This window comes from Cynocephalus volans, chromosome 3 (genome assembly GCF_027409185.1).
Source record: "Cynocephalus volans isolate mCynVol1 chromosome 3, mCynVol1.pri, whole genome shotgun sequence".
NCBI lineage: Eukaryota > Metazoa > Chordata > Mammalia > Dermoptera > Cynocephalidae > Cynocephalus > Cynocephalus volans.
The window spans coordinates 87,258,298-87,330,386 of NC_084462.1; the positions used below are offsets into that span (position 1 = coordinate 87,258,298).

Below are 72,089 nucleotides of genomic sequence, written 5' to 3' on the forward strand. Positions count from 1 at the left end.
TCACGAGCAGCATTTGCTGTGGTCGGCTTTGGTTTCTTGGATATTAGGCACCCACTTAAGCTGGCACAAGCTATTTTTTCTGATTTAAACTCTTCTAATCAAATAAATCAGATTTACATGTTAAGAAGAAAATCACTTATGGTCTTCCTAGTTTTTGTAAACCTTTATAACAATTTCAACAGGCCTTACCTTAGAATTTCAGGCAACAGATATGTACTGTGAACTCCTCTGTTAACCCTTCTGCTAGACACAGGGCAGGTGGCACAGGGGTAGGGGATGACGGGGAGTGGTGTGAGGAAGGAGTGTGGGGGTCGATGGGTCTGGACTACAGCCCAAGCTCCACCAAAGGAGCACCTTTTCTGAATTTTACCCTCCCAGAGGTAGAGGCTTTTTCTAAATCACACAAATATGCTGCCTTGGCTAGTAGGGTCCTGCTGGAAGGGGGCTGAGGGAGACACAGAGGGTAGCTTACAAGAGAGTCAAGTCACACGCATAAATGTTAAAACAAGCACCTGGGCTACATTGGAAAAAAGACATGCTAGAAATGTCACCAAGGATGTCACCAAGTGTGGAACGTAGCCATAGACAGTGAAGGAAAGCACAGCAGGAGAAATGATGACGAGCTGGAGAAACTGCAAGCTTCGCAGAGAAGGGACTGTGATTTGGAAAGCATGCAAGCCTACCTAAAAGGAGGGCAGCCTAGTACCAGCCACTGGCAGGGCACCAGAGCTCTACCCAGTGCCTGTTCAAGGAGCCTCCAGTGTTTTTGAAGTAGGTAGGATAGAAATATAATGTTAGCCACCCAGTACAAGGAGAGGAGAGAGAAGAAAGCCAGAGGCAGTAGAGAGGATAAGAGCACGGTCCTGAGCCAGATGCCCTGGATCTGAGTCCTGTTCTACCTGTCAACAGCTGGGTGACCTTGGGCAAGCTGCTTTTACTTTCTGGACTTAAACAGCAGCACCTACCTCCTAGAGTTGGTATGAGGATTACATGAGGATACTACCTACAAAGTGCTTAGAACAGTGCCTGGCACAGAGTAAGTGCTCAATAAGTGTTAGCTATTATGATGATCATACATGTGTATAAACATATGCACATGTCTACATTTACCCACATGCACACATATGCACACACAAAATGCCTGTTGTGACCCACAAATAGTGTTAGGATCTATAGATTTGAAAGCTATTATATTCTATAAGACACCATGAAAGGTCAGGGAAACAAGACTTGACCTATATGTGTTGCTGCTGTTTTTAAATAGTTTAACGCTTTGGGATAATATCTGGTGGAAAATGTTGCGATGGAAGTGGCACTGTGAGGGACTGACCTTGGGGTCCTGGGCTCGGGTGCTGCAGCACAATGTCCAAGAAGCCAAGGCCTGTTCCTCGCACCATGGCATGGAGGTAAAGTTCTTGTTGGCTACCAACCCAAAAGCCCACGGTCCTATGATCTTCACCCTTCCCAGAGGTGTTTATGATCCAGGCACTGGAGGTTATGGGAGACCAGTTTCATTGCTAAGGGGAATTTCCGAAGTGGCTCTTCTCACACTTACAGAGTCACCACCCCTCCCCTGCTGTAGTCATGGGTGGGTGCCATGGTGTATCCCTTCCTGCCATGTATACACCAATTCCCAAACCCTCAGGTTAGGAAAGTGGGCTGAATAACCAACCACTGGCTACCCTTTGATTTCCACAGAAATGGGAGCTTTGGAAATATAAATTATTAAGCCTGCTTCTGGTTTCTTTGTAAATGGAATCTGGTGCAGTTTTCCTAAGACCTGAAGATTAAGACATAGCTAAGACTCGCAGATTTTATGCTTCTATTTTTTGTTTTGGATATTCCCTGGGTAGGGTGGAGGGCTGGAGAGCAATGTTCTTTGTTGGCGGGCTGTACAGATGCTTCTTCCAGGAAGGCCCATTTCTGATTCTGCCATGGCGATACAGACACACAACCTTGCCTGCTAAGGGCTTGTTGGTGGAAAACATTAACTCTGAAGTCTGGTTCCATGTGAGCAAGGCTAGGACTCCCATAAGGCTGGGCAATGATACTCTGAATTTAGCTGAACTCTTTGGGCAACTTTATTATTTCTGGGGCTATAATTTTCAGGAGAATGTTTCCCTTGATGTGAGAAAATGACTGCTTCCCACAGCACTGGCATGTGTGTGAAAAGAGAGCTCTTTGGCAAATACGCTACTCATCCACCCTCCAGGGCGCTTGTCCAGAAGTAGCCTCACTACCTAAATCCTGTCCTAGCAAGTAGAAGGCTTCCTCTGTACCTCCAACCTGATTTCTTGCAACCACTGATAACATCTTCCATGGTGAACTCGGGATCAATAGTAAGCAAGTCACAACGTCTGTCTCAGCTGAACGCGGGCATCAGGGACAGCTTCCATTCCAGGGAGTTAAGGGCTTCCTAACTCTCAGCAGTGGTGCTGATTCCACTTCTGAGGAGTGGGGCACCAGAATGCCTCCCCTCCCTACCTACTTGCAAGCATAACAAACTGAAAAAGAAATCTCTTCTCAAATATTCTGTTGAGTAAAGATTCCATTGGCTTACTTACACTAGGTTTTCACAGAGACAGGGATCCCTCTTTGTTCCCATGTCTAAGTGACTTTAATGAGAGAGGTTAAAAATGTTAATTCAGGCAAGTCTACCTGCATTGGGGCTCCCTTCCTTTCATTCCCCCATACCCGAGAGCTCAAGAAACCATGTGGGCATTTACTGCCCAGCTATTTCAGAGACCCTCAGGAAAAATAGTGTGTGCCCCAATTACTGGAATAATGCCTACTTAAGTTGAAAAGAAGATTTTTTTCTTCTTTTGGTAAGAGCATTGTCTTCTTCACTATCAGGGCCTCTGTACTCACTGTCCCCTCTCCCCAGAATAAGCCACCTGCTTGCCATTCCTTCTCCTGGCAAACACTCATCTTTCAAACTCGGCTTAAGGGGGCACCTGATCTTGTCTGGGGGCTCTGGAGGTTTTCTATTATATATGCCTATAGGACCCCACAGCTCCCTTTGATAAATCTCACCTTATTTTTATAATTACTAGTTTGAGGCCTGCCTTCACTACTGGGTCATGAGCTCTAGAGACAGGGCCTTGTCTGCTGTGTTGCTCATGCCCCCTCACCCAGCATAGTACCTGGCACAGGAGGCCCTCAGTGAAGGGATGGATTATTTGGGGGAATGTGTCTGGTTGACTGGCTGTTGCAGTTTGGGGCTTGTAGGGACACCTGGCATATTGACCTGGAGTTGGAAATGCTTTCTCTCACAAGCAACACTAGATGAGGTAGAGTGAGCATCAGGCAAAACTCTGCCTGACATTTATATCACTTTGTAGTTTATACAGATCTTTCATCTACGTCATCTCAGTGCAAGGAAGGTACTATCATCTCCATTTTACTGGCAAGGAAACTGATGGCTCAGAGTGGTGCAGTAACTTGTCCCAAGTCACACAGTAGGGGGTAGAGCTGGAGAGTAAATGATTCCCCACTATGATACCAGCACATTAACAGTATAATGTCATAAAACTATAACACTGCTGATTGTCTTACTTCCAAGTTCCAGTTGGTCATAGATCATTCAGAGCTTTTTTCAAACTGTCTCTATCACTGATTAAAGATTCGCCCATTGCCTCTTTGCAAGTTTACCCTGCCTTGTAGAAATTTTGATTATTTTACTGGATTTCTCATGCCTAGCCCAAACCTCCCATGTCCTCTCTTCTGCCCGTTCTCCAGGGAGCCGCCGTTCCATGTTTGCATTTCCACTGGCTTCTCTTTCTTCCAGCTGGGCCCCCGCACTCCGCGGCCGGCCTGCACTCACTCTTCTGGGTCTCCAGGTGTGTCTCTTCATTACTCACCCCTGGGGCCTCCCATGTGTACTACATCCAACTCTGGATCCCTCCTCAGGTGAGGGCTAGAGCACCTTCTGACATCGACCATGCTGCTTTTCTGTCACAGGAACGGACCTCAGAGCCATGTGACTGATGAGTAACTAATGTGTCAGCCAACTGTGTGGCCAAACAGGTGATTCTCCTTGCAGCCTAACTGCTCCTTTCAAAGTTGTCACCAAGACATCACCAGAGCCCCTTCACTGGAAGTGCTGTCAGAAATCTGCAGAGCCACATGTTTAGTGTCCTCAGGGGATCTCTGGGTCAAGATGGTGGACTGAACACATGTTCCAGCCTCACTTTCTCACCCCACATCTCTGGAATTGATGACAAGATATTTTTAAAATCCACACTGAACTGTAAATCAAGAAGGGGAACCCTCCCTGGGCCAGAAATTCTGGAAGCACAAAACCTGATGGCATCAATCTGATAAAGGAAACAGATCAAAACATACACAGGAGAGAAGAGTATTCCTACAAACGGGGGACAAAATCCAGGAGGGCGCCACACCTAGGAATAGTGGATTATGAGAGCAGGAGGAAACCGGGGCAGCCAGCAGGCTGGGGAACTGGCTTCAGGAGTTCTTGTCCATCTCCCTTCCCCTTTCCAAGCAGCAACTGCAGTGGGGACTCTGCCCAAAGAAGCTATAGAGGTATAGAGAGTTGGAGCTCAAAACACAGAGCATGCCCAAGCCTAGAAGCCTAACTGCCAACACATTCTGACTGGTGGTGTGTCCCACCCCTTCCTCAGTCTTCCTGAAAACTGATTGGAGTACAGTCTTCAGAGGAACATTCTCCCTGTCCTACTCCTTCCCCCAAAGGAGGGCAAACACAAGCAGCCAATGGGCTGACGGAGCTTCAGCCACAAAAATGAGCACGTCATTAAGAATCACCAAGCATTTGATGAGTGCCAGTGCCCTGAAAGGAAGTCACAATCTTTAAACAATCAGAAGCATTTACACCCGAGGAAAGAGACTTACCGATCAATCAAAACAGGACTCTAGAATACCTTGAATTGTCAGCATCAGAGATACCAGCAAATATTGCATTATTAAAAAAATGAACAGATATGAGCATTAATATTTTGATTTTTGGAGTAAAAATGTGAATGGATGGGCTGAAAATATAAACAGATTACCGCTAAAGAGGTGGGAGATTCAATCAAGGAACTATCCCAGAGTAAAGCACAAGGCGAAAAGAGATGAGAAGTATAAGAAAGCAGATAAGAAACATAAAAGATTGATCCACAAGTCCCAATATTTGTCTAATCGATATTCTAGGAAGGAAAAACAGTGAGAATGGAGGTGAGGCAACATTCAAAAAAATATTAACCAAGAATGTTCTAGAACTGAAGAGGACTGCCTGAATTTTCAGTAGTAAGAATAGGTCACATATGGATATCTCAGTGGGGCTAATTCTTCACCCACTGAAGAGAGACTTGATTTGGAAAGCAATAAAAAGGTCATTTGAAACCAAGTATGGTAGAAAAGATGGATAATCACACTCAGTTCTTGTTGACAAATTGATGCAAGTTAAATTAGGTGAAAATTTTAAAAATGTTTGCAAGGCTCATAAATGAGTTCTGCAGATGCCTGCCTCTACTGTTAGCACCCACAGGCAGTTTAACTAGTAATGTTTGCTCCGTTTTCTCAAAATTTCCACCAGTTTCCATGTAACCCTGCATAGGAATGCATGAACGACTTAGAAGCCAGGGGTCAACTAAGAGAGCTGTGCCTCTCCTGCATCCTGCCCCGTCATCCGTACCCCACTTCAGCTCCACTGTAGGTGTTGATACTCCCCAGCCTGAATCCAGCTCCTTCAGTCTTAGCTTGTGTACGCATTCCTACCTCCAGGCATTTGCAAACCCTCTGCTCTGCCCACCATCAACATCCCAGCCACATTTCAAGGCCAAGAACAAATTCCACCTTTCATGCGAAAGCTCCTTTGACCACATCTCTGTGCTAATATCTCTGTGTACTTGTCACCGGTGTCATGCTTATTAGTTTCTCTCACTGGCTCACAGGCTGTCCTAGAGCCAACAGAGTGTCAGACATTTCTGTTGTGCCCTCCTGAGAACACTTTGGGCACCCACTAAAATGAAAATATCCCCAGGAGGGAGAATGAGTTGAAGGATCAGTCCCTGGAACTGACTATTTTGCTGAGACAATTTCCTCTGACTCGGGGGAGGAAAGTGGATGGATCGAAAATGTGGGGAAATGACACGGAAAAAGAAGTGTGGGTGAGGAGGGGCACTGGAGGCAAGTGTCAGCTGTTCCGAAATTCTGTTTGGGCCACCTCCGTGTCTCTCACATGAACCCCAATATATTGGTAACAAGAGGGTCATAGAATCACAGAACTATAGACCCGAGGGACCTTAGAGACTACCCCTCTGCACAGACCTCTCTGGGTACCCAGGAGAGACATGGTGACCTGCCCCAAAGCACACAGCTCTTTAGTGACCCCAAGGGCACCACTCTAGTACAGAGACTTTGTTCCTTCTAGCTATGCCCAGGACTGTCCATTATTCCCTATGCTCTTGTTGAAGACCGAAGACTAAAAATAACTTTTATTAAACTTATGCTATGTGCTAGACATTCTGGAAAGCATCTACCATGCTTAATCTCATTTTGTCTTCATAATGAACCATATCAAGAAACACTATTATTTCCCCCATTTTTCTGATGGAGAAACTGAGGCAGAGCAGCAGCAGTGAACGCAGGGTAGAGGGTCCACCAGAACCCAGGAAAGCGAATGGCACAGGGAGGGAACAGGAGCAGCTCTGAGTTTCCTGTTAATTTTTTTCTCATTCTCTCAACCTGCATTGGCCTTCCCACAACTTGATGTCTTGCAGGCTAATGCTCCTTGTTCAAGTCCTGCTCACAAAGCCGTACCTGCCCTTCCTCCTTGCTTTCTCCTCTCTTCCCACGGTTGTCTATGCCTCTGGTCGATCACTTTTGCACTTATAGTAATATGGGTGGCTCTGTCTTGCCCAAATTAACTCCTCAAGAGCAGGGACCTCATTTGGCTATATTCCTAGAGCCTAGAACAGTGGCTGGGACGTCGTAGGTTAATTGAATGTTTGGAATGAAGACAGTAGCCTGCACATGCATGTGCACTGCAGGAGATGGGACCCTCCATGGCAGAAGCCCAGAGATCCCATCAGCCTTGATGCCTACGGCGGGGCTAGAGCCCATGGCAGCCATGGACAGTGTCAGTCTGACGTGGGCCACAGATGGGCTCTGAGGGTATCAGACATGTCCTTCATTCTCCCCTTAAATCTTTCTCACTAGTTCCATAGGTTGAAGGATCTACCACCTTATCATCAAGCCTTCACCTGTAGACTTGGTATCCAGTTAAAATGGAAAATCTCCAAGAGAAATTTCATTTGCTTATAACCTGGAAACAATGCTCTACTGGTCAGTGAAGGTGGTTTTGATCTGGAAAGGGCCTCTGGGACATTGGACCCCTGAGGCAGAAGGTGGAGAAAGGAACTGAATCCAGCAGCTATTAATTTGAGGCCTGTGGGTTGGCCTCAGGGGGCCCAGGAACCCAAAATTTCATTCAAAGCATTGCAGATTGATCCTGTGTGTGATTCTCAAGAGTGAGATCCACAGCTTTCACTCGATTCTCAGAACGGGGCTGGGGCTCTAAAGAGAACGAGGACAGCTAGAAGGTGGTCAAGGCTGCTGTCTGCTCCCCACAAGCACCTCTGGCTGGCGTCAGCAATGCAGAAGAAAAGAGCTAAGAGGAAGAAGGTAGGGGCAATGGGGAGGGCAGAGTAGGCGGCAGCTAAGACAAAGCGTAAGAATGTTGGGCATCGGATACTGTGCTAAAGGGGTCACGTGGCCCAACCCCCTTGTTTTATAGATAAGGCAAGGGAGGTCCAGAGAGGTTAAGTAACCTCAACACTTTGGGGTCAGCCGGTGGCTCCCTTGCCAGACAGTGGCCCTGCTCTAGGACATCTCTGTGGCCTCACAGTTTGTTCATTAAACAATAGATAAGCTCACAAGGAAAGGCCAGCAATGCTGCCATTATCTGACTGTTTGGGTGGTGACTACGGGCTACTATGTTGCTGAAACTTGGCATTTGGAATCACAGATAGGGTAAAGAAAACATTCCTCTGGGGAGATGTGAATGTATCATTATTTGATGAACCCAGGCCTAAAAAACTTAAGATGCCAGCCACCGTTCCATTCATTCATTCACTTCACGAACACTTACTGAGCACACACTCGGTTCAAGGCACTCATGGCAGCCTTCATGGGGCTACAGAGAGGAGCATGAGGTGAGTCCTTGCCTGGAGGAACAGTGCTGTGGTAATGGTGGACGACGTCTCCCTGCAGAGGCAACTGGCTGTTCTGAATGGTGCAGGGGAGGGGTGGGTCGTCATTTCTGCCCTTACAAGAGTTTATCATATCCAGCTAGATATGCAGAAGCAAGGCCACCTGGGACCCGAGTGTGGTAAATCTTGGATAACAAGACTGAGGTATGGCTCTGGATCTTGCCTCAGAAAGAGGTTCAGTGGCCTTTCTGGCTGCTGGCATCTGGGCTGCCCTAACGATTGTGTATCCACTTGGGGACCTTCTGTTGTTGCTATCAAGAGTCATGGAACCACATGTTCCACGTGTCACAGAGGAATGACAAGCAACACCACTGGTGATGGGCTCTGGACGTCTCACTATAACCCTTCCCTCAGCATGCTGAGGTGGGGACAACTCACTTTCTCAGCCAGGGTTCAGGCAGCCATGGGAAGTGAATGAGGTCCCAGAGCTGGTTGGCCACAGAGCTGAGACTTGAACTCAGGTCCTCTGACCCCAAATTCTGCTCTTGTGATGCTTTCCCTCCTCAAGTTAAGAGCCCACATTTGGCTAAAAAATTCCACTACCTTATCCCCTCTGGGGCCAGGCAACATGCCAGGTCTTATATAATTGAATTGAAATGTGCAGTGGTGGGGAACGTCTTAGAGAAACAACTGCTGCTGCCAGAGTGATCCTCAGCCTGGCCCTTTCTGCCTCCTCCATAACACAAGGTCAGACTGCTAGTGAGAAAAACTATGATTTGGCTGTCAGGAAACCCCGATACCATAGGATCTGAGGGCCTATGGTCGGCCTCTGGTCCTAAAATATTCCACCCACTTTGTCTCATGGCCTGAAATGCCTTTATCGATCAAGGTCTAGGCTTTTAAGGCAGTCACTGCTGACTGTTTCAAAACAAACTCTCCCTAGAGACTATGTCGCCGACAGCCCATTGGGAAGACAACAGATTAGACACTGAGGGACAAGAGGCACCATCAGAGGGGCAAGGATGAAAGCTTAGGAAGAGGTGCTGTGGAAACCTGCCCCTGCCCCAGGCCTGCTGGTGGTTGGCCAGCAAGCTATGGCAAGAAAAGAGCATTTCCTGGACATGCATTGAGCACCTCCTCTGCCAGGTATTGTGCTAGAAGCCATGGGACCTCACAGATGAGCAAGGAAGCCCCAGCCTTGCCTGATGGACTCCTGTGAGCTCTGGGCCTGCACATTCATGTGTAATGTGGGTTTCGGCAGCATATGCCTTTCATGCACTGGCAAGAGTCTTCCGTACGTGGCTGAAACCTTAGGGGCTGAGGTCGCTCAGTGCTACCTCCTGGGCTTTTCACTCATTCCGTGCATATGATTAGTCAGGACTGCACCAGGGACTGGAAGTGCAGGGTAGACAAGACAGTTGCCCTGAAGGCAGTGCAGGCCAAGCACACATTTATCCATCTGGGTTTCTCTTGTTGCTTTCTATTGTCTCTTTCCTGTTCTAGAACAAGGCATTCCCAGGGAATCACTTGGAAGCTTTCTGGGAAGAACAACCAGAACCTCCAGTGTCATGACCCCAATGCCAACATATGGAAAGCAGATTGCAGAATATGTACATGGGTGAACCTTGCCTGCTTTTAAGTGACCATTGACAAGTGACCTTTCTTCTCTGGATCTCATGTAGCTGGTTCACTTTTAAAAGAAGAGAACTGCATAATTAGAAGATATTGGTGTTTCTTTCCAGCTCTGATACCTGTTTCTTCGATGTAGAAGTTCATGGGCAGCTTTGCCTGTCATTCTAGAGAACTGTGGTTCCCTTAAGATGTCCTGGCTTATGGCACCTTCCGCTCGCTTGCCTTACTGCCTCCCCTGTCTAGAAACAGAACCGAATGTAGCACCTTGCTCAGACAAGGTCCTTAATAAATGTTTGCTTAATGACACCCTCCAAGACTCTGATTTATACAGGTCCTTGGTAGTCAAAGTATTCCAGTGCCCACGTCAGAGAGAAAAGGAGGACGGGTATTTACACCAGGTGAGAGACGGCTCAGAAAAAGAGAGGAGGAAACAGATCTCCCCTGGGAGGTTGGTGGGGGAACTGGGTGAGCAGGGAGATGTGGAGGTAAGAAGACGTCAGGCAGGATGTCTGTGGGTCAATGAGGAGTAAGTCTCTGAGTAGAGAAATAATGCTGGATGAGGATGACATTGGAAGCCTTGCAGCCAACCAGAAGCAAAGAAGGGTTTTTAGGAGGGGACTGATGTGATGAAAACTGAGTTGAAAACAATCTGGCAGCAGTGTGCAGGGCAGAGAGAAAGGGAAGGTCTGAGAGGCAGGGCTCCTGAGAGGTTACCATGAGAAGAATAGCTGCACAAAGGTGGAAACAGTGTGGACTCAGGCGATGGGTTTGTAGTGAGCATGTGTGAAGACCTGGACACAGTTCTAGAAGTGGGATACAGTTGGGCAGGAGAGACACAGATCCCTGTCCTTGGGGAACTCCCTTCTAGAAGGAAAAGAAACAGGAGGGATATGACTTTCAATGAATCAATGTCCCACTTTATTCTACAAGGAGTTTGAAGAAACTTACAAAAATACATCCAACTCAGAAGGATAAATATAAATGATTTTGTCTATTGTCCTTAACAACGTCCTTTCTTTAGATAAAACAGTGGGTTTCATATGGCTGATCTTATTATGTCACTTAGACTCAGCCTATGGCTTGGCGCCAAGCATGACTAAACAAAGGCAGTTGCAAAAATGACACAAATGACTAGGTTCCAGCATAGTTTCTTGAAGATCATGGCATTTGATTAAGATCCTGACTAAAGGCTGCAAATAGGATGGAATCTACAACAGGCTCATGCAGAGATGTTCTGTCTGGCATCATGCCACATACTTGGCAAGGAGGGCTGTGCTCTATAATGGGCTACAGTCAGTCCATCGCCCTCTGCATTCATGTCACCTGTGTCACCGTTGAAGTCATTAGAGCTTGGGACTGCCAAGAGAGGATTGGGGGTCCACCAGGAATCCCTGGTAGATTTTCTACAACAGAGGCTTTTGAAAACAATTGGAAATTAGAGAGTTCAAGGTGGGGTGATTTCTGGCAAGGGTCTAGAAGGAAGATATGAATTTGTCAACTGACTACTGAGAATATGCTTTGATCATGACAGAGTAGAGGATTGGGCTAAGGTACATTATGAAAGTTAAGACATGGGCCAGAAGGTAAAGGAAATTCAGGGAAGTACCTTGAGACAGGACTGAGACATTTTTAGGGAATAGCCCTAGAACTTTGTGATAGGACATGGTTAGGCTTGGGTAGGGGAGGGATATGGGTAGAAAAGTAAGGGGAAGGGGGAAGTGAAAAACACCAAGATTTTGAAGTTGCATGACTGGGATAATGCTATATAAGAAGGTCGGAGTGATGGGAGGTTAGGAGGAAGGGACAGATTTAGTTTTAGACCTAACTGTGGAGTAATGATGAAATACCTGAGTGATGGTGTCCCATAGGCAGCTGAGGCTTCAGAGAGGGAGAGGACAAGCCAGGAAGGGAAAAGGGGAGGCACCCATGCCGAGGTGAGAGCTGAAGACAGGAGAAGCCATGAGGAGTTCTCAAAAGGAGTCCAAAGCATAGAGAGCAAGCACTTGGGCTGGGGACAAGCTCATGCTGAAGGAGGACTAAGAACAGGTGCGGAGGGATAGGAAGGGACAAGGGGGAAATGGAGAAGCCTGTCACCAGCAGCCGTAGGAGGAGACACACAAGGAGAAGGACGGCCAAATGCCTCCAATGCCATGGACTGAGATCGAGAACAAAGATAGAGGGGAAAAGGCACAGATTGGACAGTAGAAAGGTCATATGTCACCTCTGAGAGACTGGTGGGGCAGAAGCCAGGAAATAAGAGGAAATGGGTAGAAGGGAAGCAGAAGCAGGGAGCATGGGTGGTTCGTTTGGAAGAAAAAGAAGCTAACTTTCCAAGAAGAGAGGAAGGGGTGGAGGTGTAGAAGGAGAACAGAGAGTCTGGCATCGCAGAAGCCAGGAAAGGAAACAGGTGTGTAGTGAGAGGAGGCAGAAGAGGTAGCTGGGCTAAGAGTACACACTTTCAAGTCAGACAGGTTGGTGTTCGACTCCCCGTCCCACACTTGCTTTGGCTCTTTGAAGTTCAGTTTGCACATCTGTAGAATGGAGTTATAGCATGGCACATATTCCCCAAGGCAGTCGTGATGATGCACGCATAGCAGCTCGCGGAACACTCCAGGCGACAGTGAGTCTAGTGCTGTAGCTAACAAGTCTTGTCTGCCCTCTTCAAGGGACCATTGACACTATATCCATGTTGTTTATCCCTCTTGTAAAACAGTAATAATAGCTGTTGTAATCTCAAAAATTACATATCTTTTTGGAGGTTCATGCCTTTTGGACACACTTCACCTTCCACCTTCCTCTGTCTCTTAGTTGTTATTGTAACATCGCAGCCATCCCTCCTTGTTAGTCAAAGACGCTGGCACTTAGCCACAATCTGCTTCTTCTGGTCTCCTGCTACCCCTTGGGCCACTCCTCCTCTGCCTTCTCTGTAAACTCATCTTTTCTTCTCAGGTTTATCCTCCTCTCCACTGTCATTAAATTTTGGTATCCCTCAAGACACCCTTCTCATGCTATGTAGTCTCCTTGAGTGATGTCTCCCATCGTCCAGGACTTCACATCTGCCCACATGTCAATGACTGTCCTTTGCTCAGACCTCCCTGCTGAGTTACAGGTTGTAATCCAGTGCCCTGATAGACATCGCCACTTGGATTCTTCAGTAGTTGTTTGAACTCAAGATTTCTAAAACGTAAATGAGCTTCCCACACCTCAAAAGTGATGCTAGCTCAGAGATTGACACCACCGTCCTTCCAGGTGCATAGTCTGGAAACTTAGGAGTCAGATTTAACACATTCTTTTCCCCCTGTATCTTTGGATTTAAGTCATGACCCATTTGGGTCAATTCAAGCCCCCTTAAAGTCCTTCAATGACAATGGCTTCTCATTGCTCTTAGGATAAATTCCAACACCTTTACCACAACCTACAAAGGCTTTACACAGGTGTCCTCTCCCACTGTCTCCAGGCCCAGTGCCCCCCACACTGGCCCCTGTGGGGCCTCCAGCCACAAGCCTCCCTGCCCCTGACTGGATGCTAAAGGAGGGATAAGAACATGTGTGGAGGAATAAGAAGGAACAAGGGGGACAAAAGGAGAAGCCTGTCACCAGCAGCCACAGGAGAACAGACACAAGAAGGAGAATGGCCAAATGGCTCCAATGCCACGTTCTCACTCACTTGCAGAACCTTTCACTAAGGCTCTATGCCTCCCTTTCTAAAACACTGGCAGTCCCTGGGGACCCAGGTCATGTCTGTCTTGCTTCTAGTGGCAGCCCTAGGAGTCAGCCGCCTATGGGGACCCAAAGCAGAGGGTGCAGCAGGGAGAATCAACATGGCTGGGTTGTATTTCTCCAGGGTTAGAGGCGTGAAAGAGGGATGGACCGTTGGGCTGCAGAGAATGAGAAGGAGGCAGGTTTGGACCCTAGCCGCTGGCCCCAGGATAGCAGGGTCTGTCTCCCTGCTGGACCGTCACCTCATGCTGAAAGGTAGGATTTAGCAGAGTCTGGCCAGGCTGGGCAGCACTTCTGCAAAGCCAGGGTCTGCCTCCCTTCCCTGCAGAAGGTCAGGACTGTACCAGGACATCTGCGAGTCCCTCCCGGCCCTGTTCCTGATCCCAAGGTCATCAGGACACTTAGGCTCTGCTGTGACCCTGCAGGCCTTTGCTTGACTCAGGCTGAGGACTTTGGGTATAGGACTGGCATCTTCTTACCCTGAGGTTAGCTGGGCAGTACGTGAAGTTGTTAGTCAGGACACCCGGGGCTCCACACAGCATGGGAGCGCAGGCGTGGTATATCAGGTGGCCAGAGCCCCTGCTTGGTGCCAGGCCCAGCATGGGATGCCTGAGAGAGCAAAGACCACCCTACAAATAACAATGGCAGGGCTTGAGGAGATGACCTCCAGAGTACAGTGGCGATCCAGGCATTTGAGATGACCATTGAAGGCATGTAGCACTTGAGGGCCGTGTGTGTGTGTATGCATGTTTGAGGGTAAGGGGGCATTATTACTGGCAGAGGAGACATATAAGTCACTTCTATGAAGTTCTAAGACATTTCTATATTCCTGCCTGTGTGGCCCATAAGAATGTTCTACCAAACAGGAAAACCAATGTGCAATGAGGAGAGAACTCAAAGGACCTTTCCAGCTGTGGCATTCAGAGATCCATAAAGCTTAATCCTTTAATGGGAATTATTCTAAAGAGCCCAGGAATGAACATAAATGATTGAAAAGTCCCTGAATGTAGGGACCAAATGAATCCCACAATAGGGAGCAGAATGGCAGGATTAAGAGCGTGGGCTGTGCAGACAAACCACATGGGCTCCAATCCCAGCTCTGCCACACACAACCTGGGTGCCCTGGGGCAAGCTACTTAACCTCCCCACACCTCTGTTTCCCCATCTGTAAAATGGGGATAATCATACTCAGCTCCCAGGGTTGTCATGAGGAGGAATGGCTTAATATTTGTAGAGTGCTTAGAACAATGTCTGACATATAGCAAATGTTTTCTAAGTGTTAAAAAAATGCTTATCCTGTTGGGTCTTTAAAATGGTGCTCTTGTGGGGGGTCTTTATGGCATACTTTTGAGAAAGATGAGGAACCAGGCTTCTTAGCCCTGTTAGACATTTAGACATACAGTCTTCATTCACTTTGCATGGAAGTGCAGGACTGTAAACATGATCATGCACACCGAAACTGTGCAAAGCAATCTTATAAACCAAGAGAAAAATTATGATTATTCCACGGCCTTTAACATTTTTTTGTCAAAACATAAAGAACTCTCTTACTGTAGGTTGTAAGTATATAAGGAAATTTTTTAAAAAATAGTAAAACAAATATTTTAGTACACGGTAACTTAAAACATTAGAAACAGTGCAAATTTTAAAGTGTTTTTTGTTTTCTTTTGTAAAAGAAAGACTTAAAACTTAAAGAGTATTTGAACAGTTCTGGCCTTCTTTTTTTTTCATGATACTGAAGGAGCATTTTTCTGGTACTCCTTTATAAGTTTGCATCAGCTTACTTATTGTATACTTGTGCTGTCAATGGTGTGAGAGATCCCTGAGAGCTCCTTTACTGTGAAATTTTTTGCTGGCATTACTTCCTCCGGTCACCTTCCTCCTTTTTGTCTCAACCACTTTCCTCATTTATACTTCTAACATTGGTTTCAGGTGTCATTGATATAAATAGAAACTTCAAGGGCCCTGGCTATCAGAAAGTCACATAGAGCTTACTCAGAATGAGGCAAACTTTCTGTTCGGGAAATTAAAAACTTAAAAAAGACTCAACCTGTTAAAAGTAGCCACTCATTAACAAAAGAACTGGGTGATAGTAGACACAATGCTGACTTTTCGGTCTCCACTTATATGCATTAAATCACAACAATAAAACCGCCCAGCATATGTCCAGGCATTTTTGGTGCCTTGCACTTGAGTATTAATAACTATTTAAATGGTGGAATAATAGAAAGAATCAGCAAAATGATGAAGCAACTGAATGAATTCAACTATATTGTGAAATTTCTGTAGTTTCCAGAAGTTGGTCTTTGCTTGAAAGTTTAAGATCTCGTATAGATGAAGGGAGAAATATAATTATGCACTCCTTGGGAGTCTAATGAAAGTTATGGCCTCTCCTCACAAGTGCGCATGAGCAGAAACATTTAAAGCAGCATTTCAAGGAATTCATAGAACCTCTGAAATCCAATTAGAAGTCCTGACTGTGAATCTAGAATTTTACTACTAGGTAAAACCCAGCCAAAGCCTGTTTCAGAGCCATTGCAAGTGCCCCAAACTTGGGGTGCTTTCTAAGAAAAGGTAAACCTTGGTGCATGTCATCTGCCACTGGAAAATGCATTTAATGGTGACTCTTTCCTCACTCTACAGGTTTATTTATCCTAAGCCCCTTTAGCGGCGAACTACCAACTCTCTTCTGAGAGTAAAGGTATTACAAAACCTGGCTGAAAAGACAGACTCAAAAGCACATTGTTGAGAAACACAGATCAAACGGAAGACGGATCACCTTGCACAGGAAGTTAGTGCTGCTGGGATGAGGTTGCTTGCTGGGTGGCACCTGAGCTATTGCTGGTAGCACCCTGCGCTGCCTGTCCTCTCTTCCTCCCTCCCTCCTCATTCCCTTTCTTCTCCCTCTCTCCTTTTTTCCCACTCCCACTGACATGAGCCCCGTGGACACTGCTTAATCCAGCCTGTGGTGCAGGAGATCTTAGATCTTTATTAAAGCCACTAGATAAAAACTCTACTGAGTAAGTCACTTTGAATTCAATAGACAATCTAGTGGGAGGCTCTGAGAACACCTCAAGGGTGCCCAAGAAACTCATCCTTGCTGTAGAAACTCACTACATGGGGGAAGTAATTATCTTCAAGGAAGCGGTTGGGGGATTGCTTGTTTTTGTTTTGTTTTGTTTTTTTAATTGATTTGGCTTCAAGGGAAGAAGACTGCCTAAACAAAATCCGCTGATGAAGTCACGAAATGATTCTACCTCTGGAATGAGCTACATTTTCCCGTATTTTGGTAAGAAAATCGTCTCTCAATTGGGAATGCACGTCACTCTACCCACTCAAGGGCAAGATGATAAGGTTCTATCAGACCAAGTGTCTAAACGAACCTGAGACTCTACCAAGGTCAGAAATGCTGCACTTCAAGCCAAAAGATCTCTCTTGGGCTTGCTTGTTTTGACGTGTAACCGTGAATTTGTCTTGCCTAAATGTCTAATCACATTATAAAACAAAGCGCTGATCTCTACACTACAGCATCCTCTGAAGCAACAGGAGTCATTAGAGAATCCTTCCTGGGGATTCTCTAATTTTTCTGCCCCTTTGATTTCCACAGGACTTTACGTTGTTCCCTTTGAGGTCAAGGAACACAAGATGGTTTTGGAGCTGTTGAGCCCAGTGAGTTATAACATCACCAGCATGGTGACTGAAGTCATGCCTGTCACCATCATGCCAGTCCTGCTGCTCATTGGTCTTCTTCTCTTGATTTGGAATTATGAGGGCACATCCTCAATACCAGGTAAGTCAGTCATTTATTTCTGTATCTAAGGAGGTTGTTTACTTGGGCTTTTGGTCCATGTCAGTAAAGAAAATTTTGCAAAAGGACATAAAGCAAACCTGGGAAGATCTCTGAAGACTGCAGCCATGTTAGCAAATGAGAATTTAGATGAAAATCTTTATAACAATTATCTGCACATTTTAAATGAAAATATTTTTAAAAATTTCTTAGAAATCCCTTCCAGTCTGCACTCTGCTTTGGTAAATTAGACTTGGCACAAATTCCCGTTAAAACAAGCCTGACATGGGATGGGGCAAGGTAAAATTCCAGGGTTTTTTTTTTTTGTTGTTGTTGTTGTTAATTTTTAAAATAGATTCAAATTCATTCCAGTTTTGCTCTGAAGATGTCTCTGGAATGCCTTCCAAATACCTTTCCATCTCCCTGCCATTGGGCCTCATCCACACCCTCTTCCTTCCTTTACTTATCCCTTCTCTTTGTTCCACTTTTGATTTTATCGTATTCTTGGCGGTGTAGTGATGTGGTACCACCATAAGGGTTGAATGGGACCTGGGCAACAGGAGAAGAGTGGGGACAACTATGGTTCTCTTGGAACATCTCACCCTGATAGAATCTTCAGCAGGGTCTGTGGCTCAATCAAAAGTAGAGAGTAATATAATTATCCAGATAATTCCAATAGAAAACCTTACCATTTCACCACCAATGCTAGAATTATCCGATATGAGATTAATTCAGAATTATCAGAAATTTCAGACTGTTTCCTTAGCTTTCAGTGAAAATTCCTCATGACAGGCACCTGCTCCCAATTTCATAAGCTATCAGAGAAGGCTTTATTTCTAGAGCATAGCTATCATGCACTTCTCACTGTGGTGGGCAACTGAATGAATCTCAGTGTGATTCTGAGTCAGAGCGTGGGACTGGTACAAATTGCCCTGTGTCTGGATTCTTCTTAAAATTTTCCAGATAATTGCCCATCTCTCTGTCTGATTCAGCCTGATATTTCAGGTTACAATAATGCCCAATTTAATGGAACATTTAGTTAATTTTTTTTCTCTGCTCCCTGACAGGGTCATCTCCTGAGGAGGAAGGCTCAGAGCCGGGGGATGACTTCCACGGTCTTTAACCTGAACTCCCTTCCCCAATACTGCCCCTTCCTCACTGGGTTTCTCCTCCCCCTCATGGGCTCCTAGGTCAAGGTCAATGAATTACAGGTGTGTGTGTGTGAGGAGGGGCAGGTAGCATGCCTTTTCCTCCTCTTCCTCATTTTCAGGCCATAGGATATTGACTTAAATGAATACTCGTGGTTTTATCAGTTGCTACTGTTGCTGCACATTTGGGCGTCTCTCATTTGGGGCTCTTGTGAACAGTGCTGCTGTGAACATGTGTGTGCTGGTTTCTCTAGGGTATAAGCCTAGGTGTGGAATGCAACCACTTCTTGATCAGGACAGCTGTTGGCTTCCAGGAAGCTGTCTCCACACAAAAAATGCAGTGAAGTATTTACTGCTCCTTTGAGGGTGTGAAAGAAGCTCCTGCAATCACTGCATGCCTAGATAAGTGTTCTCACATCTAAGCAGCAGCAGAGAGCAGTTTCGTGTGAATGCAATCAGAAGATTTCCCTAATATTTTACCAAACTTTCTACCCTTCTAGGACATTCTTCTTTCCAGCTGGGGAGAAGGGGGCATAAGACACACATGTAAATGAAAGGATCACATTGTGTTATAATTATTTGATTTTGTAACTATTTTTCACATACTCTCTCTCCCACCCTGGGACTCTGATGAGGACCATTATGCATATCATAACATATCCCGTTCCTAACTTGGAGCTAGAGTCTATATCTAATAGGGTCTCAGTAAGTGTTTGTTGGGTGAATTAAGCTGACATACGATTGATCACTAAAGACCCAAAACTCTGGTTCTCTTCTGGTTAGAACACTCAGATTCTCAACTTAAGCACAGGCTTTATCACATTCACCCTTTTTCAATAGATACAAATCTCCATGGTCATATCCTAAATTTGTGTGGTGGTTCCCAAATTTTAAGATTTCCTATATGGCAACAAACTTTTAGATAAAAGATGAAAAGTACAGTTTTTAATTTGTATGTCTTTGTTTCTCTTGGGCCTGGCATATTAGGTAAGTAAATGTTTGTTGAATAGTCTATTTGCAAATAACTAGATGTTTTGCCTCATGGAGACTAAATGTATGTTATATGACATTTTTCCATTTTTTAATCAAAATGTAAATACAACCTAAACTACCCTAAACAAGAATGGCATTTAAAACTTTATCCTTTATATTACATGTACATACCTAATTAACTTTTAAAATGTATTCAGGAAACATTTATTCAGCATCTACAATATGTCAAACTATAGCTGTCCAGCAAAGTATTTTATTATCATGCTCATTTTAATTGATTAAAGGTTGCTTTACCTGATGACATTGTTAGGAAGTACACATTTAGTCAATTCTGCTTGCTTAAATCTTTTTACGAACAGAATGGGATTATTTTAATATAAAGTCAGTCATCTATATAAGAAAGTCTTATTAAAATAAGCATAAGATTAAAAATATTAACAATATTTTGGTTCTATAGATATTAACAAAAATCATCTCTGTAAAGAAAAAAGAGCTGACAGTCTTGTTCAGATTAAGTCAGCTATGGCAAAGTAAAAGACTAAAATTGTGTGCTGCATTTGGGAAAAAACATCAAATGCAGATGATTCAAGCAAAATCTTAGACTCTCTGGATTATTTCGCAGCTCTTGCCCATGGGGTGAACATTCTGCCTCATACAGTTAGGCAGGCTTTGGCTTCATAACTATTTCATTGACAGAATGGTATTAAAGGAGAAAGATTTAGAAAAACTACTACTTTACAATTTAATTCCTAAAACCATTCCAAAAATTTTTTATCTGACTTTTTACCACCACTAATACAATCAAGCCACCAAGTTTGTTCTCTGATATAAGCAACATTAAATTCCCCAGTTTTCCCCTGGATTTATGTTTTTGACAATTCTGCCAATCTACATAAGCAAGGACGCAAGTGGTCACTGCTCTTGACTAAAACCAGATCACAGGACTCAAACTCTAGTCTAGACACCGAGTAGACTCAATGCTTAATTTCTCAATTGTTAGCTTTATTTTGCCTAGTCAAATTTAGCTTAAGATTTCTTTTCTTAAACTGAGTCCTTTTTAAGAAACGGATGTTCTTAGATTGGACATTATCTTTGCAGACCTTGTTTCTCTCAGTTAAAAGAACTACTTTAAAACTGCCACCCAGGTCTAATCCTCCCAATTCTGTCAACTGAAGCATTCAAACCAAAAGTTTTCAGACAAAACCAGGCAGCCAAACAGATCTGTCAGCTTGGCACTTGTCGTGGTTTCTAGGCTTGTTACCAGATGGATCAATTGACTTGTATTTGAAACTCACTGACACTATTTAATGTGGAAAGAAATTAGCACACATACCCCAGTTTATTCAGACTGAAGTGATTGAGACCAAATGGAGCTAGTGTAGCATGGATACTGAACTACTTTTTACTCACAGAGGGGTGAAGAGCCTCACGTTAAGCTTCTCTTGTTTTAAATCACTTTATTAGTGACTCACAGATATATCAGAAGTTGTAAAGAACATTTAGATGTAAAAGAACAAAAACAGTAGTAACACAAAGCAGTTGCTGTTTTTGGTGTTGCTGAGATGCTGATTGTGATCTGATGACTTTCCTAGGTCCTCGCTATTGCATGGGAATTGGGCCCCTGATTTCCCACGGCAGAATCCTGTGGATGGGGATTGGCAGTGCCTGCAACTACTACAACAAGATGTATGGCGAATTCATGAGAGTCTGGATAGGTGGAGAGGAAACACTCATTATTAGCAAGTGAGTCTGTTAATAATCAGAGACATACTTTATAAATCGAGGCCGTTTTTTTTTTTTTCCTATTTAGAAACAAATTAATTCTGATATCTTGGTGTCTTTGTTTCTAAGGCTATGTTTTTTACCAACGAAACGAAGGAGAGAAATTCCTAGGTAAAAATCTAACACTGCAGACAAACAGAATAATTGGGTTTTGCTTGAATTGAAGCCAGAGGCACATAGATGAACAACTCTGGAAAGGTGGGAAATTATTCAGAATCGCTCCGAGCAGTGAATACAGAAATTTAGAATCGAGATGATTTTGTTTTGACAAAACGTGCTTTAGGGAGAAGTATCATCTTTTCGTTTTCCTAAGATTTTAGTCTTATCTATACAAGTAAGCATTAAAAAAAAAATTTTAACCTATAGAAAACGAGACCACAGACAGACCTGAGGCAAAGGTATCTGACTACTAGTCTGCTAATGTGTTTCTAACGCAGGCTGCTGAAGCCATTGGTGTGCTGCTGTCCTATTTACTCTGCATGAGTATCCTACTGAGTGATCTTAAGTAAATCAGGAACAACAGTGCCTGTTAAAAAAAACAAGTTCCTCCCTCTCTGTGTTGTTATATTTTTCTGGATAACTTCAGCAGATTGGATTCACTCTACGGTTAACCAAATATGCATTGACGGTGAAGAATTAGCTTTGTGAAACACTAGTTTTCTTGTTTATTGATCTCATTAAATGGAGAATTTCAAAAAGGGCATATTTCAGTAGACTTCCAGCTACCTTTACTCCACTTTTAGCAAAGCTATCTGCCGACACTGTCTCATTAAGTTTTGATATTTATAATCCCTAACGGAGTTTTACCCACAAACTAAAGCTGACCAGGGTATTTTACTGATTTGTTAGAATTATTCATTCAAAGCTGGCCAGTTAGCTCAGTAGGTTAGAGCACAATGTTATAACACTAAGGTCAAGGATTCAGATACCCATACTGGCCAGCCACAAAAAAAATAAATAAAATAAATAAAAGAATTATTCATTCGGATACATAGACTATTGCTCAAAAGTAAGTGAAGCAGTTCTGAAAACTACATTGATTTTTTTCAGGCCAAGATTTACAAATATCATTTTATAAAACACCATGGTATCCTCAATACCCAATTCTTCAAAGCAAATAATAAAAAAGGGGAGCATGGGAGAAAAATGTGTTGTGTTTTCAAGTATTTCAAGCTATCCATAATGTTATTTAGGATGTATCTAATACCTCAAGTTTTACTTGAGTTTTTTCTGTTTCATTCAGTTTGATGGTATAGCACTTTTAAGAGTAGCTAAGACAGACCATGTGTATACAACATAAATAGTTCAGGTGGAAATGTCATTAGGTTTATTGTGAAACACTTTAATGCAGTGCTTCTCAAAGTGTGGTCCCTCGAGCAGCAACAACCACAAACCTGGGAACTTGCTAGAAATGCACATTCTTCAACCCCACCCTGACCTACTAAATAAGAAAGTCTGGAGTAGGACCCTAAATTCCTTTTTAACAAGCCCTCCAGGGGATTCTGAGGCACACTAGAGTTTGAGAACCATTGCTCTAATGACTAGATTATAATTACTCTGTGATTCTACTTCTTGTCTCTTGAGCTCTGGTCAGCCAAATGTAAGTGCATTTGACATGTCCTCATTTTAAATATCAGTACTTCAGTCACTTTTACAAACTGCAATGTTCTCAGAAATGGGGTGGGGTGATGGCATTTGGGTTTGGGGGACTGGGACATTGGCTCCTGCTTTTTCGTCCCCAGCACTGCAAGCTGCCTTCCAGCCCTTCTCCATTCAGAGTCTGCCTTCCCTGTCACCTGTTTCCCTCGGTAGATAGGTGAAATGACACTCAGGATGTTTATCCAAAAGGATAGCTACCTGCAGCTCAGGATCTAAGAGTAGTGGTTCTTACCTTGGCTGCACATTAGAGTCACCCAGGGAGCTTGTAAAAGGTGCCCAGGCCACACCGACTTTTAGATCAGAATCTCTGAGGGTGGGACCGGGCATCAGCAGTGTTTCAAGCTCCCTACGAGATTCCAGTGTGAAGCAAAGCTTGAGAACCTCCCATATAGAGAGAGGGGAGGAGAAAGAAGCTTTCGGGGCAGGAGGGCCTTTCCCTGGCGTTAGGGGAAACAGCTAAGCAGGGTTGGAGGGGTTTTGTCTTGTTGCATTACCTCTTGAGTCTAGCTAAGGTGGTGATGGTGTAAGACTAGAACTGGAGTGAAGATTGACAAATTTGAGAAAGGACTGGAGTACCAGGACAGAAATTGCTCTTAGATACTAGATACTTAGGTTACTAGATGAATTTGGATGCCAAAAGATATTTTCTGATATAGGATACTTGTCATAGTCAGGGTGGCATCTGACCACTCTGCTTGTCTTAATTAGGAAAGTGACTGTATCAACCCTGACCAAGTCAGGTGCTGATTCATGCTGAGAGCTGAGAGGTGGACACAATCCACCCGCCGTTCCTCCGGCTCTTAGTTCTATTCCTGTCCTGTCCTCTCTGGCTTTTCACTTGTTGGAGTCTTTGTGTTCTCCTTAATTGCCTCAGAGCCGCTCAATTTTGTTGTTAAAGGCTGAGCTCCCTGCGGGAATTGGACATGTTTGTCCGCATCTCCTCTCCTTGCCTGCTCTTCACGTCCCTTTCAGAACGACCCGTACCTCTTGAAAAGACCCCATTGGACTTTAGAAAGCTTTTTATTTTTATTTGAATAGTTTGCCAGATTTCTTTTTCTTTTGAAAAGTTTGAAGTCTGTAGTCATTACAACTGTGTAGAGATTATGAGCCAAGTTGTCCAAGCAGCTTAGTCCCAAAGTGGTAGGGGCTGCAGAACTTCAGGGGAGGAAGCGAGGCATGGGATGCTGACCGCACAATGCGGTGGCCTGGAGGTAGGTCCCTTTGGTCATCTGTAGATAAAGCACGCTTGGTTCCCCCCGGGGCAGCCACATCTAAATGAATGAAGGTTTGCAGATGCTGTGCTTGACACTATACTTCCACTATATGTGTATGTTAGTTTTTGTCACAAATACAAAAAAGGGTTTGTGTAATATCCGTAAAGGAGAATTATCCATTAACATGCTAATTGGTGTTATATTTGCATATCTGTTAGCAATTAATGTACTAACTAGGGTTATATTTGCAAATCTGTCTTAATTGTGTGTAAGTTTATGGAGAATTCATTTATTCTTTCAACATACATATTGAGATTTATTATATACACTGGATATATTATTTATTATAAGCACTGGATGATCCTAAGTTATAATAGTTATTATTGGTTCTCCATTTGTTCATTAAATAAAAATGTATTGACAACTTACTCTGTATACCAGGTATAGTTCTAGGCTTTGGGAATATAGCAGTGAACAAATCAGCCTAATATCCCTACCTTTGTGGAACAAGGTATCATTAATATACTCACAATAAACAAGTAAAATATATAGTATATCAGTAGGGTGGCCAACTTTCTCAGTTTTCCTGGGACCAGGGGATTTCCCAAGATGTGGGACTTTCAGTGCTAAAACTGGGACAGTCCCAGGCAACCCGGGATGGTTGGGCATACTATTATCAGGAAGATATGTGCTAAATAGAAAAAAAGTAGAGAAGGGGGTTGGGGGTGCAATTGTCAATAGGTGGTCAAGGCAGGCCTCATTGAAAAGACAGCATTTGAATAAAGACCCAAAGGAAGTGAGGAAGTGAGCCATTGCAGAGATCTGGAGCAAAAGCATTCCAGACAAAAGGAATGGCAAGTTCAAAGGCCCTGAGGTGAGAGCCTGTCTGAAGTGTTCAAGGAGCTACAAGGATACCAGAGTGGCTGAGCAGAAGAATAGTAAAGATGAGGCCAGTCATCGTGTCAGGCCTTGCAGGCCATCGTAACAACTCTAGCCTTTACCCTGCATAAGATGGAAAGCCATTGAAGAGTTTAAGCAGACTCATTCATGTTTCAGCAAAATTATTATGGCTGCTCTGTTGAGAATAGGTGGTAAGGGGACAAGGGAACGGGGCAGATAGACCAGTTAGGCAAGAGATGATGGTGGCTGGTCCAGGTGACAGCAGTACAAGGATAAGATAGTGAGGTAAAATTCTGGGCATATTCTGAAGGCAAAATCAACAGGACTTGCTGACAGATTGGATGTTGAGTGTGAGAGAGAAAAAAAGAGCCAAGGTGACGCCGGGATTTGGCCTTGAACTCCTGGAGGAATGAGGGCATTGCTACCTGAGATAGGTGGAGCAAGTTTGAAATGGGGAAAGATCAGGTTTCCGTTTCGGACATGTTAGACTCGACATGCCTAGTACACATCTGAGTGGGATGTTGAGTAGGGAAGACTGAGCCTTGAGACCTCCCAATGTGAAGTGGTCAGAAATTAGCAAAGGAGATGGAGAAGGAACAGCCAGAGAAGGGAAAACCAGACGAGTGCGGTGGTCTGCAAGCCAGGTGAACCATGCTTATCGGGGAGGAGCAAACTGTGAATCACGTTACATACTGCTGATGGGTTAAGTGAACGGATGGAGATCTGAGTATTGCATTTAGCCACAGAAAAGTCATGGGTGACCTTGACAAGAGCAGTTTCAATGGGGTGGTGGGGGCAAATGTCTGACCAGAGAATAGAATGAGGGAGAAGAATCAGAGGCAGCACATGCAGACCAATCTTCCAAGGACTTTTCCATAAAGGAGGAAGGAAATGGGACAGTAGCTGGAGAGGATGTGCGGTCAAAGGAGTTTTGGTTTTTGAGATAGGAGAAATTACAGCATGTGAGTTGTGCTGGGAACATGTGAGTTGATCAATGACAGAGGAAAATTGTTGGTGGAGGAGAAAGAAAGGGGTGTGCTAGGTGAGATGTGAGGAGGTCTCAGGGACAAGTGGAAGGGTTGGCCTTAAATAAGGACTTGGCAGCTCATCCATAGTAACAGGAGTAAAAGTTGAATATAGGGGACTTGTGGAGATTCTCTTCTAGTTGCTTCTATTTTCTTAGGAAAATAGGAAATAAAGTCTTTAACTGAGACTGAGGGGGGAGGATATAATAGTAATCTACAAGAGTGAGAGAGTGAACAGGCTGGGGAAATTTAGTAGAATTACCAGCTGCACTAAGGGCCCACTTGAATTCAACAGAGACCCATCAGTGTGTGTGTGTGTGTGTGTGTGTGTGTGTGTGTGTGTGTGTGTGTGTGTGTGTGTGTGTGTGTGTGTGTGTGTGTGTGTGTCTGTCTGTTCTTCTTTCCCCAGCACAATTCATCCACTAGGTGCAAGCACAGAGTAAGCAAAGAGTGGGATTCAGCCACAGTTGAGGTTTTAGCAGGCAGTGGTGACAAAGTAAGGAGAGAGTCAAGGGAGTTGAGGACGCACAGAAGGATATTTTAATTTTAATGATTGACAATAAAAAATTTTGCAACTTTTTATTAAGAAATTTTCCAAATGAACAGGAAAGTTGAAAAAATAGTCCCCTCACTTTTCCCTGCCATGATGTTGACCTTTTGAAAAGACCGGGTCAGTTGTCTTATAGGATATCCCACATTCTGAATTTCTCTCATTGTTTCATCATGATGTCATTTAATATATTCCTCTATTCTCTGTATTTTTTTGTAAACTAAAAATTAGGTCTAATGGTAAACACAGTTTTGTAATAATACTTCCCTGGTAGTACATCACATCAGGAGACAGGTTGTCCCACAAGCAGCAGTGCTAAATTTGATCACTTGGTTAGGGTGATTACAGAATTTAACCTAGAATTTAAGCTTGGTAAGTGAGACTATTAGAGGCTTAAAGGGCAGTGAAAAGGTGATTGATAGAACATAAGTCTTGGGCACAGCACAGGTCTACACAGGGCAAGTGTTTTTAAATGTTTGGTACCAATTATTCCGTTAATTGCTTTCTCTGTATTTTTAGCACACAGCACTACTGTACCTGACCACAGGTGTGTGAGTCATTTAAACTCAGAACTTAGGTGGCTTTCTCCTTAACCCTAAGAGCTTACTTCCTGGCTACTTTTCATTTTGAATAGACAATAGGTTTGCCATCTTTGGAGATGCTTATGACTTCAGTCATGTTTAGGAAAAATAATGACCCCAGTGACCAGGCACCTTACACTGCCCACTGTCCCTTCTGAACTTGGGGACTCATTTGCTGTCTCCTAAGTGGTAAGGAATCCTCACTCTCCCAAACAGTCAGTGTGACATTTCCCTCAACCGGTGCTGCTGACCCACACGGTGGAGCCAGGTCTGTCTTGCCTGCCAGGAGGAGCTCCCGTCTGGGTCCCCAGCTCTTCACCAACCTTTCTTCTTCACTTTCCCAATTTACTCTGGTTAGATAAATCCAGCCTAATTTTGATGAATGACCTTGTTTTAAGTTGCTCTTCTGTGGCTGGTCACACTTCACTTGCTGTGTTGTGTTGTTCTGCCTGATTGATTGGCTCTGTGTCCTTGCCAAGTTTGAGCCTCTGACTCTAAATAGCTGAGATATTGGCGCCCCCTAAGGGACACATGGATTTTAACTAGTTAGGTCTTTATTAACCAAAGGACATTCGATTGAGTTAGTTTTACGTTTGGAGGTTTGTCTTTTGTTTGGAGTTTCTTATTCTCTCTTTTAAAAATTGATTAGCAATTCCTTAAGAGAAATAGACAGGCAAATGTGATTAATGCAGCATTCAGAAGCCTGAGGGGTCAGAGCAGAAAAATAGTTTGCTGCTTGTCCTCTAAGTACTTAAAAATTTTAGATACAAGTTTGTGAACAAAGACTATAAAAATTTCTTACTTTCTGCTTTAATTATAGAATGAGGTAGGGGAAGGTAAGAAAAGGAAGAGTTTTCAAATATTTTAATTAGTAAGAATTTTGGTCCTTTCTGCAGCATGATTTTTCTATCAATTTCCCCAGAATATAAATTGAAGCATCTAGAATTTTTTTTTTTTTTTTTGGCAGCTGGGGTTCCAAACTCTTGACCCTGGTGATCCGAACCCTTGACCTTGGTGATCTGAACCCTTGACCTTGGTGTTACAAGGCTGTGCTCTAACCAACTGAGCTAACCAGCCAGCTCTGGATTTTTGTCTTTGTTTTGTTGCTAGGAAAAGGAAAACTTGTCCAAAACTTGGGATGATCATTTGATGAAGATTATCTGGAATCAAATCAGGAGAAAATTTGATTTAATAGACAATGTTTTCATTTGAAAATAGCATTTTTTTTTCCTGATACAAATAGCAAATAAGTAATTTACATGATAGTAATTCTGTTTTCATTCCTTGGCACTGCATTATTTCAAGGGCTTGATTTTAAAAGTTTAAATAGGACTATGGAACACATCACAAATGTGAGAGTTTGACTAATACTTAGCTCCCGGCCTAATACATTCAGCCAGAGCAGAGCTCTTTTGGCGTAGTGTCTTCTACGGGACTGCGTTCTGGCAGGCATTAACAAAACAACCTCACTAAAGCAAAGTCCTCCTTTTAGGAGTCAGGTGTGAACTTTGAGAGGGAGGAGCAAAGGTTGAGACAACCTCTTCAACCCCGTTGGAGAACCAGTTGCATACTACAGTAGCCACTTCCAAGTTTTGAGGGTTATGTGTTCTGAAGACCTCCATAGTGGGAGAATTTGCAGTTGAGAAAAAATTTTAGTGAGAAGTGGGGAGGGAGGACCAAAGTTGCAATGAATACATGAAAACCTATATAAAGTTCCCCAAAATAAAAAAGTAACGACAACATCTATAAGGATAATACCAATGACATTTTATGCATCTTGAATTGGCGCTATTGGCCACCATGCAAACTGCGCTATCTAATGGCTCGCCGCATCCTATATCATGAGAAAACCCTGTGACCCTGGAGACCTTGATGAACCATGATGGGATGTGAATCCCCAAGAGAGCTTCTCTTACCACCACAGGGAGCCTTCCAGGCCAGCCCAGAGCCAGAAGAAGTGCTCACAGGGATATCCCTTCAATTCCAGAATGATACCCCACTGGAGGGGCCAGGCCTGATTAGAGATTCTGGGGGATGGGTGATACTAGGCAGAACTGCTGGTTCCCAACTAACAGAGCAAGACTTTAATCATCCCAGCAACTCCCGATTCTGTGTCTCATTTTTGCAGGGGGTGGCACTGTCTGGAATGGGGCTAGATGGTACCTGGGAAGCTGGAGGTTCTCATGACTCTGGTGGTATGGAGGTTTCAGCTTCTTGACAGCCTTGCAACTCGGACCCCAATAGGAGGTTGTCTATTGGTGACTTGGAGTCAGAGAAGAAAGGACAATAAGGAATGAAGTGTGTGTGTTTCTATCTTTTGCGATGCTCAGACAGGGAGTCAGTAGGTAGAAATGATTTCAGCTGGAGAAGAATGTTCTCATGCTAACAGAAGTGCTCACTCAACCTGAATACTAGAAATCATGCACTGCATTTAGATCAACATGCATTTGTAAGAGAGCCACATCGTAGTCAAAACTGCATCACCATGAGTTATCCTCACCCTTAAAAATTCATACCAAGGTTTGCTTTTTTTTCAGGTCCTCAAGTATGTTCCATGTAATGAAGCACAATCACTACATCTCCCGATTTGGCAGCAAACTTGGGTTGCAGTGCGTGGGTATGCATGAGAATGGCATCATCTTTAACAATAATCCAGACCTCTGGAAAGTAATTCGGCCTTTCTTTATAAAAGGTAAGCGGATACCTGGCTACATTCTACTCTTTTGTCTCTGAATGTTCCTTTTTCTGCAATCGTATCTTAAATTCTGCTGCTCCACAATTTTGGCATAATAATAGGAAGAAGAGCGAACATTCATTACACCCTTACTGTGCAGTAGGCACTGTTCTAAGCACTTGTGTTAATCCCACAGCATGTGGTAACTACTCTTATCACCTACATTTTACAGATAAGGAAACTAAGGCATAAAGCAGTTAAGTAACTTGCCCAAGGTTCCAACATTAGTAAATGATGACCCGGGGTACAACCCCAGAGCCTACGTGTTTAGTCATCACTAATTCTTTTCTTCCTGTTGATGTATGAAGTAATTTCATGGATGTGTAGAAAAGATGAAGAATTTAGTGCGTCAGCCATATGTTTGATTTAAACACTGTCAAACAATGTGTTTGCTGAATCACCGACGGACAGCCCAGATGTTCTGGCTGAAAGCAATTTGGGAATGACATTAGAGAATATTAGAACTGAGAACAACTGTATATGCTGTCTTGTCTAGGCTCTGAGTTTTATAGTTGAGGAAATAAAGTCCTAGAGAAGTTATGATTTTCGCCCAGGCAACACAGTAAGCTGAGACCCAGTTCCAAGCCTCCTTTTTCAGTGATTTCCCCCTTTTACTATATCATGCTGGAAATAAAGCTATTGGGGAATAGACATGTGTAACATCAGTAATTGTGCCCTGGAAATCTTGTCAGTGATGGAAACTAGGGCTAGATGGATTTTAGGTCTGATCCTGTACCATCGATAGTCTTCTCTCCAGCCAGCCTCTGTAGTGAATCTAGTTGCCCCCTGCCTGGCTGCTACGACAGGGAACAGCCACGCCACTGCTGGTGCCTGTGGAGTGTTGATCCCACCCTATAGAGCTGCCCACACCAAGACTCAGCACATCTCTGTTGTAGACCCCAGTGTATTAGTTTCCTATCGCTGCTGTAATACATTGCCACAACTACGTGGCTTGAGATAACACATTCATTATCTTACAGTTCTATAGGTCAAAAGTGTGACATGGATCTCAACAGGCTAAAATCAAGGTGTCGGCAAGACTATGTTCCCTTCTGAAAGTTCTAGGAGACAATTTTTTCCTTGCCTTTTCCAGCTTCTAGAGGCCACCCACACTCCTTAGCTTGCATCCCTTTCCTTCAAAGCCAGCAGCAGTGGGTCAAGTCTTTTTCACATTCCATCTCTCTCACCCTCCTTCTGTCATCACATCTCTCTCTGACTTTGACCTCAGCTAGGAAAGTTTCCTTGCTTTTAAGGACTTGTGTGATTAAGGTGGGGCCACCCAGATAATCCACAATAATCTCCCCATCTCAAGGTCCTTAACCTTAATCATATCTGCTGAGTCACTTTTTCCATGTAACATATTAATAGGTTCTTGGGATTAGGCCTCAGACAACTTTGGAGGGCAGTTATTCTACCTACCACTCAGCTTGTGGCAGACCAGTTTCCTCGTGCCTTACAAATTTGCAGAATAAGTTAATGGAAAAAGGTATAGGACTCAGAGTTATTGGTAGTGAATTCAAATCCCAGCACTGCCACTTACTAGCCACATGACCTTGGGCAAGTCACTTAGCCTTTCCAAGGTCCATTTCCTCATCCATAGAAGGTGATAAATATTATAAAACTTACACTCTAGGGCTATTGTGAAGAACAAATGAAATAATGCTATAAGATCCCATGGAAATGTAAGTTTTATTTTATTTTGTCTTTGGCCCAGATGTATCAGGAATATATGAACTAGTATCTAGGAGCAGTTAACTTTCACATGCCAATATCCTCCACCCTGACATGGAAGAGCTAATAGAGTCTCTGAATTTATCCATTTGTTTAACAAACTACTGTTCTCTCAAGGTGCCAAGATTCAATGACAAGACATGGTCCCTTGAGGAACTTATAATGGGGGTTAGGGGACACTGGGAAGGGGCAAACCATCAAGTACCATCCCAGGTGATGGTAATGCTAGAGGCATGTGCACAGAGTGGCACAGAACACAGACAAACGTTCCATCCACAGCCACTGAGGGGACAGGGGAGAATTTTCAGAGGAGTGGATGCTTATGATGAGTTTTGAAAGAAGGTAAAAGCTACCTAATTAAGAAAGTATGACAAAGAAAGACATCCCAGGAGTAAAGATATTCAAAAGCAGAAAAGGGTAAATCAACATGACATGTCAGGGACCTGTCGGTAGGCCCTTGTGCCTGGCATGGATACATGCAGGGAGGAGGCCAGGGGAAGGCAGGGCCAGATCACCAAGGACCCCTCTGGTAAGCCAAGGAGTTGAGTTTACCTCAGATGTTATGGGGAATCACTAAAGATTTTAAGCAGAACGACATGAATGTATTTGCATTTCAGAAAAATCCCTGTGGTAGCAGAGTGAACGACTGCTTGGAAGGAAGCATGACTGTGAGCAGGGAGAACAGTCAGGAGCTGCTGCAGGGATGCAGGGCAGGTGGAGGGAAGGCCACAGGCCTGAGATAAGCGTGGAAACTACAGCCCTTGGAAATTAAATTAATCAAAACATCTTTGTGACTGTTTAAAATATTAGCCCTATACATAGAAGATCAGATTTTCCATTAAAAATATTATAGAACTGGAGTCAATTACAGGCCAAAAATAAGGGGCTATTGCTTATTTAAAGTTCACTGTAATGTCTGACATTTTTATAATTGGTGAGAGTCCTAAGCATCTTGACGAATCTCCCTTTAGAGTTAGATTTCTTATTGGCTTTTCTGATATAGTAGAAAGTTCAGGACAGGTTTTGGTATCTAAATCAGTCAGTAACATTAGTGAAAGTATTGACTTACCAGCTGTGTCTGTGAAGAAATAGTTAAGCACAATGGCCCATCCTGGGAGATGGTGGGAGTGGGAATTCGGGGGGCAGAGAAAAAGAGCATGTGTTTCCCAAAACTGCCAAGAGAGTTATCTATATTAATGGAATTTACAGATTACTTGCTCAATTTTCTTTTGACCTGGATAGATGCAGTACTTTTTAGCACATTTAAAAAAATTAAATCATGTCTAAATCATACCACCACCTATAAGCAATGATAGTACATTTTGTCTATAAATTTGAAAAGGTCGTTTCAAGCTCTTGGATGGAGAAGCAAATTGTGCATTAGCTTGGGAGAAAACCACCGGTGATATTCAAAGCTGACCCTTCCATGCAGAGGGCTGAGTCATCAAATAATCCCTTGTCCCACATGCGGATGTGGTAGTCACCCAGAGGACAACTTCCTGGCCTTTCGTATCTGCCAAGTCCTTCCTACAGTCAGAGATTATGCTCCTACCCCAACCTTCCTTTTTACATATATGGAAAGATTAAGAGTCTAGGACCACTCTTCAGTTCTCCTTTCTTATTGGCAAAGTCTGCCTTCAGGCATGGGGGTTCCACAGTGTAACTGGTTTTTTTTCTTCCTTTGAGAGAGAGAGAGAGTGAGTGAGAGAGAGAGAGAGAGAGACTCTACTGGAGTTAAGTCTACAAAGATCCCCAGGATTTTTCATTTCACTTCAAGGACTCTGACTTGAACAGCAAGTCTGAATAATAAAAGACATAAAAAAGAGAGATTAAAGAAACGTAGGACAAAGAGGGAAAGGGGGACATTAAGCGTTAAACTGTCACGATAGATCACCTACAATCAGGACCCACTAGCCACTGCTCAGATGGTCAAGAACAGAGCAAGGGTGAGATCAGAGCCAGCTCACTCTACCCATTTTCATTCATTCATTCATTCCTCTAATTGACAAATATGTATTGAGGGCCCCCATGTACAATTGACTTGAAGTAGGAGGGCACTTCAAAAGTTCAGGGAAAGATTTGTATTACCTTTTAATTCAAAATTTTCATGAATTTTTTGAAGTGCCCTTGTACAATGTTAATAAGTGCTTGTCACTGTCTTGAAAGATGTCCCAGTTCACTGGTGAAAACTGCTAAGGAAACACACGATTGCTTAGCTCTTATGCCATTGTTTGAGTAAACTACTGGAAGTAGTTTGAAGATAAATCACAGTTAAGAGAAGGGCACTTTTGGTAACTTGTAAGTCTAATGTTTTACACATATAACCTGCAATTAAGCAGGATGCACCTTAGATCAAGTAGTTAAGGTCCAATTTGATTAGTTCTTTAGTAATATTCTGCCACCTGTTGAAACACAAAATAAATATGATCTGGCCAAACCCATACCTTCTTTAGAGAGAAATATATACAATAAATACGAAAAATCACTGATTTGTGATTTATGACCACAAATACTATTTGTTTCACTTGTAATTGCGCAAGTGATTTTCCAGAGCATGAAGCAAAGTTTAATTTTGAATAGTTTGTTTAAAATAATATTCATTCATTCTTTTTTAACCATAAATGTAGCACATGCTTGTAGAAAATTAGGAGAACTCAGAAAAGTATGAAAAGTAATATGAATATTTCCACCCAATTATTGAATAAAAAATTGTGGCGTTCACGATGGCTGATTCTCTGATGTGTACCCTTCAGCTTTGTCAGGCCCTGGGCTTGTTCGGATGGTGGCAATTTGCGTTCAGTCCATTGTAACGCACCTGGACAGGCTGACGGAGGTAACCACTGAGTCGGGCTATATTGACGTGCTGACCCTCATGCGGCGCATCATGCTGGACACCTCTAACATGCTCTTCTTGAGGATCCCCTTGGATGGTACTGAAATTTTCATTCTCGTGCCTCGGCATTCTACCTTTTGTTGGACAGGGGATGACGGGGATAGCAGACTAAAGTGAACATTTGTGTTTTTACATTGCTCTTGTTTAAACATTTCTAAGTATTGCTAAGGATCTTCCCCTAGTATTTCTGCCTTGTTCACTTCTAAGGTATACAGTTCCATGAAGTAGGGGCCAGCTTCTATTTCTTTTGTATCTCTCCTCATTATTGTAGGAAATGGGATTCTACACAGTCAAAACTTATCTAATGTGATCTGTTTGCCAACCACTCTTTTGGGCCTGGAGTATATATGTGTATATATACATATATATATACATACACACGCACACACATCCCCACTTCAAAGCTACTAAACACAAGAACTTTGACTCTCTAAAATGCTGCTGCTGCTGCTGATGGAAATGATGATAATAGATGCTATTAATTTAGTATCTATTATGTGTCAAATAATATAAAAAGTTGCTTTTACATATATGTTTGCTGTTTAATATTTATAACGACACCAAAAAGACGTCTCACTCAAAAGACTACTTTCCTCACTATGATATGGAAATGAATATTAAAATATGTGCATGCAACTCTACTAGAACCAGAAAACGAACACTAATCATTTGGATTAAATCCTTTCTGCTGTTGACATTATGTCCAGCTTAATGTGATTTTTCCTGAATTAATTCATGCATTGATTCATACATTCCTTCAACAAATATTTATTGACTGCCTATTTTATGCCAGGCACTGTTCTAGGTTATGGGGATAGAGCAGTTAACAAGACAGATAATGTTTTTGCTTTCAAGGAGCTTACATTCCAGTGGGGGCTATGGATAGTAAAACGAGTAAATATCTAATAATACATTGGGCAATAATAAGTGCTTTGAGGAAAAAACAAAAAAGGGTTAGAGGATGGAAAGTGGCATAGGGAGTCAGTGGGAGTGGGCATGGCTATGACGGACAGGGTGGTCAGGAAAGGCCTCTGCAGAGAGGACATTTGAACATAGCCTGAATGAAGTGAGGCCATGAGCCATGTACAGATCTGAGGGAGGAATATTCCAGGCAGAGGAACAGTGCATAGTTTTAACACTTGCCCAACTCAGCTGAGCATGCGGCCTGACTTACCACACTGGACAAACAGACGAGCTACAGGCCCTCCCTTTCTCCTCTCCAGCTCTCATCGCCTCGTTTCCCCTACTCTAGCTGCTCCTTACGAGAGCTGTAGAAACTTTGACTGTTGCCATTTGGATGGGAGCCCCCATTCACTCAGAATTTTTAGTCACACCCTCTCACCACATTCCCTTTCAGACAGGGACTCCACTCCAGCATGCCTGTTCTGCAAACATCCCTTCTAAAGTTAGGCAGGCACGTATTTTACAAGCCCTGGCTCCTCAGTTCGCCTCTAACCTTGATCGTTAGGAAGAATCACGTAAGGGGAATTGTAAATCTCTCCGTTAGCTTATGGATCCACACTGTGATGCCAGAGGACTTGCATAACCCATACGGAGTTAGATTTATGTCCCTTTTCACTGGGTCCTTGTTAAACTCTCGATTTGCCTAAGGGACCCAATGCAACGAAGAAGAGAGGACATCACCCTGGGGTCAGACAGAACCAGCTCCATCCTAAGGGCCTGCCTCAGGCTGTATAGTGGCGGGCAAGTTGCTTAATTTCTATGAATTGCAGTTTCTTCAGCTGCAAAAGGATGACACTACTATTCCCCTGGCAAGATTGTAGGGATTAAATTAAAAATCTTTTCTGCAAAGCACCTAACAGGGTGGCTGGTATTTAATAGCTAGAAGTAAATGTCTGTTCACTTCCCTTTTGTGTATTGAGGGGGTATAATTGGAAAAAAGCAAGGATTTTCTTTTCTCAAGTATTCAATTTAAAGAACATTAATTAAAAGTTGACTATGCACAAAGCCCAGGACAAGGTACTGAAGAAACTAAAGTGAATTCTGCACTCTGGACTAAACATAAATAAGTATGAAAGCTCTGTGATGAGGTCTATGAAAAAAATGAATAAATCCCTATGAGGTGGGAATACACTTAGGATTAATTATGAACTATTATTATTAATTAATTAGGTGTGTAATCCAAGTAGATTATCCATTTAATGGCTCTGCTTACCCAACACCAACTGAAGCTAAGATGTGGCTGTTAGCTGCCTAACAGGCTCTTCTTTTTGCCCTCCCAGGTGCCAAAGTTGAGGCCATAATAGCCATAATTACTAGTTCCCTTTGTCCTGAAAACCAGGAGAGAGTTGGAGGCTCAGCCAAGGGGAGAGTCTAGGCTATGTCTCAAACACAAACTTGAAAACTGGCAGCCCTCTGGTTAACCTGGCCGATTTCAATACTGAGCAGAATAAATTAGTGCTTAATTTGTCTGTGGCATTCACGTGGCTAAAATGTCCTCTGAGGGTGGGAACTTGCTCACCTTAGAACCCCAGACTGGTAGGAGAAGCTACAGAGAATGTTATTTGCTCAAAGCTCCCTTCTTAGCTCACATTTTGCTCAACTGCTCTGTTTTTCTTTTTCTTTCTTCCTTTCTTTTTTTTTTTTTTTCTCCAGAAAATGCCATCGTGGTTAAGATCCAGGGTTATTTTGAGGCATGGCAAGCTCTCCTTCTCAAACCAGACATCTTCTTTAAGATTTCTTGGCTATACAAAAAGTATGAGAAGTCTATGTAAGTAACCCAAGTTTGGAAGATTTATGGATGCAATTAGACTGTTTCGTTGGTTTCTTTTCATTGTGTCTTTGCTGCTGTTGGCCTCTTCAGTATGTTTTCTGCTGTCGAGAGCCCACAGGAAGCTATTGATTAAGTTGGTGATGGACTACTTCTCACAGCAATTATGGCCTGCGTTTGGCCTGGCCAAAGGGTAAAGAAGCCTTTGGCTGGGCAGCTCCTCAGCAAGAGGGCTGAGTGTGTGGTCTGAGAGCTTCATTTCAGACACTGGGATACGGCAATGTATTTTGAGTTGAGGGTTAGCTGATTCTATCATTAATATCTGTCAAAACCTCTTTGCATATCTGGAAAAATGGAAACACAATCAATTTATAGTTGTATTGCTTCTAAATGAATATCACATAATTCGACTTGTAAGAATTGACAGTAGTCCCAAAAGAACTTTTTCATAATGGATGTAATGAACTCCAATAAAATATGTGATTATTTTTTTTTTTAGTTATATATTTTGTGTTTCGGGGGTCCTGAAACTGTCATTAAATGGCTTTGTTTTGGTCTTAGACTATTCTAGCAGACAACTTAACAAATGACTAATGTCAGACTTGTCAGTGAGTTTTTAGAGGGTGAGTAGATGGCCACTAAACACTACCACCTCTAACCAACAGTTGAAAACCCATAGGACCTAGAGGCAGATAGTCCTGATTTGTATCCTGTCTCTACCATTTAGTAACCAAATGGCCTTGGGAGTTATTTAAAGTAAAATATAGCCTACCTTCTAGAGTGGGGGTATAAGTTAATGAGATCATACAAGTACAGCAATTAGCACAGACCCTGGTGTATTAGAGGCACTAAATATGTTAGTCGCCCCCTTCCTTATGTTCATCTTTTCTTCAGAGGTCCATGATCATCTTAAATTCCCCATCTCTAAAAGTTCCCAAACTTCTTTGAAGATCCAACTTCATCCTATTTATGGATTTTAGAATTTGATAATATTAGTTTCTAGGGAGGATGCCAACGTGATGTTGCTTTGTATATTCTCATGTGATTGATGAGTATTACGTGAATGATTTGGACACTTGGGTATTTACACATTTCCACCAGAGCTTACTGTGATTAGACTCATTTAGATAAAGGATTTGTCTCTTCACTGTCATCAGATTTGGCAATGGTGGAGGTAGTGGTCTGAAGAGTCTCATTGTATAGTTCTTGATCATTAGTTTAGCCTTGGTCTTGGCCATCGGACCCATAGAAACTTATTGCATGAGACTGCATAACAGTTTCTCCTAGATTTCTGTAAAAGTTAGCTCAGCAACATTCCTTCTACACATATAACTTTTCCCAATGGTTGGTGAACTGGTTTGCATCTTCTATGTCCAAAAGTAATAAAGATCTGGGGAAATCTTTTCGTCTCTTCCCCCTATGTCTTTACAATAATGCCAATACTTTAAAACAACACATCTGTGGAAAGGATACTGGGACATCTCTCCCCCCCCCCAATCAATTTTATATTTTTACCTCTTTTAATTCCAAATATTATAGCAGTATTGTTTTCTACTTTTTATTTTAACAAATTTAAGGCTTTTCAGCCACATAATACTTAAATAGGTGTTTGTAGGCTAGGCTGGCAACTTGCACATATGTTCTTGTAATATGTGTTTGCTATTCAGAGACTTTCTATTCCATGAAAATTGTCATTGAGCTCAGTTCTTCCAGTTTTATAGGGTATATATAAATTCAGGTACATACATTTATGTGGAGCCAGCTTTAAACTTAAATAGGAGGGATCTCATGGGCTTTCAAAAGCCTCTGATGCAACACTTTGGATTCTGGCCCAGGCAGGAAGTAACTTCTCAGTAGTGGCTGCAGTTCCATCAAGGAACTCCCATAAATTCAAAGTCTAGGGGTATTCCAACACCCCCCCAGACCATTTTGGGACCAGTGCTCAGGGAGAAAAGCTATGAGCATTCTCAGCCTACTAGGAAGAGAGCACCACAGCCTACCAACTGAGTGAATATCTGTTCTTTGCATGCAGGAGATGCTTAACAAATACTTGCTGGATAAATGGACAGGTGGACGAATGAATGAATGTGAATATCTCCGTGGTGTGTATGGAGGTGTGTGGGTAGACACGCTCACAGAGATATACAATATGTGGCTCCCTCAGTCAGGGTGACACAATTACTATATTATCCTGAAGAATATCTCTCAGAATGTTTAAATATCTTGCTTGTGATGTTCAAAAGAAACTAAAAATTCTGAGAAGGTAGGGAGCTTAAAGAATCTTCCCTTACTTTTCCTGCTGAGCTGGAGTAAACAGAGAGGCTGTTTATGTCAACAGTATAAGCAGGGCATTTAAGCATATAGGTGACATGTCAATGTGAATTTGAAAGAAAGATTTGTTGTTCATTTGACATAATACAGAATATTGTTTCCCAGGATCAGGGAACAATACATTTGTGCAAGAACATGTACACTTAAGGACAGAAGTAGAATTTAGATCTCAAAGTGACCTTACTGTTCATCTAGTCTGATCCCTTCACTTTAAAAGAGATATTAGGCTCAGAGACTTAAAGCAGGTTACATAGAAAGAGAACACTCTACAGCAGAAACTGACCCTCTGTCCAAGGTGCTTGTCCCTTGACCACACATATGCATATACATATTTATGCAGCTAACCATTCATTCAACAAATATTTGTTCAGTGTTTACAGTATGGCACAGATTACAGGGTATGAGAAATAAATTCACTCAGTCACTTGACTTTACTGTCTACAACAGGAACCTCAAACCCAGTAGTCTTCAGGACTAGGCAAATAAAAGTGAGCTGTGTAGGTGTAAGACAACAGGAAATGGAGGTGCCCATGGAACAGTAAAGCATTCATTCCTGGGTTTTATTTTTTTAATTTAAACACTATGCCTGCCAAATCAGAAATTGGAAAATGTGGCTGGATTTAGCCTTTTGGTACCAGTTTTTAACCCTTAACTAAAAGTCACAGCTTTGATATTGCTACCAGTATCTAAAAATCTTAGCTAACTCCGGTACCTGAACATGAAGTATAAGATATATATAATTTAAGGATATTTGTGAAGAAATAAAATATACAACCACTTACTCATGAGCACCAATGGCTTTAATTAAAGCAAATAATTTTATTTAAACAAATGGCAAATCAATCTGTTTTGCTAGATGTCTGAACTAAGTACAAATAGACTATATTTTGACTTTTTTTCCAGCAAGGATTTGAAAGATGCCATGGAAATTCTGATAGAAGAAAAAAGACACAGGATTTCAACAGCAGAGAAATTAGAAGACTGTATGGATTTTTCCACTGAGTTGATTTTTGCTGAGGTATTGACCTGGACTAATCATAATTCCCACACAACATATGTTATGACTGTTTGTGTATGGGTTTGTAAAGATCTTCTTTTGTAATCGTTGAGTATTTCTGCTTTTAAGTCTTTTCTCTAGCAGTTCTACAGTACCCAATCCAAATAGCCCACACATTAGACATTCTGGTAAGACTGACCTTTACGCTTGAAACTATTCTGTGTCCCAATACAAAATATGGAAACAGGAGGGGCTGGGAGACCAAAGACATTAAATACGTAGATAACTGGCTAAATTGTTCTTTTTTTCAGCTGAAGATTATCATGTAAATTGTCCCCAGTCAATTATGGAGACGTGTAATTTCTATGATTTCTTTGTGTTGAGATTCTTAATCCTTAAGTGTCACCTCCCCTCATTTTTTTAAACTTTGATTCACTTTTTTCCAACTTTTCCCCCTCTTTTGATTGTGCAGAAACGTGGCGACCTGACAAGAGAGAATGTGAACCAGTGCATATTGGAAATGATGATCGCGGCCCCTGACACCATGTCTGTCTCTATGTTTTTCATGCTGTTTCTCATTGCAAAGCACCCTAAGGTTGAAGAGGCAGTAATGGAGGAAATCCAGACTGTTGTTGGTAAGAATTCATCAAATAAATAAAAGAGTTTAAAAACAATTCCTGAAATGTCAACTTCTTATGGAGTTGGTGGCAGAAAGGGGAGGAAAGGGTGACAACAAAGGCAGCGGAGTGATGAGTTTCCCTCTCTATTCCGCTCCAGCGATGCTGGCTCCACTTCTTCCCTTGCCCTCCCCTCCTCTGCAGGGGAGCCACCAGGTCCCTGCTCAGCTCTTCCCACCCCTCCCTCTTCACTTCTCTGCCTCTGCTCCAGCATCATCCTGCCCCTGTACCACGTTTGCAAAGAAACATTACCACATTTGTAAGAAATCAGAATTACTTTCTGGGAGAAAATGGAATTCCTCATTTGTAATTTCCTTCCAAATTTACAAATATATTTCTAAAAAGAAAGATTACATGGGTAATCCTTTTAAAAATATGTTTCTTGCAGACATAAAGAGATATCACGCGATGTAGACTTTTCTCTCTTGACTTTACACAGTCCCCATGAAACAAGTTATCTGGTTGTGGAAGGGCACCATCTTTTAAAAACCAATTTGAGTTCTGCTTGAAATAGTTGACAATAAGGGGGAATTTCTTAGAAGGGTTAGAGATGTGAGAGAAGAGTCCTACAGATGCATCACATAGGTGGGAAATTGCATGGCAAGGTAGATAGTAAAGGAACCAGAATAACATCTGGGCCCCAAATTCCAGAATGCTCTCTCGAGTGCCTCCTATCAGGTTGTCAGGTTCTATGCCAGGTGCAGGGGTACAGCAGTGAGCAAGCCAGTACCATCCCTGCCCTCATGGAGCTCATGGGCTCGAGGGAGAAAGGGAACTTAGCAAGCTCAGTTGAGTGAAGAGAGAGGGCACCACAGAAGGATAGAGTTCAGGGAACAAGGGGAAAATTTGCTTTTGAGACCACAATTCTTTAATACAATTTTAATGCAATTGCCTTGAGAGGTGAAAAGTGTGTGTGCCTCTTGATGTTCCCCTGACACTTCAACAGACCTCTGCAAAGATGGAAAAACAGCAGAGCCATTTGCACACGTATCTGTGCTCCCTCCTGTGCTGTGTCCACAAACGTGGTAGTTACTTCCTGGGGAACGTCTTTAGCCACCTCCTCCATCGCCTGGCTTCCTACCTCCCTACCCCATACCCCACTGGACCCTTGAGGGTACAAAGAGCAGAATGTAAGGGGAAGGGCTGTTAGGGTTCTCTGACCAAACTAGACCTTTCCTGAATGGCTTCACTGTACTGTGACAGGGCTGCCTCAGGACCCGGGGCTGATTCCGCAAAAGTGGCAGCCCACTTGAGGATGTTGTAAAGCTCGGCCAAGTCATGGAGAAATCTGAGCCTCTTTGACCAGTGTGAGGCACAATCTGAGTCACTGAGGGGGTCTGTCAATTTCCAGCTCACCCAAGGCTGATCTGAGGCACCTATTTTATCATGGTGGGAATAGGGGAGCTCTTCCCACTCTGCTGTAAAAGTTTGCTCTGGATGAGATGTGGAGGGGCTATCAGTGACACGAATGGGCAAATGTCTGCACAGATAACCAGAGGAGAAAATTTCACTGAATTGGATTAAACCCACCGTCTCACTTTGACTATACAGCAGCCTGTGCATCCATCTCTGTAACAGTTGTGGTGCTAGTTTGCTCACAAGTCAGGAGAGGGAATGAATGTCTCCTACAATTTAGAGTAGGGGACAAAAGCTCAAAGACTTCAGAGACCAGACAGATAAGATTAATGTTTGAAGCAGACTGGGTGTGGTCTACATGGAACTGTAGTATGCATGCCCCCTCAGCTTCAGCCTTCTGTTGCCATGTGGGAATGTGGGTAAAGTGTTACCAAGTTTTTGGATTTTTTTTCTGGAAATTCAGTCTTTTCTATGAAACGCCCCCAGGTTTTAAGATAATTGGCTTTATATCTGAATTTTTATAAAACACTCTTGGACCAAACATAACATATGTGGCTTTAGTTGCTGGTATTAGAATTATAAACATATCTTTTTTTTCAACCAAAAGCAAACTGTTCTATGAAAAAAAATAACTTTAATGCCCATCATATATGGAAACTAACATTACCTCTTTTGTCCTTTTTATCTATTCTCACAGGTGATAGAGACATAAGGATTGATGATATGCCAAAATTAAAAGTGGTGGAAAACTTCATTTACGAAAGCATGCGGTACCAGCCTGTAGTGGACTTCATCATGCGCAAAGCCCTACAAGATGACGTAATTGACGGCTACCCGGTGAAAAAGGGGACTAACATTATCCTGAATATTGGAAGAATGCATAGACTCGAGTTTTTTCCCAAGCCCAATGAATTTACTCTTGAAAACTTTGCAAAGAATGTAAGAGCCCTTCCTTAAAATCGAGTGTGCCACTCTTGAAAATGTCAGTTGTTAAATCCACACTAGTTCAGTGTGTTTGCACAATGTACATTTCATTCTTTTTACTTGTTCCCCTCCACTGCCTCCTCAGGAGCACATGTGTCCCCTACCTTGGAACGTGGCTACCATATTCGTCCTCAAGCCGAGGACGCTGGGTGTCCAGCTCTGGGAAGTATCTACATGGTGGCTACACGATAGGTTAAAATGTGAAAAAATCCAGCCCCTTAATTTGGCTAAAATGAGCCGAATCTTGTTTAACCCAATTGGCCTACTTTTCCATTTAAACTTAGCACTTCGTCACGTAGATTCAGCAGTAGCACCATCTAGGCAAAGGAAAGTCTACCTCTGCTTCACATGGAAATCAAACGATTTGGTTTTTGCAATTTGCCTTTGGTTCATCAAATAGCCACATGAGCAGTAGGTCCCTTTCTAAACAGGACACAATAATTAGAAGAGATTAAGCTTTTTCTTTTTCTATAATTGATGTATATTAAAGATGCTGCCTCCATTATGTCAAATTTTAGGCAACAATGTTTTTAAACCCAAATAATCCAGGTAGTTTCCTCAATACCCTCTTTTTCCATTTACGTGTGGTGTAAAAATATGATGGCTAATTAATCTGGTACTCTAATTCATCTAGTTTCTGCAAAGACAATCCAGATAATGCCATGTAAATCAGGAAACTGGTCAACAAAAATTTACTGAACATCTACTATGTGCCAGGCACTATGTAAGTCCAGATGTGGACAAGACAAACAGATGTGATTCTCATTAATTTTCTGCACAACTAAAATGAGTTAGGTGTTTAATTAAGAATTTATATCTTTGCCTGTATTTGTCCCTTTTCATCAGGTTATGTGGCATCACACCAAAACAATCTTTGCCTTGGTGGTTTGCAAAACACTAATAAAGCTGTGGCTATTCCACAGAGCTAGTTGAGTATACTAAAATGATTGTAATAAGATGATTTGCATTGCTTCACACCAGCACATTTACATGAAAAGCAAAACTGGGGACTGTATGAGATTATGTATGTATGAGTAGGGGTGAATCAAACTGGATGGAGAAAAGGGCTTATTTGAGTTACATCAAATAAGTTCTTCTCAGTGAAGGAGCTACTGAGTATGGCTGAGACCCCAGAGCGGGGTGTTCTGACCGACCAGTTTTCAGAGTGAATCAGAGACTGCATAACTCTAGCCTTTAATGACTCTGCTAATTGTGTGATCATTTTCACAGGTTCCTTACAGGTATTTTCAGCCATTTGGTTTTGGGCCCCGTAGCTGTGCAGGAAAGTACATTGCCATGGTGATGATGAAAGCTATCCTGGTCACACTTTTGAGACGCTTCCACGTGCAGACATTGCAAGGAATGTGCGTAGAAAACATGCAGAAAAAAAATGATTTGTCCTTCCACCCAGATGAGTCTTGCAACTTTCTGGGAATGATTTTTATCCCAAGAAATTCAGGCATGTGCCTCGAACACTAAAGAAGGCCAGTCAGTACTTACTCTGGATCATTCTCATCAGTAATTCACATGGAAACCATCCATCCTTGACAGGTAGTCTCATCCTCACAGAGAACATTTGGTGGCCCATGGCATTTTATAGGCATCTTTCCTATGAGTTGTCAGCAAACTGGGAGCTATTGGTCATCTGTTCTCATTCAAACCAGAGAACCACGCTGCAAGAGAAAAAGACAGAGTCCTAAAGTGTGTGGGGGAGATGTCCAGTGAAGAAAATGCAGCCATAAAGGCCCAATTCCACAAAATGTGTTTTGGAAAGGATGCACTCAAGTTGATTAGAAGGGCCAGGCCAGTGTCTGGGTAGCTGGGGTCAAACATATCTGTTAGTATAGATAAAGCTTTAATTTGGTTTTTGGTGGGGTGGGACAGCAACATTTATAGTCTTTGGAGAAGTGTTTACAAATTCAGCATTTGATTTTTTCCATGAATTATGTCCAATTAACTCTTGTTTATCCACATGTGATCTTTTGTGGCAAAAATTAAGTTGGAGGATATCCTTTCCCAGTCTCTCAATTCATGCCTCAGCCACTTACCTCTGCTGCAATAGGTATAGATTCAGGTAATACAAGCTAACTTAGTAACAGCCTGAGTGAAATATAATTAGGACCCTATATCTGCTTTAGGACAAAAAAATCATATGATGCATTTCATATTCAACTAAAAATTTTTCTTTGCATGTTTTCATTGTTGCTTACCTCCATTAGTGTTGCTAATCAAGAGATAACTTTGTATAGTGGCATCTATTAACTCTTACCACAGCTTCAGTGATTTGGGGGAGAGAGAATCCTCTAAATCTATCTCTAATCCTATAGACTAGTGGGTTCAAACATCTATGGAAGGCTCCTTTCATCCTATTATCCTTCTACCCTCCACATTTTATCCCTCTCTTTGTTTCCATGACCTCAAAAGCCAAGGACAACAGATCAGTAAAGAACATGGTCAAGGTAGAATGCCTACAATCATTTTTTATTCTACCTCAGATTTAATAGTTACTTTAGAGATCTGACAGTTATCTAGTTCATTGAATCATTGTATGTACTCATGGATAAAATGTGTATCTTGGAATTAGCTCTCTAAAGGGAATCAAATAAACCACTTTCCAAACCACTTACCTTGTGTTATTTAGCCAATTTGAATATATCTACTGAATGTCATTTAAAAACTGAAAAATATAATTCATTTACAAATATGTAAGTGTATTCCTTTGACTCAAGAGCTATCCCATCCCATTTGAATACTCTTTTCATCCTACTATTTTAGTTATAAAACAACAGCTGAGTATGAAATAAAAGTGTAAGTTCCCTGAGAGCAGGAGCTATTTTCTTTCTTCTGTAATCCATCCCAATCCTCCCATTCCAACTCCCCATATTTACTCTAAGGATACGTTCTGAATAGACACACTTGCTCATGGATATTCTCAACTGACTCCAGAAACCAAGTAAAGAAGAGGCAGGTATTCCAAGAATTCAAAGATGGATATTCGTCAAGAAGAAAATATTGGACTTGAAATTATTTGGATCATCTATGTGGCCTAAAGATACATGGAATACATATGCCTGTGTACCTGAATATATCTGTAGTCAGGTCTAGACAATCATCCAAATAGTTTAGACCCCTGAAAGCAAGGCCAGGATTTAAGATTTAATGAATCTAAGTTAATTCACTTGATAATTATTAACACACGGTTTACATTGCCTCTGGCTGGAGCCGCATGGCAGAGGAAGACAGACTGTGGATCAGGGCACTTCATTCACCCAACACTCTTGGAACACCTATGTGTACTTTATGTGCATATATGTAGCCAAGGCCTATGTCTACACAGTCAAAGTGAAATGAAGGTCGATATCATTCTATATAGATAATGAGGATACAAAAATATGCTGGAGGAAACTGGGAATCTGGAGGCGGGCGGGGGCATGGCGAGGACACGAAGAGAAGTGCTGGTTTGATTGATCCAAGCAAACTCTCCCAGAATCAAGTTATCTGGGTAATTGTCCAACTTTTCACTCTGCTCGGCCTGTGTAGACAAACCCTATGTGTTTATACAGGCTTGGCCTAAGGAATTTGGGATACCATTGGCTTTTTAGTAGGCTGACATGCATGTTAAAATCTTATCTCTTCTGAGTTTTGCCTCATTGTTACATACTTAGTTATTACTCTTGAGTGTGCTGTGGACTCTATTTTCATCGGTTCTCAAAGAACTGGAACATGTAAGTTAGTGAAATGCACACATATAATTGTTCCCTCCCATGTGCCGGAGACCCCCCTGTACCTTCATTGAGATCCCACTTTTCCCTTTCTTAAGTGGAAAACAATCATATTCAGAAAGCCCTCTCATTATTGAGAAATGCCTGTTGGAGATTGTCACTTTTTACTTCTAAGCAGTACCTTTCACCTTTCACGGTGCTAATATTCCATGTAAGTGTGTGGCATTGGCCCACTGAAAGAATGCTAGCTGGACCCTGTTCACTCTCTGTATCGTTTGGGCTCTGGGGCTGAATTTCTCACATATACTTACAAAAAAACTTACTAAATCAAACTTTGTCAAAGTAATGAGTTCAATCGAATTTGTGATACTTTCAGTTGCACTTAGTGCAAAGTCAGGGCTTCCCCAATTGAACTCCCTCATTCCTTTTCTGCAGCTTTTAACAGGTATTGGCCTATGTTTAGGGAGTCAATGGCTATCAGCCTGTTCCCCCCAGGTGAACAAGATAAATGGAATGCATTTAGACCGGACAGTCTGTTCATCAGATCCAGGTCTGGATTTGAAAGAAAGCATTTCAAAGAGCAAAATAAATGAGAATCCTAAGGATACAGTTATGAGAATAGCCTGAATCCAGTCTAATTTATAACCAAAAGTAAATGTTTCACAAAACTCAGCATTTTAATTTACTAATAAAACATTTCTTGCAATGAAGGTCTTAAGTTGCAAGACATGGAAATTGAAAGCCTGTGGTCCAGGAAATTTTTAAAATTCCTTTCAGCTCTATGACTCCATGAATAGGGAAGTAGTGAAGCTCTGAATCTGGGATCAGCCTTTTCTTAGATATATGCTTTGGACAATCTGTTTCATGTCATCAATCCAATGGGGGTAATAATTACCTCATCAGATTGCTGTGAGGATTACAAGAGATAATGTATGTGGAGCTCTTTAGCACAGTGTCTGGTACACAGCAACCTCTCACTAAGCACTGGGCATGATAATGATGACGCTCAGTAATTAGGCTGATACGTGATATCTTCGCACCTCTTTTCATGAGGTTGAGGAGGCAGAAGGTGTGCCAGATGCTTCCATGATCTCATTTTAAGCTTTATGACAACTGTCACATTAGTATGAGTGCTGCAGTAGTCCCCACATTATATTGAGAAGACAGAGGCCCAGGGAGTTTGGGGGATTTGTCCCCAAGCACTCAGCAAGTAAAGGAGAATCCTGGATTCTAGCCCACCTCTCATCCCGAAGCACTTGTCCCCTCCGTCATGCCGCCTCTTTGCAACAGGACAAACTGCTGAAAAGCTGAGGAGTCTAGTTCCAGTTTCCCAGCTCTCCGGCCATGTGATGCTGGGTAAACCCCTTCTAAGAGATGTTTATTTCCCATGTCATTTCCCAAGGAATTTAAGGCATGAAACCCGTCAGTTTCTTCATCCATAAAATATAGATGATTCTACCAGCCTTTCCTACTTCCCATGTATGTTTGGAGGTTCTTTCTCAAAGCAAATAGTAGTATGAGAAAGTCCTATAAAACTTTACTTAGTATAAAGTAATGTTATTAATGTGTGTATTCCAATAGCTGCCTGAATGGGAAATTGTCAGATTCTATTTTACCTAACCACTGGGAATATTTCTAGTTTTGCACAATTTCAATTCATTTCAGATGTACTGCATATAAAAAAACAGGGAATGGATTTTTAAAAATAGTACTTTACTATAAGCACACGGTAGGCAAAACGGACCTCATCATGGCCATAAAACTGCCTTCATTTTGGCCAAGTTGGAAAATGCTAAGAAGCCCATTATGATCGATGACTGTTATGAATAAATATTCAGTCTCTCATGTAGTTATTTTTAAATAGCAAGGTGTTTGGCACGGACGACATACAGCCAGTCAGGCACAAAGGCTTACTCTCCCAGCCTTGTTAAGCCACGATGGAGGAGGACTGAGGACACATCCCCCATCTGCCTCTTCCCCATTCAGTTAGTTATAAAAGCCTGTTCATTCTTTCAGGCCAGGAAAAAACAAAAACTATAGTTACTTTATTGATATATTAATCTCTTTTACACAATCTTTCATTTATCTCTCCCAACACTACCGTGAGGTAGGTATCACCATTTTATAGATAAAGAAATCTCCCTGTTCATTCCTTTTTTTTTCTTCGCTACCTGCTCGGCAGAGTTTCCCTCTGCTACCCACACATACCTAACACACATGGCCAGTGTCTCAGGTTCTTTTATCAAAAACTGCTCTCAGAAAATTTTTTTTAATCAGCTGAACTTATCTAAGTTGTAAAGCATAGCTAAGTCCTAAAATGTTATCCTCCCTTCTAAGAGAGGTTTTTGTTTTTCTAAGGAATTGCACAAAAGAAATACAGGCATCAGCAAACTGGGCTTTTGGAAGGAGAGGAGGGCATGGAGGTGGTGCCTTCCAGATACCCCTAAAACGACATCCCCTACTTCACCCACACGTGACGCTGGTCCTACCGGTACAGTGGTGTTTAGGTTGCAAGTGTGCCCAAATCGGAATGTCTATGGGAGCCAGGCAGGTAACACGAATTGGTTGATCAGGCCAGCTGGAAGTAGAGCCTGGGGGAGGAGGGGAGAATGTCTCACCTAAAGGCATTCAAGTCCAATATTCTTAAAACACAGCCCTCCAAACCAAACTCATCCTTGAGCTGGTTGGGCTCGGGGTTTAAGGTTTCTAGTGTAGATCCCTTTCACATCCACCATTTCATTTGCACCCTCTGTTCACCCAACCAGCCAGTGAGAAAGGCAGAGAAGTCCCCATTTCACTGATGCAGAAACAGAAGTACAGGGATGCTGAGTGGTTTGTTCAAAGCCACATGGTAAGTGCCACATTGAGGACTTCCCCCAGGGACCCCAGCCATTTGATTTCACCCAACTTTTATGATAATTACTTTGGTGCCCTTTCACCAATCTGAACCTCAGTGCCCCATCTATAAATATGAGTTACACCAGAGGACCTTCGTAGTCATTTCCATGCTTTCCTTATGTTAAGTTACGGTTTTGCTTCATAAAAATAATGCTATCGTTCCCTTTTGTATCTAAGCCTCAATAACCATTTCAGAGTGTAAGACAATCTCACTTTCAGGTCAAACATGCAATTTGGACACAGAAAGGATGATTTGGGCATTCATGGTGCATCATCTGGCAGATTGCAAGTCCCCAAACTGTAATATGTCTGCAAATAGCCCAAATTTACTGCTGCAGGGGGAATGAGGATGTCAGTGGAACACATTTCACTCACAAATAATGACTAAAATGGGAATTTGGTCCTTTGTAAAATCAAATACAGTGTAATAAACATCTGTAGGTTCTAATTGGTCAACAAATTAGGTATTAAAAGTGGAGTGTGGGGCGGCCAGGCATTAAGGGTGCTGGTGAATTCTGGCTCCTATCACAGCTCAGACCAGTCATATTGATTTGGCCATATTAAGCAGCCAAAGTACATGGATCAATATGTTTTCTTTAATCCTCCATGTCCTATCCATCTCAGCGTCTGGCACACAGCATGCCCTTGATGCATTTCTGGCGGGTGAATGAGGGAATGAATCTTTGAGCCAGTAAGAGAAGCTAGTTCTATGAGGTTCACAAGAATAATAGGTGCCACAGGTACACGTTCTAAAATGTGGCCTTTGCAGCCTAGTAAATGCCACTGTACCCTCCTGAGACAGACACTGAATGATCTGAGTAATCAAAACAAGAAAAACTTGGCCAAGAGGTGAAGCTAGATACAGCCTGTTCAGGGCTACTGAGGAGCGTAGTCCCGCTCATTAGGGAATTAGACGGGATGAACTTTAGAACTCCCACAGTTTCAGATTTCACATGTCTGAGTTGGTGACCCTCTACAACGAACTGGATTTGAACATTTTCTAATGAGAGCCAAAAAGCGGGTCCTATGGAACACATAGCCTCACAGAGGCCATCTTTCAGAAGAACCTCTCTTAGCTTTATAATCATCCCATATTTATAAGGATAACAAATGTATGGTATTTTGTGCCTAATATTCCCATTTGATGCCCACTGGTAACTCACTTCCAAAGAAATTTTTAAAAAGCACATTTCATCATATTTCAAGGCAATTATTCCTGGCTCTCCCTCCTGGGTCTCATTCGCGTCTCTCTCAGTAGCCTGTGTTTCTACTTCTCGTGGCTCCTTCGCGGATCCTTTCCCAGTGAGTCCTCTTGGCAGCTCTTTCCCTCTGAGGCTCCCCTCGGCCTCTCTCAGGACCAGCTCTGAGGACTGTGCTCTGGGGCAGCCCCAGCCTGTCACCCTGCCGCAGGCTTGCTGTCCTCTCCCTAGGGCCGGATGCTACCCCAGCAAATTCGGCCTGCGTTCACTCTTCGTCCTTCTCTTTCTTCTACCTCTGCAGATCCACCTTCCACATTTCCCTTGTTCCTTCCTGAGCCTCCTACTGTCTACGTCCCCTTTCTCTTAGGATCCCCAGCCCCTCTCTGATTTGCTCTGGCAGGGGTCACGCTTCGGTGGTTTCATGAGCCCTTTTGTTCTGAGCTGGCGAGGCTGGGGCAGCCACCCTCCTTTCATCACGACGGGCTCTTGCCTAGATGAAGTGTAGCCTTCCTCCCTGCATTAGTTTCCCAGGGCTGCCGTAGTGAGTTACCACAGACTGGCTGGCTTCAAACAACAGAAATGTATTGTTGAAATAGAGCTCCCTACACCCTCATAATGTACGCTATCTGCTTCTGTAGAATTGCTTGCTTAACCTAAGTAACTCCATTTTGCCCCCTGTCTGACCTGCAGACTGTCCTCCCTCCCTTCTGCATGAGAAATCGTTGACCTTCTCATAGAAACAAGCGTCATTGCATAGAAACAGGAGCCATACACAGTGAACTATTACATGGGAACATACACAATGAAACTTGTATGCTTGATTGCTCTAACGGCTCATTCTCGGCTTCGGTGTCCTAGCTCCCTAGCTTGCTTTGTGCACCTGGACAAACCCATGTGCCAATGGGATGTAGTTTTTGTCTTTAAAAACCCCACAACACCAAAGCCCAATGCTGCTCTTCCTTGGTTGCTCCTTGGGAGATGGTCGCTGGCCAGCTAGAGTGAATAAACTGCCCTTTTCTGCATGAGTGGCGTGTAAGTGTATTTCTTGTGGGTGGGTCCCTCACAACATTGTCTCATAATTCTGAAGGCCGAAGTCTGAAATCAAGCTGTGGGTAAGGTAGTGGTCCCTTAGAAGTTCTGCAGGAGAATCCTTCCCTGTCTCTTCCAGCTTCTGGTGGCTGTCAGCAATGCTTGGCTTCCTCAGCTTGCGACCACATCACTCTGGTCTCTGCCTCTGTGGTCACGTTGCCTCCTGCTCTTCTGTCTATCAAATCTCCTTCTGCTTTCTCTTTTAAGGATACATCACTTGATTGAGAGCCCACTGGGTAATCTAGGATGATATCAAGATCCTTAAGCACATCTGCAAAGACTCTTTCTCCAAATAAAGTCACATTCACAAGTATACAGTGACTTGGATGTGAATTTATCTTTTGGGAGCCCTCATTCAACCCACTGCACCCCCAGGGCAGACTGGAGGTTCCCAATTTTTAGAGCAGTGTTTCCTAAACTGTAATGTACATGCAAGTCACCTGGGGATTTTGTTATAATGCAGATTTGGACTCAGTAGGTCTTTGCAGAGCCTGAGATTCTGCATTCCTAACATGCTCCCAGGTCATGCTGATGCTAACGTAGGTGGCCCACATTTCCAGTAGCAAGGTAAGCAAAATATGTAGCAGGATGGTTCCCAGAGCAGCAGCAGCAGCAGAAGCACCAGGGAACTTGTTAGGCTGGAGACTCCCAGGCCCCACGTAGACCTGCTCTGTAACAAGATTCCCAAGTGCTCTGGCTCCACGTTAAAGTTCGAGAAGCAATAATCTAATCTAGGAGGTTTTTCATCCTCATGCTTTACACCAGAGACCTCTCCTGACACACTCTGTACACTGTGCTTGTACAGTCTTCAGGCCTGTTCGGGCAGGTCTTCAGCAGTTCCCCACCAGCAGTTCCCCACATAGGCTATAACTCCTCTGTGCCCCTAACTAGAAGCCCCTAGAAGGAAAATACCCCATCCTCCCTTGTGTCCTGTTCTATTGCACAAACCCTCAAACTAAGTCCCAAGCCAGGCAGCCATTTGTTCATACCACATGATATGATTCCAACAAGCCACAGCAGTTGTGACATACCCAGAAGCTGCCAATCAGGATCTTGTCCCAGTCAGAGAAATCACTACAAAATTCTCCCGGGAATCCTGGCCTTTCTTCCAGATCAGTAGTGATCAATTAAAGGTGCTTTCTCCACTCTTCTGAAGCTCACATCAAACTTTTTACTTGCAAAGATTTGAACTATGCAAATGTGTCCCATTATTCATACCAATGAATTAAGAATGGTGGTGCCCACAATAAAAATCTGTTCAGCATCTACTATCATTACCTATGTGCTTTCTTTGCTCATGGAAATTCTCTTGGAAGAGTCCCGCCCCCCCCCCCACCAGGCTGCTCCCTTCACAAGAAGTACGTAGGATTGAACTTGGTCAACCTAGAATTGAATCCTGGCTCTGCTGTTTACCAGTTGTGTGTCCTGGGTAAATTGTTCAACCTCCTAGAACCTAGTTTTACCCACTTGTAAAAGTGGACATAATACACGCCCCACAGCATCCTCTGATGAGGTAGATCCAGAGTGTTAGGTGGAACCATGCAAGTCAGGGACAGCACAGGTGCTCAGAGAGTGTCCATGTCCTTTCTTGGCTCTTCCTTCAGTCCTCTTCTCTTCCTATGACCTGTAGGAAAATGAACAGGCCAATTGCATCTTTTCTTTTCCTTCCTTCTCCTCCTCTTACTAACTCTAAGGTCTTTCAAATAGTTCATTTTGAAGAAAAGACTCCCTGATCTTGTTTTAAGAGGTCTATGTACACTATCTCCACATCAAAATAAAACTATATCAACTTAAAAAAAATCTCTGACACCAATTTTATAAATCTCTGAAATGGTTTAACATTTTTTAGTGCTTATATGACCTCCATCCTTTAACAAAAATAATTTAACCTTGCCTATTAATTATTCATTTCTTCCACAGACATTTATTGAGCACATACTACATACCAGGCCCTGCTTTAAGTGCCTGCTCCCTTGCACCTTGTATGTCCAAACAAAAAATGAATGAAGTAACTGATAATGAACAAGAAGATCATTTCAGGTAGTAGTCAGGGCAATGAAGGAAATAAACTGGGTCATGAGATAGTAATGAGGAACTTAATTTCATTAGGATGAAACTGTATCTTTTTTTGGTAGAAATGAATCAAATCTCAGGGTTTCAGGGGAATTCCTTACATGATTTTTACTGTTTTCACTGATTTATGGAATGTTAGAGCTGACATGGACACAATTCACCACCTAAACACCCTGAAGATGCAGAGGTTAAGGACTTTTTGCTAAGACCACGTGGCTCTTGGACAACAATACAAGGACTAGCAGTTAGGTCTCCTGATTCTCAGCCTGGTGTACACTTACTGAACTTGAACTTTCCCCTCCAGGAAGCTCAGGCTACATTCTGCCAGCACGTAGGGCTCTGCAGTGATGCTACCACCCCTGGGATGGGGTCTAACTTTCAGTTCAGCCCTGGGTGCCGCCTCCCAGCACTGGGGCCTGCCCTCTGCAGCCAGCTTGACTCTGGCCCTCCCTCTTGGACCCTAAAGCAAGATGCATCTCAGTCTGATTGTGTGGAGCAAGGCAGAGATGGCAAAAGCCATTTCACCCGTTGATAAATACAGCTGATCACTTCCACACTTCCATCCAACAAGGCCTGGATGAGGGCCAGCCTTGGTCCACTTGGCCCATGTTCACGTTACTTTTCTTTTCCTGATAAACTATGGTTCTATTTTTTATCATAGGGGAAGTTGGAGGAAATGAATTCGTACATCAGTTTCAAGTTATTCTTGCATTTCTAAGGGACTGGCATAAAACTTGCAGTCACGAGATGCACCCGTGGGGAAACATGAGCTGAAAACCCTATTTTTTCTGTTTTTCCCTTTAAAAAGTTTTAGTTATGGTAGAATAGATATAACATAAAATTTATCATTTTAACCATTTTCAAGTGTACAGCTCGGTGGTATTTAATATATTCACATAGCTGTATAGCCCTCACCATCAGAACTCTTCTCATTTTGCAAAACTGAAACTCTGTACCCACTAAACACATTTTCCTTCCTCCCCAGTCCCTGGGAACCACCATTCTACTTCCTGTCTCTGTGAGTTTGACTACTCTAGGTACTTCATATAAGTGGAATCACACAGTATTTGTCCTTCTTGCCTTATTTCACTTGGCATAATGTCTTCAAGTTTCATCCATGTTGTAGCATGTGTTCTGATTTCCTTCCTTTTTTAAGGCTGAATAGTATTCCATTGTATGTATGTACCACATTTTGTTATTCATTAATTTATCAATGGGCACTTGGGTTGCTTTCACCTTTTGGCTGTTGCGAATAAGACTGATACAAATGTGGTTATACAAATGTGTCTTCAAGTCTCTGCTTTCCACTCTGTTAGGTATACACCCAGAAGTGGAATTGCCGGATCATATAGTAATTCTGGTTTTAGTTTTTTGAGGAACCTCCCTACTATTTTCCTTAATGTCTGTACCAATTTACATTCCCACAGACAGTGCACAAGATTCCAATTTTTCCACATTCTTTCAAACACTTGTTATTGTCTGTTTTATTGTTTTGTTTTGTGTTTTATAGTAGCCATCCTGATGGGTGTGATGTGGTTGAAACCCAACTTTTTGTGTGTGTGTGTGTGTCTTTTTCGCGACGGGCACTCAGCCAGTGAGTGCACCGGCCAGTCCCATATAGGATCCGAACCCGCGTCGGGACCGTCGCCGCGCTCCCAGCGCCGCACTCTCCCGAGTGCGCCACGGGCTCGGCCCTGAAACCCAACTTTTAATCCATATTCTCCAACTGGATTTATCCCCCAGCTCTGCTTACAGACTTGGCCTAGGAAGGGAGTCAGTCAGGTAAGAAACGCTCTCAAAGCTGGCATCTGGTTTCTGGAGTTCAGGTGAAACTAACAAAAGCATCAGCACGGGGTTTGATCTACTGGATTTAAACAGCTGCCTCGATCAGCATGGGCATTAAATCTCTGACCACGGAGGAGCTGTGACTCATGCGGGTGCTGCCCGGGTTCCCCGCATCCCATCCCTGCCTTCTGGATCCTTGCTCTCCGTCTGCTTTAATGATCAGAGGTTTCATGCCCCTCAGGTTGACTCAGAAGCACAGCGGGGTGGGGGTGAGGAGGAGAGTAACTCCCACAAACGTTCTCCAGATGTGGCACCGTTCAGTGGCTGTTGAAAAGATGTTACAGAACGCAGCGAGAAGAGAGAGAATGAAACATCAGCCCACGTAGCAAGAACAGAAGGAGGTCAAGGGGTGCGTCTGATTCAAAGGATTGCTTCCACACCCCCTGCCCCAAGCTCCCTTCCATGAAGATCCACCATCTGGTCCCCTTCCTTAGTCCTATGAACCCCAGCCCCCACCCCCAGGGAGGATTCAGACTGCACCAGGGTAAATAGGGAGCCAGGCCGAGGAGCCAGACAGCAGAAGGAGAAGCTGGTGGTGATACAGCTTCTCCCTGATACAGCCAAACCACCTCCCTAGCTGGGCTCACCTGACCCCACGGCCTCTCATCCAAACAACCCGTCCTGTAGGCTCAACTTGGGCTTGAAAACCCACTCCCCCCAGCCACTGTCAGGGCTCTGTCTTTTACCCCACCGTCCTCTACATGTTGGGTTAGCCATGGCTCTAGAAAAGTTTATTTATGCCTCGGAAGCTAAGTTTATCTACATTTACTTTGAGTAAGACATTATTTCTGAATAACGAACATGTGTTGTACGGGTTACCAGGAAAATAAAATATATCTACAGAGTAACTGTCACCCATCCTGCTTAAATCCTTCATTTATTAATTAATACATGGTCTTAAATAATTTGTTTCAGTTCAGAATACTGAGGCATCATCTATATAGGCAAAGTGGAGTGAACAGTTGAGGGCACTTTGCTGTGACTGAGAGATGAGTTAGGCAAGGTTCCCTGAACTTGGTCACAAACCCAGGTGAGGGGCGAATGCACAGACCCTGGTGAGCACAGGGCAGAGCAACAGACAGGTACTAAGGTGAGAGGAAGGCCCTGCTCCAAATGACCAGCTTGGATTCCATGTCTCTGGCAGCTCTCTCTGCCCACTGGATCTCCCTCTCTACCACCACTCCCGGATCTGATCTGTGCCTCAGTCGTCCTTTATCTCTCCTCCAGATTTGCCTCTTCTATGACTCAGGGCAGCAAATGTGGAATGACTGTGGTGGGGAAAGAAGCCAAATGAAGCTAGAGGTCATGGGATGAAGAAGCTGGAGGACATGTTGTGTAAGGGGGAGTGGGTGGGAAAGTGACGGGCAGAGGAGGGACAATGAGGTGCTGGCTACTGGGGACTGTATTAGTCTGTTTCTGTTGCTCATAACAAAATACCTGGAACTGGGTAATTTATAAAGAAAGTGAAATTTATTGCTTACAGTTTGGGAGGCTGGGAAGTCCACGGTCCAGGGAAGACTTATGGTGAGGGCCTTCTTTGGTGGCGACTTTGGCAATGCAGGGTCTCACATGGTGAGAATGGTGGAGCAGAGAGAGACTCTGACGTGCCCCTCCTTTAAAGCCCTCAGAACCACGCCCCTGACCACCATTATTAATCACCTCTTCAAGGCCCCACCTTTCTATTACCATAATAGGATTTCCCACCCTCTTTACACTGTCACAGTGGGGACTAAGTTTTGGAGAGACATCAATCCACAGCAGAGACTAACCCCAGGAATCCCCAAAGTGATGTGTGCCTGAGCCTTGGCAAGTTGGCCAGGACTTCTAGACCACTGGGTCTTCTGCATGACGTGGACAAGCACATGTAAGCTAGACCTGGAACCACAGGGTCACCTCAGCATAAAACAGAAAAATTGCATAATTTGGGAGCCCCATTATCCTCAGAGGTCTCAGCTAGATTTTGAAATATATATATATATATATATATATATATATATATATTCCAATTATTTGCTTCACATAATTTTCCATTGGTTCTTTTACCTATGCCTGTATTGACATAGGATGACTCTAAAAATTATACTGTTATTTTATGCGTTTCTAGAAGATCCCATTGGAATTCTTCCCCCAAAATCTCAAGTTATTGACATTCTAATGATAAAGTTTATTAACATACATCAATACCAGTGGTTCTCATTAGCTTCCAGGCCTCACATTTCTTCAGGAGGATTGATTCTTTCCTTGCAAGGGTTCTGGATGTGGTAACTAGATTATGTCTCTGTTGTGGTTATGCTTTTAATACTCGGCCAGTGTCTATGCATCTGGTGCTTTGCAATGAAGAAAGGTGTGCCCCTAATAGCTTTGCCAAGGAAGGTGCCCATCTAAGGCTATGTCTACAGACACCTGGGACCAGTGCTGTTCAGTTCCCATGCTACAGCTACTAGCACTACAAATCCCTCACTGTGGGGCAGTCACATTTCGTCCATATGTGACCAGTGTGTGCAATGTACTTTATTACATATGATTTCAGTGATTTTGCCGAACAAAATGTTGAGCTATGCAGGAGGTGTGATGCAGTGTAGCATTAGGGGTTTTAACTTGTAAGAGAAAGAGATAGCACAGGGCAACTGTCCCAAGGACACCCAGGGGACATGAGGGAACTCTGTCTTTGACAAAAGTGAGCCTGGTCAGGAGAGCAAAATTCTTCTCAAACTGTGGCCCAGGTGACTGAGTGTAGAGAGCCACAGCTATATATGTGTGCCTTTACGAAGCCTCCGAGATGGCCCCGTCATGTAGTTGTCGTTACACTGTAACTACAGTTTGATTTCATTGTAACTATCCCTGTCTTTAGTGGAGTTTGGAGTCTTCGATTATGTGAAATATGCCATCAAAAGCACTAATAGTTTAATGTGTGCTGTGAACATGTAAACACAGGGAGTTAGGAAATCATTGGCTCAGGTTGACTTTTGAGGCCAGTGGCATTTGTCATTCACAGCTCAACACCCCGTTTCCTATCACTTCTTTTCAAAATTGTCCTCTGAAGGCAATTCCAAAAAAAGCATTCCAGAAATGTTCTGAGCAGTGGCAGCACGTTAGAATAACAGTGAGATCCCTAAATGGAATGTAGACATTCTGGAATGTCTGCTGAAAAACAGTCTCATTCCTTTAAAATCACCCTCATTCAGAGGCAAAGTACAACTTCTTTCATGATGTCTCCTAAGAAGAGGATCATTCTGAAGCCAGAGTACTAATGTACCTAATACTTCAGACTTAATGTGAAAGTCTTGTTTTCAATCAAAAAAAATTTCATTAGCTTCGTAATTGAAATCAAAACAAAAATAGATTAAATGCAGTTATTAAGATTCAAAGCTGAAAATAAGCAGAAAACAGGAAAACAGTGAAGAGTTAACTACTGTCCAGTCCTGGTCTGTCCCATAAGAACCAAACCCTCTTTGTTGCCATTCCTGGACACATTTTTTCCAATAATGTAACATCAATTTAGAGTTTAAAGATAAGTACAGTAGAATTTAACCCTGAGTATAATAGAGTTAATTATCATAAAGATGTAGTAATGTGCTATTAGTCCTGTGTGTTTTATTATCTGGTGTCCTGAACATGCTCAAGCTTAAAGTAGGAAAACAATACTTCTGGAGATGCTGAAAAACTCAGTTCCCTTCCTCAGAGTGCTGTGGCTGTTGGCAGACGCAAACATCTGTGATGTGAGTGTGTCATTTGGTAAATTTGATGTTGACAAAGTGCTATGAATTTTCCTCTTTCACTCCTTGTGGAAACTCTCCAGTAAAAATTACTATTTCTGTTGTAGTTGTGAAGATTCGTTTCATTTCCAGAGAATCCAGAATTAAGAGTGGCTTAAACTAGTGCTTCTTAAAGTGTATCTACAGTCTGGGGCTGGTCGGCAGACTCGATAGGGTTCTTGACAAGATAAACTGATGCAGAGAGAGTGTTTAGAAAATTTACAATAATTTCACACAGCCACATCTTTCAAGCATATGTTTTTCATCCCATTTTCTAGCCATTTATTTTTATTGTATTTTTTAAAAGTTTCAGTCCATGATGGGTTGAAAATCAAGAAAAATAACTTGTCCTTTATCACAGAAGCCTTGTCTTAGATTCTACTGGGGCTGAATAGATGTGAATTGATTCCTGTGTGTGCTCCAAAGTAAATAAAAATTCTTGGGAAACTCTTGTTTGTCCAGATAACAACAGGATTGGACATGAGGTCACGTCAATAGCAATAGCCATATCCGCTGGTTCTAACTCCCATCCCTGCTGGCTCAGGAACTCCAGCCCTACAACATTTCCTACAGGAATTTTTAGGCTCCTCGGGTGTTTGCTGCTGGACCACAACAACTTTATGGGCCTCCCCAGATTCTTTGGTCCTCGCTTTCCTCAAGACCTGAGCCATTTGCTCAATGGAAATCTCCATCTCCTCATTTCTTGACAGCTCTGGCTGGCCCAGCTTTGCCTGGAGTGAGGGCTGATTGTAGCTCATTCTCCATCGCACCCACCACAGCCAGAACCTCAGCAGCTCTGCACCCGGGTCCCACCCCTCTCCCAGCTTCTGGACCCATGAAGCATTGTGCTCAGGCTTCCCCAGCAGCTGCTGGAGGGACCAGTAACCCAACCCAGAAGTGCAGGGGTAAGACAGGAGTTGGAAGGGAACTGGCAGGTAAATTCCTCTAACCCACTGCTCCCAAGTTTTAATACCTGATGGTTCTGCACACTGTAAAAAGGTTGTCCCACATGTCTTGTTTTCATTTTTCACTATACCTGTGTGATGGGTATCACCATCCTCATCTTACGCCTGAGAAAACTGAGATTCGAGGAAGATGAGATTCATGAAAAGCCTAACTCCAAATCTGCCACACACAGCGACAGGCCAGGGTAGTGAGGACAACAAACCAGGCCCAACTTAGACTAGGATCTGTACCAGGAGGCCTGGGCAAGGGACAGCTAGGCATCCCTAATAAATTGTTCTGGAAGGAGAGAAGGTAACATCCAGGTGTTCTCATTAGGAAGAAGAGGTGAGCTCATCTTCACCGAGACTGCCTGCCCCTGGACCTGATCGCCAGTGTCTGGAACTCTTCAGGACCTGTGTATTGCTGAAGGGGCCAGCCCTGGGCCTGGGGTGGTGGACCTGACCCTAGGGCCCAGCCCAGTCATGTGTTGGCTATGTGATCATGGCCCTCGTAGCTCTCTGGGCCTCAATTCCCTCATACTCATAGGATAACAGGTGATGGAAATGGCTTCTTTGCCAAGTTGTTCTAAGACTCACAGAATGCTTTGTAAATTATCACATCATGCGAAAGTCAGTTATTACATCGGACTCCACCTTCAGTGACCAACAAAATCCCATATAAGCTACTGGTTTCCACTGCTGTTCTCTTTTTATATCCTGGGCTTGGTCTTGCCAGTGGGCAGGAGGCAAATTGGCCCCAGTGCCAAGTGCAGCCCAGTCTACTTTCTGAACCATAAGTTTCGCATTCTTGGTTAATGTGAGCCTGGGGATCTCATGCAAATGTGGCTTGACTTTGGGAGCAATGGGCACACTGGTGCAGGCAAGTTGTCTGGCCACAGTGGGATGGAGGTCAGCAGGGCCAGATACAGAAATGGGGGGTGGGGAGGAGGTTTCAGTCTGAAGAGGAAACCTGGTTGGGAGAAATCTTTGAAGGATTACAGGACATTTAGGAGGAAGGGTCATTAGATGTCGTATAGTCTAATGCTTCATTTTGAAAATGAGGAAACAAGTCCAGAGAGGATACCTGACACTCAGGTAGTGACCATGAGGGGACTGGAACCCATGTCTCTTGAATCTTGCTCCAATTCTTTTTAAAATGACCTTTATCTCCCCCATGCTGCCTCCACCCTACAGACTAGATTTACCAGTTCAACAACCAATTTTAAATGGCATATCCTAAGACATTCCTATTTGTCAGAGCCGAGATCCCAATTTGGGGTTTGGGCAATACACTACACCCTCTAAAAAGACAGAAGCGCTGAGCAGTGGCTCCGTCACCCTCAACCTAACTCTCTCTGGGAGAGAGCCCTGCTATGCTCATATCCGCCAGTAGGGGGCAGATGAGGAAAAGCTTTGTCAGGTTAGACGCCCAGCTGCTCCCAGCAGAGAGGAGCTCAGTCTGTCTTGGTTTCCTGCAGGGCCTCTCAGCAGACTGGGCTGCAGCCAGGGGCCAGCAGTAAAAAGCCAGACTGATTGGTATTACTGTCTGGTAAAATGAAAATACCCCTAACTGCCCATTGGCTCTCTCACATCAGATTCTTCCAATCAGGGCACTTGAGCATAACCGGGTCATAGAAGAGCTGGGACCTTGGGGAAGTTACTCTCCACACTTTGGTTTCCACATTTGAAAATGGAGGGAACACTAGTACCCACTTATTGGAATTGTTGAGTGAAACAAATGAGAAATTGCCTGCCACACAGTGAGCACTTAATACATATCAGCCAGCAATAATGGAGATTTTACTTTACTAAGTCATCTTTTAAATAGATTTATATTGAGCACCTACTCTGCTTAAAGCCCTAAGCCAAGTGTTTAGGAGATAGAAAAATAAATAAGACGCTCCTTCAAAAATATCACAATTATTATTTCTTATCTTTTACCTATTTTTATCTTTTCTCTATTATCTTAATAACAGTGACACTCTAACCTCTTTTATTGCCCACGTTAGGAGGAAGCTAAGCACCACGTCTGAAGGCCAGTCTGTGCTGCTGTTTCCATCTTTATGGCCAGCAGATTTGTGTTCCTCTTTTTCATTCTATTCATACTCATAGTTCACTGAGTCACTGTGTAAATCTGCCCTGCCCTGCTCCATCCAGGGGTCTGGGCTTGCTGCCTTACTAATGGGAAGTCAGAGTGGAGGGCTCTGGCGAAAGCAGGGCTGCCAACCTGGAAAAAAGTACAGGTAAGAAAGCGTGACTCATGGGCCTGAGGGCAGGGAAGATGAAGCAGAAACAGCAACAGTCAACACACCTCTGAGAAAGACAGGATCGGGGGCTCCTCTGGGTAAAGAAAGAGAAGAGCCGTGAAAATAAAGACCCTGCCAAGGGCCAGCCCCCGTCAAGGAGAGGAGGTCCGTGGGGCGTGAGCTGAAGAGCACAGGTTAGGAGGGAGGTCGCTTTGTGTCCACCTCAGAAGCAGAGCGAGGGGGAGGGAAGCCAGCTAGTGACAGGTTTCCCATCAAGAGGCAGAGAGGAGCAGGCAGCAGAAATCACTGCCTCCGGAGTGGAAAAGCACCCCTGGGTGTCAGAAGGGAGAGAAAGTTAGGGAGTCAGCTGATTGGACAGCTGGTGTCCAGGTTCCCTTGCCCTCATCAGCTGGTCACTGATGTTCACGTCCCCTCCCCCGTGAGCCAGCCCGGAGCCAGGATGTATATACATGGAGCCAGTCACCTGTATATGTCAAAACACAACAGGGCGGCCATTGGCTTGCTCAGCACACAGCCAAGAGGCCTGCAGATGGGACAGCACACTTGACCTGAAGGAAGACAAAGGACAAAAGAAACATGGCTGACTGTGGCAAAGAGAAAGCAGGCTGCCCCTCTGTTAAGCCGGGGTCAAGAAAACATCTTGGCTAGACAATTGACAAGTTTGCTTTCGAAATCTAAGCAGACCCCACAAAAAAGTGTGTCTCTGTGGGCCAACAGGTATGTGTTGGGATCATAAATTGGAAAGTGCCCAAATGCCTGTCAGTCATAGAATGGATAAACAAAATGTGTTACATGCAGCAATGAGAATGAACCACAACTCAGTCAACAGTGCAGATGAAACTCACACACAGAATGTAGAATGAGGGAAGCCAGACACAACAGAATGCACACTGTATGGTTGCCTTTACGTACGGATCAAAGCCGGGAGGAACTACCGGATGCTGTAGAAGTCAGGGTCATGGCTCCTGGGGACGGCGGGTGGGGATGGTGGCTGGCAGGAGGCACAGTTGGTTTCTTGGGTTCTTCAGCTGAGGGCTGCTTACATGTGTATATGTCCATTTTGTGAAAATTTACTGAGCTGTGCATTTTTCTTTAGGTATATTAGATTTCAATAATAAGTAAAAATAAACAGACAATGAGAGCACAAGAGAAACAAGCAGACCCTGGGGCCTTGACATGGTGGGTCCCAGAGAGAGCAGTGGGTGATGTGCCAATTCCCTACCCCAGTGCCAAATGGGTAGAAAGTGACCAGGGAGTGAGAAATTGAAATAGAGCTCCCTACACCCTCATAACGTACACTATCTGCTTCTGTAGAATTGCTTGCTTAACCTAAGTAACTCCATTTTACCCCGTCTGACCTAACACCATGGCCTAGTTCCTGTAATTTACCACACCAACTGCTTCTCCCCATCCTGGATGACCTCCCCCCCCCAGCTGTGACTGTTTTCAATTCAATAACAGAGAATCCTGAGCAATACCAGTGCCGTCTTGGGAAGGCACTGCTCCATTCCCATTGTCAGACTACCCCCGCCTTCTGTGTGAGAAACCGTTGACCTTCTCATAGAAACAAAAACCGTTGCATAGAAACAGGAGTCATACACAGTGAACTATTACATGGGAACAGGAGCCATACACAATGAAAATGTGCATGCTTGATTGCTCTAACGGTTCATTCTTGGCTTCTGTGACCTACCTACCTAGCTTGCTTTGTGCACCTGGACAAACCCATGTGCCAACAGGATGTGGTTTTAAAAACCCCACAAGACCAAGGTCCAGGGCTGTTCTCCCTTGGTTGCTCCTTGAGAGACGGTCGCTGGCCAGCTGGAGTGAATAAACTGCCCTTTTCAGCACGAGTGGCGTGTAAGTGCATTCTTGCAGGAGGGTGCCTCACAACAAAATGACCAACAACCTGGTAGCTGGCTTGTTGGGGTCATCAGTCAACTCACCCACAGTGCAAAACTTGGTTGGACTAAAGAAACTAAACAGTACAAGTAGCAGCTGCCACTTGTGAACGCTGGTCAAGAGTGGCAGCAAGGCCAGAGCCGCCCAGGTTTGAGTCCCAGCCCCACTAATGTGACCACCCAGTGTTCCAGTGTTTTAACCACCCAGGCCTTAAGTTTCCACACTTGTAAAATAGAGTGGTAGTAGGGACTGTGGCTGGCACAGAGTAAATAGCAAGTAAGGGTTTGGTTCTGTTGCCAGGTTCTTTAATCCTCACACCTATGGTAAGAGGTAGACTCAGGGGTCAAATTATTTCCATGAAGCCACATATTAGTAAATGCAGAATGGAGATTTGAGCTCAAGGTTCACCTAATTCCAAAGCCCACAAGCTAAGGCTTCCCAATAAAGACAAGGAAAACTCATTCCCAGGAACTAGGAAAGAACACAGAGATCACAACCCAAAGAAAATCATTCACATGCAAGGAAAAATGTAAGATTTTGGAATAAGCAAGAGATGTTACCAGAAGGCTTTTAATGGAATGCTGGGACCTTCTCAAATTATCTGATTCTGTGTGGGCTCTGTGCCTTTCATTGCGGGCCCACTGTTGACTGCCTTCGGGCTAGCCAGAGGTCCTTCCAAAGTCCATTTTATAACTTTATAAATTGTAAATAACTGAAAACAATGCAAATAAATCTTGTGTATAGACATGTAAATAAGTTCTGCACCCTCCCCCCATAATAAAGCAAGTGTCAAGTCCATGCATGAAGCTGTTTCAACATTCCTGTATTCCATATAAATTTGTAGTTCTTTTGACTTTTCCTTTGAACCCATTACATCTTACCAGTTTCCTCATTCAATTAGTGAGTTAAATAAAATCTTTGATATGCATTCATTTTACAGTACAAAACCTGTGATTTCCCCCTTTTTTATTTTTCCTTAAATTATCCTCTAACACATGGGAAGAGGTCAGGTTCAGGTTTGTGGCCCTGGGTTTCCTGAGGAAGGCCCACTCTTTGTGCCACTGACATCTGTAGGCACGAAGCCAAATGGACCTCACAGGGCAGGCGTGAGGCCAGACCCCAGGTTTGGCCTGCGCTCTGCTCCCTGGCTAGGGTTGGCAAGGACAGCGGGAGCTGGCTGGACTTTGGGAGGGCCTCTGGCCAGCCAGAAGGCAATCAACAGGGAGCAGGGAGGGGTTCTGGCAAAGCCAGAGCTTCAGGCACAATCTCAGTCTGCCTTGTGGCTCAGGGACCAGACTGAGTCGTTGGAGTTTGGTGGTGCAAAAAAGAAAAAAATGTGTCTAACTGGAGGTATAAACCCTGAAGGACTGAGGTTAAGTACTTTCTCTGCCCATTCCTTAGTTCTGTGGTCTGGGCAAGTTATTCAAATCCCCTAAGTTTCATGTCTTTCATGAAGCCTAAGTTTCATGTTCAGTGATATCACAGTATCTCCCTCCCTGGAGGGGTGTGTGAAAATTAAGTAAGGTTGCCGTGAGCCATCCTGCTATAGGGAAAGAAAGGCATGGGAGGCTGAGGAGTGATGCTGCCTGTTCTGCAGGCTACAAGGGGGTCCCATGTGTGTGGTGCGGTTCCATGGAAGTTCTTGTTTGTTCACCTTTGGTTGCTTGACACGCCTTCCCAGAATTAAACAGCCTAACCTTTTGGCTTAGTTTGGCTTTGGGAAATTCCCTGGAGTTTCTCAAAGGACATGTTAAAATACATCAAAATTTACTGGTTTATTTAAAAGATATTATCAGTACTAAAGGTGTTTTTGATGCATGTTCCCGGTATGGGATGGCTCCATTTAATTTTGTCATTAATCTTCCTTGTTAGTGATGTGTGCATGGGCCCATTGTGGCTATGGTCATGCTCTTGAACCTGTGGAATGAAGCTATTATGTTCCATTTCTATTTACATTCCCCCAGGGAGACGGTGGGTCCGAGTGCAGTAATGTTTATATCTATTTGATCAGCAACCAGTTACAGATTTCTTTGTTTCTCCCCACTCCCATAGTTTCACTTGATTTACCAAGAACATGTTGTTTCCCTATAATAAGAAGAATGATATATTGCGTTTTTGTTAGTTTGAGTAGGATCATTTAATTTTTCACTTTGTTCCTTGTACTGTTCCCAGAGTCAATTGGTAAAAAAATTAGCAAGTTTTACTATAAAGATGAATAGCTAAAATAATAAAAATATATAATAAGGTTTTTGATATTAATAGATTTTGTTTAGATTAGTTTATAGTATAATTGTTTTTAGTAGTAGCATAAAATATAACAAAACGTTATAGTCAAGTTTTATTATATAAAATCATCTTGTATATATTGTGATTTTGGTCATAAATTAAAATAATAAATATAAACATAAGACATTAAATTGTTAAATATAAATAAGATTTTATAAGAATTTAGAATATAAGTTTATGTGTAAGTTTAAAAGGTCAAGAATTCTGATTCAGACCAAAAGTCTGACGCTCTCTAATGCCAAGCCTGCTGCTATTGTATAGTTTCCTGGCCACAAGCCACAGGCTTTGGGGTGAATTATTGATGCCTGAGTAGATGTTCTTGTCACAACATGAGTGCCTTGGAACGTTTTGACCTTTCTTTTTCAATAGAAACAAAACAAAAAAATGTTTGATTAAAAAATAAATCAATATGTAAAAGATTAGGTAAAACCATATAAATAAAGCAAGATTCTTGTGGTCGTCGTCCACACTTGCACTAGACATCTGTGGTCCGTCTCTTTCTTTCCTTGCCGACGCCACACCCCCTATTCAGGTCCAACGAATCCTGCGGAGCTGGTCTCCGGCATAAGGTGATATATGTAAAGCTCTTCACATCATCTCTGCCCTTAGCATGTGACAAATGGCAGCTATTTCCATTGCTATTTCTCCTCTGGTGGAGGATACAGTGAGTAAATGCTTGTGCTCTTGGATTTTTTTGGTCAATGGGACATATTTATTGCTATAATTTTCCCTTGATGTAAAAAAGGATTGTAATCCTCTCTAGGTGAAATTAAACGCAACCTAAAAACAAGTCAAGTTCTTATTAATTTACCAAAGCAAGAAGTAAATACTTTATAATTTTTAACCACGTGAATGAAGGTGAATAAAGAATTTCTTTTAAGGGAAGCAGAAGCTAGCAACGGCGGTGATAATGGCTGACGTTCACTGAGCGTTTGCTCTTTGCCAGGCACAGCTCCCAGGGCTCAGCACGCCCTGTCATTTTGATTGCTCATTTACCATATGCTAAAGGCAACCTCATAAACTGGGCAGTATTATCGCCCCCTTCTAGTTGGAGAGTGAAGTGGAGCCGGCGTTTACGGCGTTTAAACGCAGCCGTGTGTGTGTGTGTGTGTGTGTGTGTGTGTGTGTGTGTGTGTGTGTGTGTGTGTGTGTGTGTGTGTGTGTGTGTGTGTGTGTGTGTGTGTGTAGTGGAGCCGGCGTTTACACGCAGCCTAAGCCAGTCGGCCCCACCGTGTGTGTGTGTGTGTGTGTGTGTGTGCGTGTGCGTGTGCGTGTGCGTGTGCGTGTGTGTGTCGGCCCCACCGTGTGTGTGTGTGTGCGTGTGCGTGCGCCCGCGCATGTGCCTGGGGGCCTGCTCCTAGATCCTGGGATGTGAGGGTGTGTCTACAACAGTGGATCTGAGGTGCTGGCAGGACCTCAAGGTGGCGCCATCCAGCCAGAGTCTGGGAAATGTAGGCCTGAAGCTAAGGAGACGTCAGATATGTTATTCATTCATCAAATATTTATGGAGGGCCTATTATGTGTCAGGCACTGTTCTAGACGGATTAAAACAAGCAAAAATTCCTACTCTCATAAAGCCAAAATTCCAGTGGAGCAGTTAGATACTGAACATAATAAATAAGTAAAATATATAGGATGGTAGAGATAAGTTCCACAGAGAAAATTAAAGAAGTGAAAGAGTATATGGAGAGCCAGGGAGGGTGCAAAGGTGCGTAGGGTGGTCAGAGAAGGCCTCACTCAGGAGACATTTGTGTGAGCCTGACGGAGGTGAGGCAGTAAGCCATGCAGCTGTCTGGGGGAAGAATGTTCTGGATGGTGGGAGTAGTGGCACAAAAACCCTGAGGTGAAAGGGCATGTTTGAGGAACAACGGGAGGCCATCATGGCTGGACCAGAGTGGACGAGGGCAAGCCTGCTGGAGTCAGAGCTGGAGAGAGGCAGGAGGTACAGACTGAGTAGGGCCTTTTATGCTGGATGAGATGGAGAAGGTTCTGAGCAGACTGATAACATGATCTGACCCACCGTGGCCACTTCTTGGGCAATGACATATAGAGGGGCAAGGGAGAAGCAGGAGGTCACTTAGTAGCCGATTGCAGTAATGAAGACATGAGGTGATGGCAGGTTGGAACAGGGTGGTGACCAGACATGGTGAGAAGGGATCAGATTCTGGACACATTTTGAGGGTAAAGCCAAGGAGATTTGGGAGTCTTCAGAAAGCTTTGAGACCATCGTTTAAGGAGCATTTCATTGTGGGTCTCGATCCCAATAACCGTTCTTGGAAAGCCCTCTCTTGGTGTCTCCAGGGAAATAGGGCACATCACGGATGGAGAGAAGCCTTTCTGGCCTTGGCCAAGTGTCAGGGCACTGTGCCTGCCTTTCGTCTGTCTGCCGTGGATTCTGAGACGTGGAGAGCAACAGGTAAGGAGCATCGCAAGCCCTCTCCTTCTCTCGGATTTTTCTCAGAATTGAGGCAAATGCCACCAGGAGTGACGTTCCAGTTTCTGTTGTTGCATTAAAAACCATACTAAAATTTAGTGACATAAAATAATATTTTCTTATACTCTCAGATTCTGTGGGTCAGTAACTCAGGAAGGGTGACATGGATGGATTGTCTCTGCCCTGCTGTGTTTGAAGACTCGGCTGGGAAAGTCGATGGCTGGGAGTGGCTGGATGGCCAGGGGCTGCTGTCATCTGAAGGTGCCTTCACCACTCCCGCTGTTGGTGCTAGTTGTTGGCTGGGACATCAGTTGACTGTTGGCCAGAACATCCTCATGGCCTCTCCCTGTGGTCTCCCTATGCGGGATGGTTTGGGCTTCCTCCTCAGCATGGTGGCACAATTCCCATGGCGTGTATGTGTGTGTATGAGCCTGCAGTGGCCACCTTGCAAACATGGGAGACAGCAGAAAACAAGGTCAACACACTGAAGATGGCAAAGCAGAGAGGTGGAAGGTACCAGAAGCACTGAAATGACCTGGAGCCCTCTACCTCAAACTTCCTGTTCAGTGGAATCAAATACATTTTAAATTTATCGTATTTTCTGGTATCGTTTAAACCAGTTCGAACTGGGGTGCTTACTATGGCACCGTAAGGCAGCATACTTGATACAGCTGTCTTGATCTGCCACTCCTCTGGTGGGCTGCACACTGCTGGGAAGGGGCCAGGGTTAGTGCATCACCACCACCAGCTCAGGTCCTGCTGCTGACAAACAGCTGCTGCCTGGTGGCAGGTGGGGTCGGGGGTCCCTGCAGACACTTAGGTATGCGCCTCGGAGCTGTAAGGCACGGCACCTTCATCCACAACGGCAAGGAATCCATTCTTTGCAATTACCAAGAGCTTACACCTTGGGGGAGGGGGAGGGTAGCTCTGATGTGTGGTAACTTGATGGTGGTCAACAAAAAAAAAACCCAAAAAATGCAAGAAAGGGGAGAAAACCCTCTAGACGTGGCCCCATCACTCTGACTCCAAGGCAGTTGCTTGCCTTCAGCTGTGTGTATGATGAAAAAAGAGGCTGTTACTGTGCTCAGACCTTTCAGTGGATTCCAGCCAACTTCAGGCTGTCCAGTCTCTGTATGCCTGTGCCTGTGCCTTTCCCCAGACTGGAAAGCCACTTGACTCACGTGCAAAGAAGGTTAGAAGTGCTGGGGAGTGAACAGCCCCAGGGGACAGCCCTCCACCAGTGCTCCTGGAAGCTGGTGTGTGAATACCCCAGCTCTCTCACCTGTGGGTGGAATATTCTAAGTTGTGTGTTTGATATTGTATTGAGAGCTTCCTCACAGAACTGAGCTACATTCGTCTTTGATGATAGCTGGCATAATAATGCATCCTTCGCTGGCTACATTCCTTCCTGAAGGGTTAGGTCCATTTTCCCTCTGATATTGTCTGCCTCTCCCAAGCAAATGCCCTGTGCTCAAATCTTTGTCCTGGTGTCTACTTCTGGGGCAGTCCGAACTAACGCTGTGGCCATAATGGAGCAGTTGGGGAATGTGGGAAAAGAAATTGACAGGGAAATCTGTGAGGGAGATGAAGCAACAGTCTAGCCATAGTCTTCTCTCTACTGGGGAGTTCTTGAAAGCACGAAACCAGGGCTTTTGTGAATTGCCGACTGGGAGATGGGCCTCCTACATTTTCAAGGTCCACTGGCTGCTCACGAGCGCACAGTTGTTGAGGCCTTCTGCATGTATAGGGGTCAGGGCATCATTAATGTCATTCTGATTGGATTCGAATCCCGACAGCACCCTTGGGTGGCGTTTCGTACTGACAATCTGCTCATCTGCTCGGCGCACATCCCCCGCAGCCAAGAAAACCTCTCTGCAGTGATCAGCATTGAGAATGGGTCCTCTTTTGTTCTTATCCATTCCATGTGTTTATTTTCAAGATTGCATTTGTGGAAAGCATTTAAACAGCACTGTTTAGAAGAAAGCAGAAGTCACCAGATGGAAGAATAGAATAAGAAACACACACACACACACACACACACGCACACAAACTCCCCAAGCAACACAGGCAGGGCAGCAGG

The 72,089-nt window shown here is 43.5% G+C and overlaps 1 protein-coding gene across 1 annotated transcript; it reads left to right on the plus strand.

Moving 5' to 3' along the window:
- Nucleotides 1-23,742: 23,742 nt before the first annotated feature.
- On the plus strand, nt 23,743-46,217 carry LOC134372173 (aromatase). The gene is made up of 8 exons (XM_063089467.1): nt 23,743-24,102; nt 29,699-29,853; nt 34,380-34,556; nt 37,136-37,250; nt 40,485-40,599; nt 41,051-41,213; nt 43,309-43,550; nt 44,826-46,217. Exons 2-8 carry the CDS (start codon nt 29,709-29,711, stop codon nt 45,072-45,074), a joined length of 1,206 nt encoding a protein of 401 aa, XP_062945537.1. The 5' UTR covers nt 23,743-24,102; nt 29,699-29,708; the 3' UTR covers nt 45,075-46,217.
- Nucleotides 46,218-72,089: the final 25,872 nt, after the last annotated feature.

Bases quoted from the DNA above. Each gene is read 5' to 3' on its own strand.
- LOC134372173 (XM_063089467.1), top strand. From the start codon at position 29,709: ATGTTCCATGTAATGAAGCACAATCACTACATCTCCCGATTTGGCAGC. The intron at 40,600-41,050 runs GTATTGACCTGG...TTGATTGTGCAG, and splicing joins CTGAGTTGATTTTTGCTGAG to AAACGTGGCGACCTGACAAG. The intron at 43,551-44,825 runs GTAAGAGCCCTT...TCATTTTCACAG, and splicing joins TTGAAAACTTTGCAAAGAAT to GTTCCTTACAGGTATTTTCA.